This window comes from Sus scrofa, chromosome 12, assembly GCF_054392235.1.
Source record: "Sus scrofa isolate SSC_HxYL_T2T_F1_AM1 chromosome 12, Sscrofa_HxYL_maternal_Yorkshire_Landrace_v2.0, whole genome shotgun sequence".
In the NCBI taxonomy this organism is placed as follows: domain Eukaryota; kingdom Metazoa; phylum Chordata; class Mammalia; order Artiodactyla; family Suidae; genus Sus; species Sus scrofa.
In genome coordinates this window covers 24331146-24396993 of record NC_139394.1, presented here as the reverse complement: position 1 = coordinate 24396993, position 65848 = coordinate 24331146, and the positions used below count along the sequence as shown (strand labels likewise).

General features: G+C 55.5%; 5 protein-coding genes and 1 long non-coding RNA gene across 14 annotated transcripts; 5 read left to right on the top strand and 1 right to left on the bottom strand.

Moving 5' to 3' along the window:
- The first annotated feature begins 12833 nt into the window (after positions 1–12833).
- Positions 12834–19488, top strand: SP6 (Sp6 transcription factor). 3 transcript variants are annotated; one of them, XM_084983078.1, is made up of 2 exons: positions 12834–13044; positions 15910–19488. In XM_084983078.1, exon 2 carries the CDS (start codon positions 15963–15965, stop codon positions 17094–17096), a length of 1134 nt encoding a protein of 377 aa, XP_084839204.1. In that variant the 5' UTR covers positions 12834–13044; positions 15910–15962; the 3' UTR covers positions 17097–19488. The 3 variants fall into 3 exon arrangements, with proteins under 3 accessions (XP_084839204.1, XP_020922742.1, XP_020922741.1); XM_021067083.2 differs by lacking the exon at positions 12834–13044 and adding an exon at positions 13429–13684; XM_021067082.2 differs by lacking the exon at positions 12834–13044 and adding an exon at positions 13459–13941.
- A 5695-nt stretch (positions 19489–25183) lies between these two features.
- SCRN2 (secernin 2) lies at positions 25184–29602 on the top strand. The gene is made up of 8 exons (XM_003131533.5): positions 25184–25253; positions 25637–25810; positions 26113–26294; positions 27433–27632; positions 28315–28530; positions 28653–28818; positions 28912–29092; positions 29292–29602. Exons 1-8 carry the CDS (start codon positions 25212–25214, stop codon positions 29448–29450), a joined length of 1320 nt encoding a protein of 439 aa, XP_003131581.1. The 5' UTR covers positions 25184–25211; the 3' UTR covers positions 29451–29602.
- A 984-nt stretch (positions 29603–30586) lies between these two features.
- Positions 30587–36250, top strand: LOC146398143 (uncharacterized). The gene is made up of 2 exons (XR_014820411.1): positions 30587–30670; positions 34281–36250. It is a non-coding gene; the product is annotated as an uncharacterized LOC146398143 (long non-coding RNA).
- LRRC46 (leucine rich repeat containing 46) lies at positions 30627–37070 on the bottom strand. 3 transcript variants are annotated; one of them, XM_005653947.4, is made up of 9 exons: positions 37003–37070; positions 36760–36858; positions 36566–36671; positions 34467–34575; positions 32557–32603; positions 32160–32269; positions 31890–31959; positions 31422–31570; positions 30627–31126 (listed from the first exon to the last, which is right to left on the bottom strand). In XM_005653947.4, exons 2-9 carry the CDS (start codon positions 36767–36769, stop codon positions 30756–30758), a joined length of 972 nt encoding a protein of 323 aa, XP_005654004.2. In that variant the 5' UTR covers positions 36770–36858; positions 37003–37070; the 3' UTR covers positions 30627–30755. The 3 variants fall into 3 exon arrangements, with proteins under 3 accessions (XP_005654004.2, XP_084839202.1, XP_003131580.2); XM_084983076.1 differs by having other exon boundaries at positions 36760–36834; XM_003131532.5 differs by having other exon boundaries at positions 36760–37070.
- A 175-nt stretch (positions 37071–37245) lies between these two features.
- MRPL10 (mitochondrial ribosomal protein L10) lies at positions 37246–43805 on the top strand. Of its 2 annotated transcripts, XM_005653946.4 has the most exons (6): positions 37246–37309; positions 37609–37716; positions 39504–39673; positions 40685–40849; positions 41097–41241; positions 42830–43805. In XM_005653946.4, the coding sequence occupies exons 2-6, from the start codon at positions 37680–37682 to the stop codon at positions 43084–43086; spliced, it is 774 nt and encodes a 257-aa protein (XP_005654003.1). In that variant the 5' UTR covers positions 37246–37309; positions 37609–37679; the 3' UTR covers positions 43087–43805. The 2 variants fall into 2 exon arrangements, with proteins under 2 accessions (XP_005654003.1, XP_003131579.1); XM_003131531.5 differs by lacking the exon at positions 37609–37716.
- Positions 43806–45938: 2133 nt separating this feature from the next.
- On the top strand, positions 45939–61203 carry OSBPL7 (oxysterol binding protein like 7). 4 transcript variants are annotated; one of them, XR_014820408.1, is made up of 23 exons: positions 45939–46042; positions 47384–47538; positions 47657–47782; positions 47955–48008; positions 48604–48717; positions 49063–49173; positions 49271–49388; positions 50077–50180; positions 50532–50624; positions 50723–50855; positions 50940–51034; positions 51226–51321; positions 52474–52611; positions 53188–53281; positions 54496–54728; positions 54876–55013; positions 56832–56895; positions 57012–57090; positions 59011–59155; positions 59243–59387; positions 59519–59601; positions 59836–59958; positions 60155–61203. XR_014820408.1 is itself a non-coding variant. In XM_084983075.1 (23 exons), exons 2-23 carry the CDS (start codon positions 47464–47466, stop codon positions 60261–60263), a joined length of 2514 nt encoding a protein of 837 aa, XP_084839201.1. In that variant the 5' UTR covers positions 45939–46042; positions 47384–47463; the 3' UTR covers positions 60264–61203. The 4 variants fall into 4 exon arrangements, 1 of the variants encoding a protein (XP_084839201.1); XR_014820410.1 differs by having other exon boundaries at positions 53188–53315; XR_014820409.1 differs by having other exon boundaries at positions 53188–53315; positions 59475–59601.
- The last annotated feature ends 4645 nt before the right edge of the window (positions 61204–65848 follow it).

The window sequence follows — 65848 nt, the reverse complement described above, 5'->3', positions numbered from 1 at the left end:
AACGGGCCCTCCTTCCTCATCCTCTCTGACTGACACTTAGAAGTTGAACTCCCTGGTGGTATCTGGGCAAGAGAATGGACCTCTGCCACCTACTGTTGTCAAGACTCAAAGATTCATTTGGGAGAGTTCCTATTGTGGCTCAGCAGAAATGAACATAACCAGTATCCATGAGGACGCGGGTTTGATCCCTGGCCCAGGCTCAGTGGGTTAATGATCCAGCACTGCCATGAGCTGTGGTGTAGGTGGCAGACACAGCTCAGATCTGGCATTGCTGTGGTTGTGGTGTAGGCTGGCAGCGGTAGCTCCGATTCGAGCCCTAGCCTGGGAATTTCCATATGCCGCAGGTGCAGCCCTAAAAAGCAAAAAAAAAAAAAAGTTCATCTAGGGGCAGACAGGATGGGGAGGAGAGCACCTGTGGATCACCAACCCTCCTGCTTTTTTTTTTTTTTTTTTTTTTTAAATTTTTTTTGTCTTTTGTTGTTGTTGTTGCTATTTCTTGGGCCGCTCCCGCGGCATATGGAGGTTCCCAGGCTAGGGGTTGAATCGGAGCTGTAGCCACCGGCCTATGCCAGAGCCACAGCAACGCGGGATCCGAGCCGCGTCTGCAACCTACACCACAGCTCACGGCAACGCCGGATCGTTAACCCACTGAACAAGGGCAGGGACCGAACCCGCAACCTCATGGTTCCTAGTCGGATTCGTTAACCACTGCGCCACGACGGGAACTCCTTTTTTTGCTTTTTAGGGCCGTATCTGTGGCATATGGAGGTTCCCAGGCTAGGGGTCCATTTGGAGCTACAGCTGCCAGCTTACACCACAGCCACAGCAATGCTGGATCAGAGCCACATCTGAGACCTACACCCCAGCTCACGGCAACGTGGCATCCCTAACCCACTGAGGGAGGCCAGGGATCAAACCCGCGCAATCTCATGGTTCCTAGTCGGATTCGTTTCTGCTGCACCATGTCGGGAACTGCAACCAACGCTCCTGCTACGGAGAAGGCTGGTGGACTGAAAAATCATGGGAACCTCCTGTACTCATTCTAAGCGCCCCTCTTTCTTTCCATCTTTCCATTCATCCATTTAACAAACTCACAAAGCCCTCGAAGAAAGCCAGGAACCACTCCAAGCACTGGGAGTGGAGTGGTGAACGAAAAGCCCTGCCCCCGTGGAGCTTGTGCTCCAGCTACAGGGGGAAGGGGCTGGGCTGGGCACATGCCTGGAACAGAGCAGACTCTTAAAACACTTGCCAAGTAGGTGACTAAATGCCCAGCCTGAATCAGAGGTGACATTACAAAACGTTCAGCTGGTCAAGGAAAAAAAGAATCACGTGTTTAACCCCTTGCCTGCCCTGCCTCCCCTCCCTACTTCCCTTCTCTCCAGGGAGCCCTCCTGCCAGGATCCCAAGCTGGGGTGTCAAGGGGCAGCTGCTGTGCAAAGAGCAGGCAGACACCAGGCTCCGGGCTGCCAAGCTGGCACCGCTGCTTGGCGCTGGGCGCTCTCTAAAACAACAAACTTCATGTCTCTAATTCAGCACTTCCTGTTTGTCTTGATGTTATCTCCTGTCCTTGAAGCCCACAGGCTCAATCAGCAACAGGGCAAAGGGCCAGAGCTTTGGGGACTCAGAGAAAGGGAGAGGCCAGAGTGCCCTCCCCTCTAGGTTTCTAGGCTGTGTCCAGGGGCGCTAGGCAGAGGTCAGAGGTCAAATGCTCCAGGACACTCAGTGAGGATCCTGAGACCCCTGCACCTAGGAATTTCCTAGATTCTGGGTTCCGGTCAGCACAGGTTCTTGGGTAAGTGACACTACTTCTTCTCTATGACTCTTGGTTTTCTGTCTTCCTTTTTTTTTTTTTTTTTTTTTGCTTTTTAGGGCCGAACCCGCAGCATATGGAGGTTCCAAGGCTAGGGGTCGAATCAGAGCTATAGCCACCGGCCTACACCCCAGCCACAGCAACATGGGATCCAAGCCATGTCTGCGACCTACACTACAGCTCATGGCAACTCGGGATCCTTAACCCACTGAGTGAGGCCAGGGATCGAACCCGTGCCCTTGTGGATCCTAGTTGAGTTTGTTACCACCGAGCCACAAGGAGAACTCATAACTCTTGGTTTTCTGAACACAGCAGAACAGGGGGAATTCAGGCTGGGAATCAGCAAGCTTCACTGCCTCTCTTTCTCATTCTCAACATGGCTGGGAAGTTCTTCTGGAGGTCTAACTTTAGTACCTCTCACTAGCCTTTGGGGAATGGCTCTGACTTTGGGTGGTTTAGCACCCAAGTCTTATGTGTCTCAGGGTCCCAAATCACTCCTGTAGGCACTCTACAGATGAAGCTTCTTCTAGACTTTAAAGTTCCCCTGGGACCAGCAGCCCCCCACTGCGTGAACATGCCCACCAAGGTCAGCATCAAGATGGCTGCCCCGTGGGTGGTAGGAGCAGGGCAAAATCCAGACAGGCCCCCACCCCGGCCAGAGGGGCAGCCTCTGCCACCCCCGGAGCTCCAGGTAATAACCTAGGGGCCACACCAGGCTCGCCAGCACCTGAGCCACCGGCAGCAGATAATGACTGGGGAGCTGGGCAGGCAGAGCCAACCCCTCAATCAGGAAGCAAATTAAAAAGGGGAGGAATCTCCCAGACAGACCACAACAATGAGACCGGCCCCCTTTCCAGGGCACTGCCTGCCCTCCCGCCTCCCTGCCAGATTTTGCCTGCCAGGTCCTGATACCCAGCCCTCCCCTCTAATTCCCCACTCGTGGGATCCAGCTGGAGGTTGGCTGGGTGACCCTGGCTGCTGGTTGGTGGCTGCGCCCAGCTAGCCAGGACACAAGATGCTGGGCCCCTCAGTGAGCCTCTCTGCCAGCCTGATCTTGGACTCCTGACAAGAGCCTGGGGACAGTGGGGGGTGAAAGAGGAAGGGTCAGGGGCATGTTCTTGGCACTACATATCGATGCCCAGGAGGGAAATTCTGGGCAGCTGTGACAAAGGGATTTATAGAGAACCCACCATCACCTGTCCTGGCAGCCCCTCCTCTGCAAAGGGTTCAATTTGATCCAGCGCAACATACATTTATTGCACATTCAGCACTGGTCATTGTACAAGATGCTGGGGTGGGGGGGTTACAAAGATGAGCAGAGAAAACTCTAGTCTCTCAAGGGGCTCATGCTCTGACACACATGCAACTAATGGTATCAAGCAGTGTTAAGCCCTCTGCATTTTTGGACTCTGGGAACAGAGAAAAGGGTAACTTGGAAAACCAAAGAAGTCTCCATAGATGAGAGGGATATATGAGTTGGGCTTCAATGGATCAATAGGAGCCCACAGGCAGAGAAATGGGAAAGAGTATTTCTGACAAAGAAGAATTTAGGGTGTAAAAACGTATAAACATGTATGGATGAAAAGGATGGAACAGAAGTCCCTGGTGGCTGGAACCTGAGGAGGGAGAAGGGCAAGGTTGGAAAGACAAGCTAAGACCAGATGCGGAAGTGGGGCTTAAATTCCAGGCTAAAAGTTGTGGACTTTCTCCTGTAAGGTGATGGGGAGCTATTGAATATTTTTGAGCTGAGCATGATGAAGATCCAGGCACACTGGTGAGAATTTTAACAGCCCGCAGAGGGAGGCAGGGGAATCTGCTTTTTCTGCCTCTGCTTTTCTCCATGGCTGCTGTCTGGTCAGCCCGTTCTCCCAGCTCCCACTCACTACCCTTGCATCTTCTATGCCAAACCTCCAGCTCATTGATCCAAGCAGCAGGGCAGAGCACTTCATTCTTGCCCCCAGCTCTCACACCAACTTTTCGGGTCCCTCTACTTCCAATCATACAACTGGAGGAGGGGTGGGTGATGGGACAGGTGGCAGGGAAGCTGGGCTCCCTTCCTTCCTGGATCTTTGGGTGTCAAGCCTTCTGTTGTGTCTTCTCTCCTGACCCAGGCTTCTGCCTTCACTACCAGCCTCCCCAACTGAGGAGCTTCTGGAAGCTTTCATTCCAAGGCAACATTTTTCTAATTCACTCAGTTGTGGCTTATTCACTCCTTCTCAAAGAAAGGCGCTGGGCTGAGGACTGCATGGCATGAAAAGGATATGGTTCTTGTCCCCCCACCCTTCCCTCAGGAGCTTGCTGAGTAGTAAAGAAGATAAGAAAATTCCGTGGACACAGGGTACGCAGCAATCATGCTAAGGAAGTTCAGAGGAGCAAGCCAGTGATGTCCTAAGAGAAAACTCCATAGGAAAAAAACAGCCTTTGGAATTCCCATCATGGCTCAACAGATGCAAACCCAACTGGGATCCTTGAAGACGAGGGTTTGATCCCTGACCGTGCTCAGTGGGTTAAGGATCTGGCATTGTCATAAGCTGCGGCATAGGTCGAAGACACAGCTCAGATCCAGCGTTGTTGTGGCTGTGGTGTAGGCAGGCAGCTGCAGCTCTGATTCAACCCCTAGCCTGCAAACTTCCATATGCTGCAGGTGAAGCCCTAAAAAAGACAAAAAAAGAAAAAAAGAAAAAAGAAAGAAAGAAAGAAAGAAAGAAAGAAAGAAAGAAAGAAAGAAAGAAAGAAAGAAAGAAAAGAAAGAAAGAAGGAAAGAAAGAAGGAAAGAAAGAAAGAAAGAAAGAAGGAAAGAAGGAAAGAAAGAAAGAAAGAAAGAAGGAAAGAAGGAAAGAAAGAAAGAATAAGCAGCCTTTGAACTAGGAGCTTGAAGGATGATGAGCTTTCTAGAGGGCAGAGATAGGGTGATAGGGGTGGAAATAGTAGGAGCAAAAGTAGGAAGCCTAGGAGTTCCCACTGTGGTACAGCGGGATTGGCAGCATCTCCACAGCACCAGGGCGCAGGTTCCATTCCTGGCTCAGCACAGTGGGTTGAGGGATCCAGCGTTGCCACAGCTGCAACGTAGGTCACGGCTGAGCCTGGGAACTCCATGTCTCAGGGTGGCCAAAAAAGAAAACAAACAAACAAACAAACAAAAGCCTAGGAAGGCTAGACACGTTTGGTGAACCTTAAGTCCAGCAGGCTGGGCTAGACGGTTTGCAAAAGGATTAGTGGAAGTGAAGCCGGCGAAGGTGGTGGAAGCCACGTTGGAGGGTCTTACACGTCACAGTGAGCACTGGGGAGCCACGGGTTGTTTTTGAGATGAAGCGTGCCAGGATGGAATAGCATTTCAGGAGGATTAACCTGCTACTAGTCTACAGGAAAGCTTGCCTGGGTGGGCACAGAAGTGGCAGAAAACCCATAGGAGACCTAAAAAATAATCCAAATGGAAGCGATTCCTATCACCAAGTTGGTGTTTCTCTCTGAATTCTCACAGATCAGTGCCCATTACCAACTCATTCATTCAAAACATATTTATTTATTTATTTATTTTGTCTTTTTGCCATTTCTTATGCTGCTCCCGCGGCATATGGAGGTTCCCAGGCTAGGGATCGAATTGGAGCTGCAGCCTCCAGCCTACACCAGAGCCACAGCAACAGGAGATCCGAGCAGCGTCTGCAACCTACACCACAGCTCATGGCAATGCCGGATCCTTAACCCAATGAGCAAAGCCAGGGATCGAACCCGCAACCTCATGGTTTCTAGTCGGATTTGTTAACCACTGAGACACGATGGGAACTCCCATTCAAAACATATTTAATCAGCACTTACTAAGTACCAAAAACCATTTAGCATGTAGGCTACTTCTTCATTTCGCCCTCTCTCTCTCTCTCTCTCACTTTTGGATTTGAAGACAAAGGTAAACTCTCACCCACACATATGGGGACATTAACCCAGCCTCCCCCCACCCCTGTCCCTGCTCCAAGCCAAGCCAATCCCATAGCCAATCTAGTAGTACCTTTGGAGCAGGTATATGGAACAAAAATTGAGAACTACAGGCAGTAATGCTTTGGGGAATGGTATGAAGTAGGAAAATCTGAGGGCAGCAGCGTAAGCAGCCTGGGCAGTAGAAGGCTCTTTTCTAGGGGGCAGGAGGTGTGGCTGCAGTATGCAGAAGTTCCTAGGCCAGGGATCGAACCCCGCACCACAGCACTGACAACACCAGATCCTGAACCTGCTGAGCCACCAGGGAATGCCTCCAGCAGAAAGCTCTTAAAGGGAGGGAAAAGCAAAGCTGACAGCTGAGTGTAGGGGAGACCCAGGATCTCCGGGGGAGGGGGCTGGGGAAGGAGGAGAAAGGTGGAGAGGAGAGTGGGAGACAGGCCTCTGGGTGAGGATGGGGGCCGGGAGGGAGGGAGGGAAAGATTAGAGAGCTGGAGAAGGAAGTGGAGTCTTAGCAGCTAGAGGCGGGTGAGGAGGAGGTGGGACTGGGAGGCGAGGGCAGAGGAAATGGGCCCAGGCAGTGGAGACAAAAGTCTGAGAGTCTGAGCCTCTGAGGAGCCACCTGGATGGTGCAGGCAGCGGCAACATCAAACTTGGGATGGGAGGATTGGCTCTGGAAGCGAGCTGGAATTGGGGCTGGGATGGGGGGGGGCGGGGGGGGGGCTGCAGGAGGAGCTGAGAGCAAGAGAGAGAGAGGGGGGCTTGAATCTACCATGAACCCCGCTGGGCCTTCAGCCTCATCCAACACCACGCCTTTCCTCTGAACGCTAGAAGCTGGGGCTCCAGAGTCCCCCCCCCCACGGAGGTTGAGGCCCCATTGCCTCCCCCCTGCCCCTCACCTCCCCCCCACCTCACTGGCTTTCCTACCTCATCATCGGTGGCAGGAAAAGCAAACTGTTCCAGAGGTGCAAATAGAAGAGGAAAGGGGGTCTCCTGCCTGATAGGGTCCAGGTAACCCAGGGTCCGCCGGGTAAAGCCCCTCCCCGCAGACCAGTCAGGGTCTCCAGACACTCTTTACTGATCAGAGAGCTGGGGAGGGGCCTGGGCCAGCAGGTCCAGGCCAAGGGCTTCATCCTTTTCCTCCCCCCTGCCCCCACTTCCCCGGCCCCCAAGATTCTCCCATTTTGGACTGGACCTGCTACCTAAGCATATGGAACCGATTGAAAGAATTTGTATGCTCACCTTATAATTTATGCAAATCAACTCTGTAATTAACTATAATTTGGAGGCATCCTTTGGTATTTGAGACATTTATCCATGAGGAAATGCCCTAGTGATAATGCTCCCGTATTAACATTATTTACTCCACCTGTGTGGTCTCCTAGGCTTGTTTCCCCCCCTCACTCTGATTTTCTGGGCTGGAAGGTGGGGAGGGCCAGGGAAGCCCCTCCCTGGAGCCTGCCTCTGTCCTGACGCCTGGGCTCCCCCAGGGAGTTGTACTCGGGCCCTGTCCTCTTAATTTTGCCAGGGATTAAAGGAAAGGGTGCAGCTCTGCCTCCTAAGCCTCCCACCACTCAAAGCTCTCCTGCCTGATGGGTGGCTTTCTGCTGAGCTTCAAGGGCCTCAATGGGTCTCATCTCTGAAATGGGTAGAGGAAGGACCTGTCAGGACCTTTACAGGATAATTACTGAAAAGCTAATGAAGGGACTGGGAATCCCCAGTCTAGAGATTTCTGGGGGTGTGGGGGAGGAGCAAGACAAGAGTTCAGGGTGAAGACACCCTAACTCAGCCTGCGGGAGACTTGGTGGGGGAGGTGGCATGAGCGCCCTGGGCTCCTGGGATCTGTGTGCATGTAGGGGGATACACAGCACCTCCTGTCCCCAGTGCCAAGGGCTTTGGGCTACGGCTGAGAGTGGTCACGTGAAACGTCTCCAGGCCACTCTTCTATGTAGGTCAGAATTCCTAGCTTCAGAGAGCTTTGGGGAAACTGGTCTTGTTGTTTCATCTCCTTTCCCCTTCCTGGTCTTCTGACCCTCTCTGCTCCAGGGTACACTCCTGTTAGCCAGCACACCTAAACTCACAAGCACCCTGAAATTAAGTTCACGGACATAGTTGGGGACCACGGGGACCCACCTAAGAATGCACCTCCAGGCCCCTTCTCCCTTTCCAGGCCACGTTTCCAGCTTCTTCACCCTCCTGGCGTTCTGGGATTCCTGAACTGTCTATGGACGTTCTTGGCTGGGCTCTGCCTCTGGTCCTAGGTGTTTTCTTGTCCATCCCAAGCTGCCCCACCCTGTCTGAAGTCAGAGAGAGGGTCTGCCCTCTATATTTGACCAAGAGAGATCCCGGACCCAAGAGGTGGATTACATTGGATCCTCCTGGTGGTTCCAGGTTGCGAAGCAATTGAAAAGGGGACAGAGAAAAGAGGGAAGAAACAAGGCCCCAGCAGAGAAAGGAGAGACCCCTCTCAGCTGCCAGAGTAGCCAGGAACACCACTGGGGAACTCTGCAGAGAGGGACCACTCGAAGAGGTGTGTGTGTGTGTGTCAGGTCTTAAAAGTGGTTCTTCTTTCTTCCCCACCATGTCCATGGAGGAAACAAAAGGAGGGGATGGAATTTGGAGAGTTCCAGCCAGCCCAGCTCTCTCCGCTGGCCATACTCTCATTTCCTCCATCCTGTAAGAGCCACTTTGTCCCTCTTCCACAACTTCTGGGGAGGGAAGGATGTCCTGCTCCCCCCCCTTCCTCACCCCCACCCCCAGCTGCCTCTTCCAGATGAAATCCTCCTTTCTGGCAGACCTCAGAGACTCAGATCTCACCCCCACCGCTCCCCCAGGAGAGCCGGGGGCCACTGTTTCCTGGATTATCCTAAAAGCTTCCGAGGCCGTGAGGACTTGGCAGCATCCTTGCCCGAGTCTCTCACCTCCCCCTCTGGCTCTGACTGTTGCCTCCTTTATAAAGCCTGGCTCTTCCGTCACCCCCCAATTGCCCCTCACTGCTGCTGCCATCTCTGGGCTCCATGGACTGGTAAGAGGGGCTGTTCCCTGTCCAGTTCAGGGGACATAGATGATCAGGTCTCCATTCTAAAGTGGGGACCATTGAGAAGGGGTTAAAAGGCTTGATTCTCTCTGGATTGGGGAAGGGGGGGGCATGAGAGGGAAGGGGGTCTGCATGGAGAAGGAAAGAAGATTTCTTGAAGGGCTTTGGACTGGGCTGAGCTCTGAGGGAGAAGGAGAGTGGGGATTCACCAGTTGCTAGATAACTGGGGACTTTATTCTGAGAAAAAAGATGGGTTAAAATAATAGAAATGCAGGGCGCACACTCACCACATGGAAGTTCATGCATGATAGCACAGGGAGAAACCCCTGTGGGGGACGCCCTTTATGGCAGAGGAGAGAGGACAGACACCCACGTTCAAGTCCTAAAGGTACCTACAGGCTGGGTGGGTACACACACATTTGTAGATACACACATACCCCCATACCCCCCCCCCACACCAACATACAGATGCACTAGCCTCAGCTGGGCTCATCTTTCAGACTGAGAGTGGGTGTGGATGCTGAGGATATTTGGGTTTATAACAGAATTAGTGCCCAAAGTAGTGCTTGGCCCCGGCTAGACGCTCCGTAAGTGTTAGTTCAGTGAATAAAGGATGAGTGAAAGAAAACTGCTTGGCTCCAACTCTGGACCCTGTCCGGTTTCTCTGGGAGACTGTGGGGGAGAGAAGGGGGTGTGAGGAATGGGTTAGGGTTCCTGATCGCCAGCTGGCTGTGGGCTGAGTGCAGCCTGGAGGTGGGGGTTGGCATAGAGAAGCGAGCAACTAGGAGACTAGGAATCAGGAGGTTGGGGTTCAGGTTCCCGCTCTGCTTCTAACTTATTGTATGACTTTTTTTTTTTTTTTTGGCTTTTTAGGGCTGCACCCACAGCCTATGGAAGTTCCCAGACTAGGGGTGGAATCAGAGCTACAGCTGCCAGCCTCCACCACAGCCACAGCAACGGGGGATCCGAGCGGCGTATGCAACCTACACCAGAGCTCATGGCAATGTCAGATCCTTTAACCCAAGAGCGGGGCCAGGGATGGAACCCGCGTCTTCATGGTTACTAGTCGGATTTGTTTCCTCTGAGCCACAAAGGGAATTCCCTTATGGTGGGACTTTGAGCTACTTGCCTCCCTGTTCGGGGATTCAATTTCTCTGCTAGCAAAATGAGGGCTTGCACTAGACAATTTTTATGGGCAGACCAGCTTTGACAGTCTCACCGTGCAATCTCCACAGAGGGACAGTTGAGGTTTGGGAGGGACCGCAGCAATCCAACCCAAGATGGGACCAGCTTGTCCAATGGAACTCAGGGTCATGATGGCTTTGATCTGGAGAACAGTTTAAGAGTGTCATCCTCTCGAGCTTTCCACCCTTAGGATCTATGGGAGCTGGACTGCCACTGCCATCCCGGCTGCCATAGTGAGGCTGGATGGAATAGCAGAAAGAACAGGTGCTTTAGATCCTGACCGATCTGGACTCAGTTTCCTTCTCTGTCTCTTAACAACTTTGTAACCTTGGGCAGGTCATTTAACATCCTCAATCCTTGGCTTCCTCATCTGTATAATGGGAGGATAATAATAACTACTGCATTATTGCTGCATCCTCATGAGAATTAGAGATATTTGTGCGAAGCACATGGAATGGAGTAGGTGCCCAATAAATAAAAGCTGGTTATGATAAGCAGGGAGATGAACATGGCTTCTCTGGGTACAAAGTGGATTGTTGATTATAAATGAGGCGTGAGAAGGAGAGGGCTGGTAAGAATGGGAGATAGACACTTGCAGCAAAAATCTGTCTACTTACAGCTGCAGGGAATGAGCGAAGGGACTAGAAATGGCCCCAGTCATGGGCAGATCTCAGTGGGCTGCCTGGTTCAACTCTGAGATAAGACCATGGCAGTGGTGATCTTGGCAGTCACGTCAGCATCAGATCATGAGCACCACTAGGGAAAGAAACATCTAGCATTGGGCAGTTGGAAGGGCTGGAGTCAATGGAACAAAAGCAGAGGGGGAATCTGGAAGAAAGACAGTGCCCTGACTCAGAGAGGCAGAGATCTAGGCAGGGCCGGAAATCAGAATGGCTGGGTTTGCTGAGATAACTGCATTGCTGTTGAATTTCATGATGATGAGTCCCAGACAGGTGGAGGGTCTTTGCTTCTGGAAAACACAGATGGCTTCGGGTCAGGACAAGGTGGGGTTAACAGGGGCCTGGGGTGAAAATGGGGGTGGTATGTCTACTATGCAGAGGCTGGATCCCTTTCCCCGTTGCTTTCCAGAGAAAGACGGAAGGAGCTAGGAAGATAAGACTATCTGATGCCTATAAATAAATGGGAGGAGGGACTCTTTTCCCATTCAGAGTCTGATCTGTGCTTGGGAGTTAGCACCTTAAGGGAACAACCAGAGGCCAGTGGGCTGAGGGAGGAGGAGGAAGAGAACTCCTAGACCTCGAACTAGACTTAGCCCGGGAATTTGAGTAGCGGGCTCCTAGGCTCTGAGATGAGAGCCCCTGACTGTTCCAGACTCAGCTGTGAATTGAGGTGTAAGTTCAATAAAGTCAAGATTTGCAGGCTGAGCACTCAGAGATAAAGCCATGTGGGACACAGAGGGTTGTCAATTTGGCCGCGGCCACAAAGAATCAGAGCCATTCTTGAGAATCTATATCTCAGGGGCAAGAATCGGGAAGGAAATCCGACTGATCAGAAAGCAGAGTCCCTGACATCTGGGAGGCACCTCTCCGCTTCCTAAGTGCCTTTCCTTCACCCCACAGAGCGGCTGCTCTAACCTCATTTCACCTAGGAGGAAACTGAGGCTCAGAGCAACCTGACCTGCCAGATGAGCTTAGCAAGTGCAGAGCTGGAGCTAGAATTTAGGTCTGTCAACTTCTAGCCCAAAGATCTTTGTGCCTATACCTTAATCCAACAAATATTTGCTGGGAACCAACTTACTGAATAATTATAACACTACCAACGATAACTTCCGTTTACTGGGAACTTCCCCGGGGGGCCCCACGGGCCGAAGTGTTTTAGGAACATCAATTCCTTTAAGCCCCAGGAAACCCACCCAACTTGAACCCAGGTTGTCCAGATGAGTCTTTGAAAAGAGAGATTTAGAGATGAATCAGACACTGATTCTGGGTATGAGGACGTGTATGATTGGGTGGGGGGCTACACACGAAAAGATTGATTTTCAAGTGCCTGGTGGCTTCAGGTCAGCCGTTTTCTAGTTGCACTTCGAATGCCAGACAGGTAATCTGACCGTGGTGGAATCGCGGCTGACCAGTGAAACTGAATCAGCCTAAAGTCCGCTCTTGGCTGTACGAAATAGACTGCAAAAATAAAAACGAAATTTAAAAAGTAGAAGGCAGAGCGCCTAGGGAAAGTCAACGGGCGCAACGAGGAAAAAATTAGCAAGTTCATCAGAATTCCACCTGCAAGAAAAGGGTCATTTCAGGAGGTCAAAGCAGTGGGTAAGAAGCACCCACCGGGAAGGCAGCTTCGTAGGTACCCTGGCGAACAGGCCAGCCTGGTGGGGAGAAGAAAGGTACACCCCTACCCACTGGCGCTGGGTTTCTCAACTAACTCGGATCCTGAAAGACGTTTTTCGGTGGGTGTCGCAAAAACCCTGAAATTCTGCAGAAGGGTTGCACTGTGTGTGCGCAGTTGTTTTTCCTCAAAGGAATCCAAGACCCCTCCCTAAAGTTATGAGCCTCGGGTTTAGACATTCAAGTGAGAATCGGAGGAGTGGTGGCGAGGAGTCGCTCAGATCTTGGCAGAAGTGTCCTTTCCCAGGGCTATTCGGCGCCTGCCCCAACTTTCAAAGCCGGGTGCGCGAGGGCGAGGGTGGCGGGGCGCGGGCTGAGAGCCTTCGGGACCGAGAGAAGCGCAGGCGTATTTGAGAGGCAGACCCGGCAGACGCTAGGGTTGCTGCCTAAGGATGGATAGGGAGTGAGGGCTCAGGGGGGCCGGTGGAGATGGGCCAGTGAGGTGGGGAGGGGAGAGGAGAGGGAGAGGAAAGGAGAGGAGAGGAGAGGAGGAGGTTATCCCCAAAAGGTGAGCGGCGGGGGGAAAGAAAGGCGGAAAGCAAGAGAGAGCAAAGGACCGGGGTAGGTGGTAGTGGCGGAAAGAAGCGGCGGGGAGCACGGTGAAGGAGAGCAGCGGCCAAGATCAACTTCTCACAGCCCGGGCCTGGGGGTAGACCGGACACATGCTTGGCGCTCCATCCTGTTTCCTTCTTTCCTCTCAGTTCTGGGGCATTGCTACCCGGCCGGGACAGGTGGGTTGAGGGCCGTCGAGGCAAACGAGGCCCTAGGGTGACTCAATATCACCTCCGGAGCCCGCCCTCTCTTCCATTCCCCGAGGGTCTGAGTCCTGCGTCCCCGCCAGACCCAGCCGGCTCGAGGGCAGTTTTGCCCTCGATGGGGCGGGCCCCCAAACCTGGGAAACACTCCGCCCAGGCCCCTCGCCCCGGCAGCGGAGGGGCCAGGGAGGAGCGAGGGAGGGGGCGTGGTGCGACCTAGTTTGCGATCTCTACCCCCCTTCCCTCCCTCCTCCCCCCCCCGCCCCCTCCCCGCCGGCCAGCCGCGCTCGGCCTGCCGTCTGGCCGAGCCCGCAAGGGTTAAAGGCGGCCCACAGGTGAGGTGGGCGGGGCCGCGAATTCGGGGAAAAAGGAGCGCAGGACCGAGGATGAAGGCAGAGAGCGCGGTGAGTCACGGGCGGAGCTGGCCTCGCTCGCTCGCTCGCCGGCTCCCGCCCGCCCTCCGCCCTCCCGCCGCCTCTCTCTGCCCCTCCTCCGCCGCCGCCCGCCCCGGGTCTCGTCGCGGCCCCGGCTCGCCCTCTGCTCCTGCCCCTCGCCCACGAGCGCCCGTTGGGAGCGCACTAGCCTGCGGCATCCTGAGCCCGGGCGCAGCCTCGAGGTAGGAGCCCGGGTTGGGGCGGCGAGGGGTGAGCGCATCGCGGCTGGTTTCGGAAAGACGCGCCCGGAACGCGCCGTAGCCTCCTCTGGCCTCGGGAAAGGTGGTCCGAAAGATTCCGAGGGGCTTAGAGCCCTGGCGGAGTGAAAACGGGGCGGACGGGCGAGGCCGGAGACTGGGGCAACTGGAGCGACTGGGACAACTGGAGGACTGGAACCCTGAGGACCGGGAGTACGGAAGTCCTGACCACCTGAGCACAGGTGATGGGAGAGGCAGCCGGCGGAAGGGGGAAGGAAGGTGACTCTACCTGCCTTCCCGCCTTGGGGAGCGACAGGTCGGGTACGCGCCTGGCTGTCTCCCTTCCGAGATCTCGGCAGCTAGGCTAGTGCATCTCAGGATTGGGCTCTTTGGCCCTGTGTGTCGGGAGAGGCCACTCCGGAGCCTCTGTAGTTAGCCTCCCCACCCCCTAAGCCCCGGGGCCGTTCCCAGGCGCCAAAAGCTATTAGGGTCCCAGGACTCACTGCTCCCGCCCAGCCCCTTCTGGGCTGCCCCGCCTGGGCCTGAGGCTCGGTTGCTGCTGCTTCACCCGGTTCCTTTCTTGTGGTAAAGGCAGGAGCCTGAGTTGGCGCCCCAGTCCCCCTCTCCCTCCCTTTCCCAGACTGCCAGGGCCACCTCCCAAGTCCCAGAAGCCAAAGGTGGTAGGGTCATCTGAATTTGGCTTTGGGAAGGAAAAGTCCCTGCTCTAAATCACCGCATCTCCTCCCCGCCATCAGAGAAGGCCGAGGCACCCAAAGCCACACACCCCAGGCACCAGGGCAGGGCTCCCAGATCTTAGGGAGAGGTGGTGAGATGAGGCTGATCTTCAAGTGACAGGTTTGTGGTGGAGAAAGAGGTGGGTGGTGGTGGTGGTGGTGGGGTGTCTTTAGGTTCCCGGTGGTTTAGGGAAAGAGTAACAGACCAGGAGTAGAGAGACTTGGTTCACAGAGGTACACAAACTCCCTTTATTATTTTTTTAATATTTGCTGATTTGAATGAATAAATGTCTTTTTTCAAGTGACTTCAAATATGGCCTCAGTTTCCTCTTGTAAAATGAGAGGATTGGCCTGGAGTAGTGATTCTCAACCCCTGGCTGCATGTTAGAATCATCTGGAGGGCTCCTAAAAATGATCCAGGCCTAGCATGCAGCCCCTCTATAATCTCTTTGGGTGATTCTTCCTCTTAATTTCGGTATGATTCTGGCAATTTCCTGTTGCTTCCCCCACTCTGTCCCTGCATCCCTTAAAGGGGTGGCAATTTTCTCTTCCTGAGCTTGCTGGCTGACCTCTTTTCTCTGGGGAAGCAAACCCCTCCAACCTTCACATCTGGGTCTCCCCTAGATTGGAGGAGAGCTGGGTAGCAGCCAGAGAGCTAGCCGGCTGGACACTTGGTGTGGGTTAGGATGGGGGGGGCAAGGGGGTGCTTAGCTTTCCCTGGTGGGGAGAAGCACTCTGGGAACTGGCCCTGCAGCTGGACCCCAGGGAGGTGAAGCCCCAAGTAGAGGGAAAGAGGTGGGGGCCAGGCATGGGGGTAGGTTTGGTGGTGCTGAGGCAACCCAGCCAGGCAGGGAGGTGGGGGGAGTGGTGCAGAGCAGAGAAATGCCATTTTTCACTGAGCGTGCCTCGTGCCTCAGTGATGGAAGGAGGGCTCTTTTTTTCCCCCCAAAACCTCAGAACCTGCTTTGCACTTTGGGAAGTCAGGTCACTTGAAGCTTTGGGTTAGAATGCCTGCCTCCCCCTCCCCAGCTGTGTCCTGAGTTAAACTGGGGAAGCTGAGATGGATCTAGAGCCTCCATTTGGGTTGGGAGCAGGTCCGAGGGGGGAGATGGGAGCAATGCCACTGCCCCTTCACCAGCCTGGGCAGTTGGAGTGCGCAGATGGTTCTAGCACTGTATTCTAGGAGTATTCGACCTGTCAGTCTGGGACCAACCTAACTCCCAAGATGAGCTGGGTCTTATAGGAGGGACCACCTAGGAAAAGGTTGACTTCCATCATACACATACAGAGAACCTCAAACCCTCAACCCTTAGCACTCCCAGATTCTCTTAACTGATCTTTAGTCCCCACCCAGGGGTGCTTTCCTCTTTTTCACTTGGGGGTGGGAGAGGAGCACTTGGCAGGGAGGGGATCTGGGCTAGGATGGAATATGAGCCAGTTATTTTGCTCACCTCACCTCTTTTCTGCTTCCTTTAGGTCCCACCTGAGGTGTCCTTGACCATCCCTGACCCCCACCCCGGATCCCGGCAATGCTAACCGCTGTCTGTGGCTCTCTGGGCAGCCAGCACACGGACGCGCCTCCCGCCTCCCCGCCGCGCCTCGACCTGCAGCCTTTGCAAACATACCAGGGCCACACGAGCCCGGAGGCTGGGGACTACCCCTCCCCGCTGCAGCCTGGAGAGCTGCAGAGCCTCCCGCTGGGCCCCGAGGTGGACTTCTCACAGGGCTATGAGTTGCCGGGGGCCTCCTCTCGGGTAACCTGCGAGGACCTGGAAAGCGACAGTCCCTTGGCCCCGGGACCCTTTTCCAAGCTCCTGCAGCCGGACATGTCACACCATTACGAATCGTGGTTCCGGCCGACACACTCAGGCACCGAGGATGGCTCGTGGTGGGACCTTCATCCGGGTACCAGCTGGATGGACCTCCCCCACACTCAGGGAGCCCTGACGTCACCTGGCCACCCCGGGGCGCTTCAGGCCGGCTTGGGGGGCTACGTCGGAGACCATCAGCTTTGTGCCCCGCCGCCCCACCCACACCCGCACCACCTCCTCCCAGCCGCGGGAGGGCAGCACCTCCTCGGGCCTCCCGACGGGGCGAAGGCCTTGGAAGCGGCCGCCCCAGAATCGCAGGGGCTGGATACCAGTCTCGACGGGGCGGCCCGGCCCAAAGGCTCCCGGCGGTCAGTGCCCCGCAGCTCAGGCCAGACCGTGTGCCGCTGTCCCAATTGCCTGGAGGCGGAGCGACTGGGGGCTCCGTGCGGGCCCGATGGAGGCAAGAAGAAGCATTTGCACAATTGTCATATCCCGGGCTGCGGGAAAGCCTACGCCAAGACGTCGCACCTGAAGGCGCACCTGCGCTGGCACAGCGGCGACCGTCCCTTCGTGTGCAACTGGCTCTTCTGCGGCAAGCGCTTCACGCGCTCCGACGAGCTGCAGCGCCACCTCCAGACCCACACCGGCACCAAGAAGTTCCCTTGCGCAGTCTGCAGCCGGGTGTTCATGCGCAGCGACCACCTGGCCAAACACATGAAAACCCACGAGGGCGCCAAAGAGGAGGCTGCCGGAGCGGCGGCAGCGGCGGGCGAGGGCAAGGCCGGCGGAGCAGAGCCCGCCGGGGGCAAAGGCAAGCGCGAGGCCGAGGGCAGCTCGGCTCCCTCCAACTGAGCTCCTCGGTCCCGCCTCCCCGCTGGTCTCCCCTAGGGCTGTCAGAAGAGAGTCCTCTGGCCTGCTGCCTTTGGGAGGCGGCTTGAGTAAGAAGAGAAAGTGGTTATTTATTGAGAGGGAGGAAAAGTGGTGCGGGGATCGGGGAACCGGGGCGCTGGGGGTTGCTTAGTCTCTGGGGCTAGATGGGACGGATGCGTTTGTTTGGCTGGGCCGGGAGGAGCTGCACATGCCCTCCAGTGCTTGCCTTGTTCGCTCTTTCACTCAGGCCCCTGGGCTAGGGGTTGGGCTGGGGTACCCCTAAGGCTCCTGCGGCGTCTGGAGGGCGGAAGGGACAGGCTGGAGGAGACAGCGCGTCCCTGGAGCAGAGAGGAGTGGGGCCGCCCCGGGCGCTGGGAGTAGCTGTCTGGACACGTCCCTAGTGCCTGGGAACCCGGACATAAAAGGGTCTCCGAAGCCGCCCTGCGGCCCGGGTCCCTTTCATCCCCCTTAGAGTGCTTCTATCCTGAGGGAGAGCCGAGATGGGGTAGCAGAAGCTGGGGGGGGGTCCCCCCTAAGGGAGGAGTTTCTATCTGGCTGGGAGGATTGTCCCAGTGGAAATAACGCCTTTGATGTGCCTCCTTATTAAGCCTTCCAGACCCAGTCTGATGGAGCCGTGAAGGAAGAGGGGAAGAGGGCCCGAATGAGCGAGGGCTTCCAGCCGGAACAGTGGGGTGGAGGAGAAGAGCTCTAAATGTGGGAGTTGAGCAAGGAAGTCCCTTCTCAAAAGAGAGAAAGAGATTTGGTCAGGGAGTGGAACTAAGCCCCTTGGTCTTTATAAAAATAAAGTTGAGTAGGCCACTCTCATCTGTCACCTTCTGCAGGCGTTTCAGACGGCCAGGAGCCCCTGCTTCCCAGCTGATGTATTTCCTCACCCTAGATCCCTCCGCATTTGCCTTCCCCTTAGGGTTGGAAGGGGGAGGGTTACCTGGGTTTGGGTGGGAGTGGGTGGGGGTGTCCCAGCAGAGGGACCCGCAGTGGTTAGTGGAGGACTCTGGCCCTGCCTGGCGGTTCTCCTCCGGGAGAGGCTAAGCCCCTCTCTTTCTTTAGCCGGGCCCTCCCCTTCCCCACTGCCCACAAGCCTTGCCCCCTCCGTAGAGTGTGTTAGGAAGCTCTTTCCCAGCTCATCTTTTGGAGGAAGCTCCCCTTCCAGGTGAAGAATGTTGTTCTCTCACTGGAAGGGGCCTGCCTTCTGCAGGGATGTCCAGACAGCTGTCCCTGTCCCTTTCTTTAGATCTAGAAATACATCCCAATTGTAACCATGGAGTGGGGAACATGGGGAGGGGGTAAGCCCGGCAGAGGCTGAGCCAGGCAAAAGGAAGAGAGCTGATGGGGGAAGGGTCTGGTGGGCCACAGGACCCTGGAGCTAGTGGGCTTTCCCAGGATCCAGGTGGGAGGCCTTAAAAAAGGCTCCCCCAACTCCCCTTCCCCTGCCCTTCCTTCTCCACCCAGAGCCCTATGCGAGGATTAGTTGTGTATTGATTTTTTTAAGTTATAAGCAAAGGGTATTTTATTTAATATTAGGACACGTGTGTGCATTGTATGTACTTATGTATGTGTGTGTTCCTGTGTGTGTGTGTGTGTGTTTCTCTACTGAGCCTGGGGTCTTCAGCCAGGGAGACCTCATCTTGTTCACCCCAGCCAAGGTCCTGGGGTCTAGACCAACAGCATCTTCCTTCCTTGGGGATGCTGGAGCCCAGTGCAAGGACTGGGCGCTCTTGGGAAGTAGGGCTGGGATCTGGGTGGGAATATGTTTGTGTAGAAAAGAGCCCTTCCTAAGAGGGAAAGCGCGGCTCTCCTCGAGGGACTCATGGACCTGGGGTGGTTTAAGAACGAACGTTCTTGCTTTCTGCTCCCTCTTTCCCTACCTCCTGCGCCTCTGAGCAGAGGTCCCTTTTCTTGCTGAGAGGCTTGGGGGTCAGAAGAGGGCTGGCGGTGCTCACACGTTGCCCGGCCAGGGGGAGGAGGGGGAGAGAGGGAGGGCACCTTGGGTGTAGGATGCCTTTGTCCTCCACCCATCGAAACCAGCCACCCCCGCCCTGTGCCACCAGTGACCATTCTCAGGGGAACTCCCCAGTGGGTGTCGGTGGAGGGGGGGGGAGCACACAGATGTTCCCCCCATTAGAGGCCCCGAGCTCTAAGGTGTGTGGGTGAGGGCTTTGGATAGGTTTCCTTCTGCTCCCCTCTTTTCTAGACCTAGGTTGCTTGGCTGTCTGCCCCCTTCTAGGCAGCCCCCTAGAGGAGAAATGTAGGATTTTTTTTTTCTTTAACTGCTGTGAACCCACTTTGGGGGGAGGAGGAGGAAGAAGAAACAGCCTGTGTTTTTTATGCCATAATAAAGTCGTCAGCCACATCACTGCTTCGTTTGTCTTCCAGCTCTGGTTTCTTTTTTTTTTTCTTTCTTTCCGTCTTTTGTCTTTTTAGGGCTGCACCCACGGCATATGGAGGTTTCCAGGCTAGGGGTTGAATTGGAGCTGCAGCTGCCGGCCTACACCACAGCTGCAGCAACGGTGGGATCCAAGCCGTGTCTACAACCTACACCACAGCTCACGGCGACGCCGGATCCTTCACCCACTGAGCGAGGCCAGGGATCAAACCCGCAACCTCATGGTTCCTAGTCGGATTTGTTAACCACTGAGCCACGACAGGAACTCCTGGTTTCCTCTTTGACCCAGGGTCTCCGAGCAGTGAGGACCAGACTGGCCGCCAGGTGGGGTGGACACTTCTCTTTGATCCTGCAGCCCTGGGCAACCTCACCTCCCTTTGTTTGGGGCAGAGCAGAGCTGATTGAAGGGTCCGATCCTGCCCTGAGGTTGTTGGTGAAAAGGAGGAGGTGGGGCTCCCTCAGGGATGGAGAGCTGGGCTGACTGTGGTCTTCACCTGTGGAGACGAGAAGGTTCTAGAGCTTTCCTTCCTCTTCCACATGTAAGCCCTCTCTGTCACCTCCCCTGCCAAGAATTGCTGGTTCCCTGCCCTTCCCGGAGCTGGCCGGCCCGTTGGCCCCCTCACCCCACGCCTGGTCGGGGTGTGTGTCTGTGTGTGTCAATCAGTCCTTCTGGCTGTGAGTGAGGTGGGGGTGACCGACAGCGATTTCTTCACCCAGGATGATCCCTATCAGGGACAAGGCGATGAAAGGCAGCCAAGATTATCTGATGGGCTCCCGCCCAGCTGGAAAGTATGAAGGAAAGATTCCTACTGCAACTCCCAGCTAGAGTAGAGACCCGCCACAGTTACACAATCGCCGTGTGCCCAGAGGTACCTCACTGGACGCATCGGGCCCCCTCAGGGAGGCACACATGCACTTTCCGAGGCTGCTCGGTGCCCAATGTGCAGTTGGTGCTCCACAAGCGTCAAAGAGTAAAGGCCTTGGAGTTCCCACCGTGACGTGGCAGAAACGAATCCGACTAGGAACCATGAGGTTGCAGCTTCACTCCCTGGCCTCCTCAGTGGGTTAAGGATCCAGTGTTGCATTGCTGTGAACTGTGGTTGTAGGTCGAAGATATGGCTCGGATCCCTCTTGGCTGTGGCTGTGGCTGTGGCTGTGGCCGGCAGCTGTAGCTCCAATTCAGCCCCTGGCCTGGGAACTTTCATATGCCCCGGGTGGGGCCCTAAAAAGCAAAAAAAGAAAAAAAAAAAAAAAAAGAGTTTTTTTTCCCCTCTGGGTCTGCAGAGCCCCAGAGCTAGGAATGGTAGCATAGGATCAGTTTCTGGTGCCAAGGGTGCGGAGGCAGTGATTGTGTTTTTTCACCCTTCCCATCTTACACCTTGGCCAAAGCTATCATCTACCCTAGCGGGATTCCTACTTCCCCGACTCTAACCCTCACCCAATTTCTCAGAGCCAAATCTAGTACCCAAGTTGGCCCGTTCCATCACTTGTCAGGGAGAGTCTGGGGTCCCAAAGTTTAAGGCCACGTGGGGATGGGGCATCAATGATTAGGCGTGAAGTTCCTGTTGTGGTGCAGTGGTTAATGAATCCGACTAGGAACCATGAGGTTGCGGGTTCGGTCCCTGCCCTTGCTCAGTGGGTTGACGATCCGGCATTGCCGTGAGCTGTGGTGCAGGATGCAGACGTGGCTCGGATCCTGTGTTGCTGTGGCTGTGGTGTAGGCCCATGGCTATAGCTCTGATCCGACCCCTAGCCTGGGAACCTCCATATGCCGCGGGAGCGACCCAAAGAAATAGCAAAAAGACAAAAAAAAAAAAAAAAAAAAAGAAAAGAAAAGAATGATTAGGCGTCACGGAGGAAAGCAGATCGGTTGGGGTTGTTTCCATCAGCTGCTGGACTTTTGACACCTGGATGGAGGCGTGGAGTTCCCACGACCTCATGCCCACCTCACTCCCTGGGGCTCCTCTTTTGGCTTCCTGGCTCTGGGGGACTTAGACCCCAGGAGCCTGCGAGTCCTCTCCTCCTCTCCCCCATCACTGTCCCCAGGGACAGGAGGGCAGCTGCGGGGCCTGCCGGGCCTGTCTGGGCAGGACCGGGGCCACCCCTCCTCCCCTTGCAACTCCTCCCGCTGACCTGCATTCTTAGTGGGGGCCTTTGGTGGGGCTGTAACGCTCACTCTCTGGCCCTGGCAGCAATGCTGCCTGGCTGGCTTGGCCCCCCTCCCCGCCCCCTTTCCCTCCATGGAGCCCAAGGCCATCTCTGACCCTTCAGTTCTGGCGCCCCTGGCAGGACAATCCTGGAGGCGCTGAGAGGGAGTTCAGGAAATCAGAATATCTGGGCTGACCCCTCTGGGCACCCTCTCCTGGGAAGTGGGAGCAGGATCCCTCTAGGGAGGGTGAGTGAAGTCGGGAACCGGAAAGTGACAGGCAACAGGCCTCCTGGGAGCTGCTGCCTGGGGCTGTGCGGGCCTCTCCTCCGGCCTCAACACGCCGCCCAGCGGGCATCCGGGGAAGTGCAGAAGGTGAACTGGCTTTCCCGCCCGCCGCGGGCGCACTCTGTCAGCACACAGCCTGAATGTTTGCTTCTGGAAGGACGTCCTATGGCAACCTCACGATCCCACCACCCCACCCTGTACCTCACACCAGAAGCAGCCTTCACTCCCCATCAACCCTAGTGAGTCTGACTGCTCAGCATCTTCGTGTAGGTTTGAAAGGCATCTCAGCAACGACATAATCCAGTTGTTCCCACCCCATAGAATCACCCATGGAGCTTTTCCAGATGCCCTGATCCACTCCCCAACATCCTACCGAATTCTGTCCCCTGGGGATGCAGTAGACTAACACTTCTCAAACTTTACCCCTGGGGGTCTTGTTAATATGCAGATTCCCATTCAGTAGGTTTGAGGTGGGGCCTGAGATTCTTTTTTTTTTTTTTTTTTAAGGCCTCACCTGTGGCATATGGAGGTTCCCAGGCTAGGAGTCGAATCGGAGCTGTAGCCCCTGGCCTACACCACAGTCACAGCAATGCCAGATCTGAGCCTCGCCTGAGACCTACACCACAGCTCACGGCAACGCCGGATCCTTAACCCACTGAGCGAGGCCAGGGATTGAACCTGCAACCTCATGGTTACTAGTTGGATTTGCTTCTGCTGAGCCACGATGGGAATTCTGCACTTTCTAATTTTCTTTTTTTTTTTTTTTTTTGACACAGCATATGGAATTCCCAGGCCGGGGATCAGATCTGAGCCCACAGCTGCAATCTGTGCCACAGTTGCAGCAACACCAGATCCTTTAACCCACTGTGCTGGGCCAGGGGCCGAACCTGTGTCCTGCTGCTGCAGAAATGCAGCCAATCCCATTGTGCCACAGTGGAAACTCCCAGACTACTTTGGGAGGGGCACACCTGCACCCGAGACACACGGAGGTTCCCAGGCTAAGGGTTGAATCAGAGCTGTAGCTGACAGCCTATGCCACAGCCACAGCCATGGCAACACCAGATCCTTAATCCACTGAGCGAGGCCAGGGATCGAACCCATAACCTCATAGTTACTAGTCGAATTCATTTCCACTGTGCCACAAGGGAAACTCTGATTCTGCATTTTTAGTAAGCTTCCAAATGATGCTGATGCTGGCAATCTGAGGACACTTCGTGAAGTAAAATATTAAAGTTGTGCAAGGGGAGTTATGTGGTTGAAAATTAACCCCTCCTGGCCCCATGCATGCCTGAGAACCACTGATCCAGTCCAATTCCTTCACTTGCCCCTGGGAAAACAGACCCTTGCCGATTAACTGACCTGCCTGAACTGCAGAGCCAGAGAAGGAGTGGGATGCGATGTCAGTCTGCACAGTTCCAGCCAGTGCTGGTCTCTGCCTCCTGCTCAGCTTCTAGGTCAACCTTCTCTGCAAGTGACAATCCCTTTCCTGAAAGTGAAGCCCATCTCAGTGGAGTCAGCATCCTCTTGGGAATCAGCCTTATTTATCTAGAGACAATCAGAAAATACCTCAGATTTCAGAGGCCCCAAGAACTTTACTTGGTGTCTTTCCCCAGGCCATCACCCAGCACACCTGCCCACAGCCTGCCTCCTGGGGAAGCCTCGGCCTCTGCCTTCAGTCTCATCCCTGGAATGACCAGAGGCTGGGAAGCTGTGGCCAGGGCTCTGAGCAGCAGCCCTGATTGACAGTCTGGATGTGGGTGGGGGAAGTATGTAATCTGCAGTGTCTCCCCTCCCCCCGTTCCTGGAGGGCTCCATAGAGCAAAAGGGTGTGAGATGCATTTGCTTAAAGGCTGGTGATAGAGGAGTTCCCGTCGTGGCGCAGTGGTTAACGAATCCGACTAGGAACCATGAGGTTGCGTGCAGGTTCGATCCCTGCCTTTGCTCAGTGGGTTAACGATCCGGCGTTGCCGTGAGCTGTGGTGTAGGTTGCAGACACGGCTCAGATCCCGCGTTGCTGTGGCTCTGGCGTAGGCTGGCAGCTACAGCTCCGATTAGACCCCTAGCCTGGGAGCGACCCAAGAAATGGCAAAAAGACAAAAAAAAAAAAAAAAAAAAAAAAAATTGTTATAAAAAAAGGCTGGTGATAGAGATGGTTTATAGAGGAAAAATGACCAGGAAAGCAGAAAATCTGGGCTCGGAGTCTACCTCCACACAAATATATGTGCCCTCTTGGCCGGACTTCTCCTTTGCTGTTTCAGTTTCACTAGATGTAAAGGCATCAAATCTTTAGACTAGAAATTTCCAAATTTCCTTTTATTGTTTTTTATTTTTTAATTTTTAAATTTTTTTTTTTTGGCTTTTTAGAGCCACACGTGTGGCATATGCAGGTGCCCAGGCTAGGGGATGAATCCGAGCTGTAGTTGCTGGCCTACACCACAGCCACAGCAAGGCGTGATCTGAACCACCGTCTGCGACCTATGCCACAGCTCATGGCAACTCCAAATCCTTAACGCACTGAGCAAGGCCAGGGATCGAACAGCCTCATGGATGCTAGTCAGTTTCACTTCCACTGAGCCATGAAGGAAATGCCCAAATTTCCTTTTAAAGCTAACTTCCAATGGTTTGTTTGAGCACTCGGAGGCAGAACTGGCCTTTTGGGGGTCAGAAGGATTTTCTGCACTTGTGCTTTTTAAAAAATGCATTATTCTTAAATTATTCTAACACCTCTTGGCCTGGGACCACTCTTATAGATCTTATTTCCAAGGGGTTGGGAGTGGGAGGTGGGTGATGGCGGGGAGTAGGAGGAACAGGGGAGGAGGGTTGAGGCGGGGGTGGGGGCAACCACCTGGAATTGTGCTTTTGGAATTCAAACCAAGATGCAAATAGCTGAGGTTTCTCCTTCATCTCCAGATGGCCCAGCAGTCCCTGGTCTCTAACAAATCAGCCAGGTTTTTCCTTCTTCCCTTTTCATGTGGTTACCTTGCCACCCCCACCTCCCGCTCCCGGCAGGACCCCATTGGAAGAGCTCGCAGCTTCGTTGTGGCTTTTATCCGGCCTGGAAGTGACGCTCGGATAGCGCAGGTAGGCGGCCTGCAACACTTGGAGGGTCGCCTCGCTCCAAAAAGCGGTGCTGGCGCGCACCCTGGTGGAAAACGGAGGAACTGCAGATCCGTTTCCGGCTCCGCCCCCAGGTCCAAAGCCTTCCAGGTCACCTAGGAGCCTCCGCCCCTTGGGACCGACCTGACTCGAAGCCGAGGCAATGGCTCTCAGGACTAAGCTGGAGATCTTGGAGGGAGAGAGGGTGAGGGGCGTACAGTACTGGAGCAGCGAGAAAGGGTGGACAGAAGAGGGGCGTGGGACTCTTGGAGGGGGGTGGGTAGCGCGGAAAAAGCTCCCGCGACAGTCTCAAAGGGCCAAGACCCCCGTCTTGGCAGGGCCTTTGGGGCGTGCGGTCGGCGCATGTCTGAGAACTCCCGATCCTGAAGCTTGGGGAGAGAGTGGGTGTCTCTGTTAGCGCACGCTTGAGCATCTAGTGTGCGTGCGGTGCTGAGCGTCCAGAATCCTACGGCGGTGTCTTCCCTGAGTGTCTGCTCAAGTTGGGAGAGGGGCTTCTAGGACTGCGCCCCGGCCAGGACGGTGGAGAGGTGGCTTGAGAGGGACATACTCATCCCCACCTCCCCCCAGATGGCATCGTGGAGCCCTGACACCCCATGTTCCTGCGACTGCTTTGTCTCAGTGCCCCCAGCCTCAGCCATTCCCGCCGTGATCTTTGCCAAGAACTCGGACCGACCCCGGGATGAGGTGCAGGAAGTGGTGTTTGTCCCAGCAGGCACTCACGCCCCTGGAAGCCGGCTCCAGGTGGGTTAGGCCTTATAGGATGCTGGGTGCTCTGGCAGAACTAGGCATTCTTCTAAGACCTTCCTTCTCTGCTCCCCACTCCTGGAAAGCTGCCAGATGTGGTGAAAGAAGCATGAGCTTTGAGTCTAGCAATTGGGAACTAACCTATAATTTAGCCTCTGGATCTCAGTTTGCTCATCTGGAAAACGGGAATAATAAGTGCTTCCTCAAAGGGCTGTGGAAAGTGATGCGCACCAGGTCCCCACTTCGTAGGTACTCCCCCTTTCTGAGTGGACCCTCTCTCTCTCCTCCCTTATCTCCAGTGCACCTACATCGAGGTGGAACAGGTGCCAAAGACCCATGCTGTGATCCTGAGCCGCCCTTCTTGGCTGTGGGGGGCTGAGATGGGCGCCAATGAGCATGGTGTCTGCATTGGCAACGAGGCGGTGTGGACCAAGGAGCCAGTTGGCGAGGGGGAAGCCCTGCTGGGCATGGATCTGCTCAGGTGTGGACCCTGCCTTCCCTCGTCCCCTCCGTACACCAGTAATTTGGGGCTAAGACCTGACCCGGGCCATCTTCCCAAGTCTGGTTCATAGGCGCTGCCCACTTTGGGCCTACTTTATCATCTCCAGGGAGGCTGTCCCTGCCCCTCCTCTCTCCTGGCCCCATGTCCACAGTCTGGAAGGAGGTCCCAAATGTGGCCATCTTTGGATCTCTCCTGGCCCAGAAATAGGGCAGTGGTTTAAACTTTTTTTTTTTTTTTTTTTTTAGGGCCATGCCCTGGGCATATGGAAGGTCCCAGGCTAAGGGTCGAATTGGAGCTGTAGCTGCTGGCCTACACCACGGCCACAGTAAAGTAGGATCCAAGCCACATCTGTGACCTGCACCACAGCTCACAGCAACACTGGATCCCCGACCCACTGAGCAAGGCCTGGGATCAAAACCGCCTCTTCCTGGATACTAGCTGGATTTGCTTCCGCTGAGCCACAGCGGGAATCCCCCCACCACATTTTTTATTAGAGTTGATTTACAGTGTTCTGTAAATTTTTTTCAATAGGAGTAAATTTTTTCAAATGAAACTTCATGTAGAAGTTTGATTTTTTTTTTTTTTGGTGTTTCTTGGGCCGCTCCCGCGGCATGTGGAGGTTCCCAGGCTAGGGGTCTAATCAGAGCTGTAGCTGCCGGCCTATGCCAGAGCCACAGCCACGCAGGATCCGAGCCGCGTCTGCAACCTACACCACAGCTCACGGCAACGCCAGATCCTTAACCCACTGAGCAAGGCCAGGGACCGAACCCGCAACCTCATGGTTCCTAGTCGGATTCGTTAACCACTGTGCCACGACGGGAACTCCAGAAGTTTGATTTTTAAAACCAATAAAGGAGAGCCACTTTGACTGAAGAAGCTGGAGGGCTCAGGGCATGTCTTTTTCCAAGAATATGTTTCAGTCCTGTTTGTGACTCCTTTGGTGCGTAGCTTGAAAACCACGGGCCCACATGTGCTTCATACAACCAGTGTTGGCCGATTTTCTCTGTGACTGGGCCCTGTCACCAAACCTCACTGGGCCCCTTCTATCCACTGAAGCTCTGCCACTAGCCATTGATACCCCATCACCCTTCTGTCACCTGGACTCTCTTTGTGCCAGGCTGGCTTTGGAACGGGGCAGCTCAGCCCAGGAGGCCCTGCACGTGATCACAGGCTTGCTGGAGCGCTACGGGCAGGGGGGCAGCTGCCGGGAGGACCCCACGCCCTTCTGCTACCATAACACCTTTCTGCTGGCCGACCGGACTGAGGCCTGGGTGCTGGAGACGGCGGGGAGGCTATGGGCGGCGCAGAGGATCCAGGGTGAGGGGCCTGGCCCTGGGGCCTGCCTCCCAGAGGGGTTCCCCTTTTGGGTGGGAAGGGTGATGAGGGAAGGGAAGGCCCCATTCAGGTGCAAATCTCTTGGGTGGGTGAGGCATCCAGGGAGATGGGAAATGAGTCCGTTCAGGACCCATCCTCCCTCTTCACTTGGTGGAGTCCTCTTGTGCTCCAGCCTGCCGCTTCCTCTGGGGAGCCTTCCTGGATTTCCTGGTAGTCCCATTTCTCCCGGGTGCCTCTTCCTGATGACAGCACATTCGTTTCTGTGATGGGTTTGTCCATGAGGGTTGTCTGTTCTTTTCTTTCTTTTTTCTTTTTTGTCTTTTTGCCTTTTCTAGGGCCGCTTCCACGGCATATAGAGGTTCCCAGGCTAGGGGTCAAATCGGAGCTGTAGCCACCTGCCTACACCACAGCCACAGCAACGCGGGATCCGAGCCGCGTCTGCAACCTACACCATAGATCACGACAACGCCGGATCCTTCACCCACTGAGCGAGACCAGGGATCGAACCCACAACCTCATTGTTCCTAGTCGGATTCGTTAACCACTGGGCCACAATGGGAACTCCTGCCTGTTCTTTTTACCACTGTGTTCTCAGCACCTCGCTGAGTGCCTGGTGCAGAACAGAGATTTAACTGGAAAGGAGCGACCCCCATTTCTTCCACAGCGGGGGCCCGCAACATCTCCAACCAGCTGAGCATCGGCACCGACCTCTCGGCAGAACACCCCAAGCTGCGGCCCCACGCCCGGGCCCAGGGCTGGTGGGATGGGCAGGGCGCCTTTGACTTTGCCCAGGCCTTCTCCCTGACCCAGCAGCCTGTGCGCATGGAGGCAGCCAAGGCCCGCTTCCAGGCGGGGCGGTTGCTGCTGCAGCAGAAGCAAGGTCAGTGAGTGGATGGGGTGAGGGCCGGCCTCTCCCCACTCCCGCTCCCACAGGGGGCTTAGTCTGAGGCCCGAGGGCCCCCACTCCACCCTGGGAACCCCTCACCGTGCTCTCCTGGGCAGGGGCCATCACGGCAGAGGTGATGATGGGCATCCTCAGGGACAAGGCGAGTGGCATCTGTATGGACTCCGGAGGCTTCCGCACCACGGCCAGCATGGTGTCCCTCCTGCCCCGGGATCCCACCCAGCCCTGTGTCCACTTCCTCACCGCCACACCAGACCCAGCCCGGTGAGAAGGAGGGGGAGGGCTGGGCAGAGCGGGCCAGGCACCTGAGAGGGGAGGGTGGGACCGCCCTCGAGTGTTCCATCCCTGTCCCCTTAGGTCAGTGTTCAAACCTTTCATCTTCGGCGTGGGGGCGGCCCAGGCCCCCCTGGTGCTGTCCCCCACGTTTGGCGCACAGGACCCTGTTCAGACCCTGCCCCGATTCCAGACTCGGGTGGATCGCCGGCACACCCTCTACTGCAGACACCAGGTGGCGCTGGGGCTGATGGAGAGCGAGCAGGTAACCCCCAGGGAATGGGGGCTCCCCTCCCCTACGCCAATCAGATTCTGGGAAGGTGAGCAGACCCGGGAGCTGGGGAGAGGGGCGTCTCCCCTCAGAGTCAGCTGTTCCTGCTTATGTGAGATGGCAGCCACCCCGCTCCCCTTAATCTGGGGGGGAAGCTTGTCTCCAGGACTCATTGCTACCTTTCCCTGGGCAGGATCGGGGCCAGCAGCTCAGGCAGAAGCAGCAGGATCTGGAGCAGGAAGGCCTGGAGGCTGTGCGGGGGCTGCTGGCTGGGGAGTGGGCCCCACGCCCCCAGGAGCTGGGCGGCCTCTTCCAGGCCTTTGTGGAGAAGGAGAGCCAAGCCTATGCCTGAGCCAGGCTCCTCCCGGCCTGGGGCAGGGTGCAGCGGCCTGGGCTTGACACAGGTCCCCTGGGGCAGTGGGACAGAGCAATCCCTTCACCCCCTCAGCCTTGTTCTGAGTGGCCAGGCTGGCCTTTGCCATAATAAATGTGTTTTATTTCCTCGTTTGGTGTCCGTGCTCAGCGGGGGTGGGAGAGCCAGCAGAGGGCAAAGGGCAGCCCTGAGATGGCTGCCAGGCCTCCAGAGGCCTTGCTAGGCAACACGATCTCCTGACTTGCTGATGGTCGGAGGACGTTGTGGAGAGGCCTGTGAGGAGAAAAGGTGGCCCCAAGGTGTGTGAGTGTGTGAACACGGAAGAGCATGCCTGGGACAGCAGGTGGCTGCTGTGCAGGGAGAATTAGAACTTCAAGGTTTTGTTCCTGGGCTTGAACCTTGGAAGGGCATCCCCTAGGAGCAGCGGTGAGATGTGCCCGCTGTGAGATGGCATCCTCCTGGAGGGATGCCCGCCTCCTGCCCCCTTAGGAGCCAGGGGGCCAAGTGGGGGCCTGAGATGGGGTGGCCAGGTCTTTGGGGAGTTCCTAAGAGATCTTATTCTTTTTAATTTTATTTTTTGTTTTTTTGTATTTTCTAGGGCCACCCCCACGGCATATGGAAGTTCCCAGGCTAGGGGTTCAATCGGAGCTGTAGCTGCCAGCCTACGCCACAGCCACAGCAACGTGGGATCCAAGCCACGTCTGCAACCTACACCATAGCTCATGGCAACGCCTGATCCTTAATCCACCGAGCAAGGCCAGGGATCGAACCCGCGTCCTCATGGTTCCTAGTTGGATTCGTGAATCACTGAGCCATGATGGGAATTCCAAGAGGTCCTGTTGTTTAGAATCAAGCTTTGGGAAGTTCCCATTGTGGCTCAGTGGCAACAACCTGACTAGCTAGCATCCATGAGGACACAGGTTTGATCCCTGACCCTGCTCAGTGGGTTAAGGATCTGGCGTTGCCATGAGCTGTGGTGTAGGCCGGCAGCCACAGCTCCGCTTCAAACCCTAGCCTGGGAACCTCCATTTGCTGTGGTGTGGCCCTAAAAAGACCATAAAAAAAGAATCAAGCTCTGTATTCCTGCCACTGTTTCTGGGTGCCTTTACCGACAGCTTCCCCCAAGAGGCCCCCGAGTGACAGAGAAGACGTACACAGGGCCTGGAGGTACTTTATTGGGGATAGGACTCCTGCCACAGGTGAGGCTTCTGAGGAGGAGAGGAGGCCCACCCACCCCTCGTTCCTCCTTGTTCTGGGACTTTGCTGATGGTGAAGGGCCCAGCTTCACTTCTTGATTCTTTTGGTCACAGCTTTGGTGGTGCGGGGGGCACCAGGCAGAAAGGCCTTGGAGGTTGTGGATGCTATGGCCCCTGTGGCCCCCTTCCCAGTGCTTTGCTGGCTCCTGAAGGCCAGAGGGCATGGTTTCTTGGTGGGGGAGGAGGCTTGTGGCGAGGAGGCGGGCTCAGGGGATGTCACCTTCCCTTGACTGGGAGGGACGGAAGGGCTGCTGTCCCCAGCCATGGGCGCCCCTGGCAGCAGGGGGAGGGCGGTAAGGGCGGGCTTCGTCTCCACCCTCAGCAGGTGCTCCAGCAGGGCTGCCTGCTGCCTGCGCTCCTGGTGCCTGCTCATCTCCTGGTCCAGCTCCTTGAGGAAGCCTGTGAGGGGCCAGGAGCAGGGGTCATGGATGGAGCCTCGGGCTTCGCAGCCAGAGGGCCCCTGGGCTGAGGGGAAGGTCTCTGGTGGACCCCTCGAAGCAAACTCTCCCCTACCATCCCCTGTGGGGAGGGGCCTGAGGCGGGGCGGGGTGGGTGAGTTGCAGGCACACCCAGATTCCTCCTGGCCCTGGAGCCACCTGCGCCCCTGACACCACTGCCATCTTAGCTTCACCAGGATCTCACGGGGCAGGGGATGCGCTCTGGGGAGGCTGCAAGCCTTGGAAAACAGGGTCACCTCGCTCTGAACAGAATGGGCCTTTCAGCTCCGGGAACTCCTTGTCCTCATCGCTCGAGGCTTCATCCTCCTCGTCCGAGGTCCAGCGCTCTGACACAGGCTGCCCATCCAGGTCCAGGAGCAGTGGCAGGGCTTCTGTCACCAGCTTCCTGCAGGGCAGAAAGAGCAGAGGTTACCCAGGCAGGCACCCCCCTGGGGGCGGAGCCTGGGAGGATGCGTAGACACGGCAACCCCGCTGGGAGGGGTGGTGTTCTCCAGAGGGAAGATGGGTCTGTCCTGGGGTCAGGCCGACCAGCGAGCTGAGGGCCGGCTCCAGGTGGAGGTGTGGGGGTGGGAGGACAAAAGGGGGCCGACCTGAGCTGGGGGAAGGGGGAGAGGAGGAAGGGCCAGGGATGGTGCCCCCAGGTTTGTGGGCCGAGAGGGAGCTCAGCCGTCACCTCTTTCTTCCCACTTTCAATGCCTCCTCACCGGTAGCCCTCCTGGTTGGTGCAGCTGTTTCCAGTCAGATTGAGGATGAGAAGGCTCTCGGGGAATTCATCTGCAGCCAGCCAAGAGCGGGGAATGAGCTCCTGGCACCCACCTTCCAGTCCAAAGCCACTGCCTCTTTGCACCCCCACTCCCACCTCAGCCCGCCTGCAGATGTATCCCTAATGCAAACGCAGAGCGACGGGGGCAGAGGAGAGTGAGTCTGGGAGGGCCCCACCCAGATTTACTCCCAAGAGCCAAGGGCCTTCCTACCTAGCTTCAGTATTTCTATCAGGTTCTCAGAAAGGTCCAGGAACTGGAGGTATGGGAGGTCTCGCAGGTTTTCCACCTGCCTGATTCGGTTTCCTGCCAGAGACAGGAAGCTGTATGGGAAGGGAGGGGGAGAGACAGCTGAATCACAGGGCGGCAGGAAGAAGGAAAGGGGGCGCCAGGGGCCCAGACCCCCTGGCTGGGCAGCTGGATGATGAGTGGGGATACACGGCCTTCTGGGGTGTGGGAAGCAGAGCTGGGCTTTCGGGGTCCCTGGCTGACCAGCAGCCAGGTTTGGGGAGGTCCGAGCCAGTCCTCTGGGGGTATTACCAGGTCTCCTCCCCTTCACCCTCCTTCTTCTCCCTGGCCCCCACCCTGCCTGAGCCCTGGCCCCACATACCGCAAGGAGGGGACGCAGGCCAGGTTCTCAATTCGCTGGATCTTATTCTGCAGGAAGAAACCAAGGTGGAGGAAATCAAGCTGAGGTCAGTTGGGGGCAGGGGGGGTTTGAAGGGCACAAAGCCCAAGCCCGCGTCTATTTTGAGGCTGGAGATCTGGCACCTTAGGAAGGATCACCCCACTCCTTGAACTGGTTGTCAACCTGCGCATGAGTTGCTTTCTGCAGGGGGATGGTTGAGGGTGTAAACTTACAGCTGGCTACCTTGACTTTTTTTTTTTTTTTTTTTTTTCTTTTTAGGGCTGCACCTGCAGCATATGGAGGTTCCCGGCTAGGGGTCAAATCAGAGCTACAGCTGCCAGCCACAGCCACAGCCACATGGGATCCGAGCCACATCTGCGACCTACACCACAGCTCACGGCAATGCCAGATCCTTAACCCACTGGGCGAGGCCAGGGATCAAACCTGCATCCTCATGGATACTAGTCGGGTTCATTACTGCTGAGCCATGAGGGGTACTCCTGGCTACCTGATTTAAGTGTACCTGTTCACCTCGCAACCGAAGAGTGACCTGGACATTGGAGAAGGAAACCAAGGGGCCACAGGAAAAAGGAAAGGGCCTTGTGGTGGACTGCACACATAGCGGGAACAATGAACATACACCGCTTTGATCTGTAAAGTTTCCGTGGGGAAAGGTTAAGGGATCTGGGTATATTCCACCTGGGAGAGGCTGGAGATCAACCACCCCCACTGGCAAACCAACCGTCTTCAAAGGTTTGAAGGATACAGAGGAATCTCATGGTTCTCTCTTCCTTTTCTTCAAAACAGGAAATGGACTTGAGCTATATAACATGAGAGATTTAGGGTAGATACCAAGAAGGACTTCTAGAATAAGAGCATTGGGAATTTCCATCGTCAGCGGTTAACGATTCCCCACTAGCATCCATGAGGATGCAGGTTTGACCCCTGGCCTCCCTCAGTGGGTTAAGGATCCGACATTGCTGTGAGCTGTGGTGTAGGTTGCAGATGAGGCTCAGATCCCAACATTAAGGTTAAGGGTTAAGGAGCTGGCATTGCTGTGGCTATGGCGTAGGCCAGCGACTACAGCTCCAATTAGACCCCTAGTCTGGGAACCTCCATATGCCGAGGATGCAGCCCTAAAAAGACCAAAAAAAAAAAAAAAAAAAGGAACAAGAGAAGTGTCTGACCAAAAAAACCAGTGATTCAAAAGCATGGTCAGAACCTCTCTTGAAGGAGTTCCCTTTGTGGCTCAGCGTTAATGAACCTGACTAGTATCCATGAGGATTTCAGTTTGATCCCTGGACTCGCTCAGTGGGTTAAGGATCCAGCGTTGCTGTGAATTGTGGTGTAGGTCACAAATGCAGCTCCTGCATTGCTGTGGCTGTGGTGTAGGCCAGCAGCTGTAGCTTCAATTCATCCCCCAGTCTAGGAACTTCCATATGGCACAGATGCAGCCCTAAAAAGACAAAAAAAAAAAAAAAGAGAGAGAGAGAAAGAAAGAAAGAAACTCTCTTGGGTAGATTGATCTTTCCTTTTCTTTCTTTTTTTAAATATCAAGCATGAAGTGTCTATTACCCTAGGGACATCGCACAGAATATTCTAGTTCTACTCTGTGCCTTTTCTTTTCTTTTCAAATATAGACAAAAACATAGACAATTATATCACCTATACCATTGTTTGTGATTTTGTTTTCTTTTGCATTATAGATTGGTCTTTCAATTCAAGAGAATTCCTGAATCTTCTGGAAACAGTTTCAATGACGGTCTGCTGGCCTGAACACCAGGAAATGGGCAAGATGACCTGGTTGGCTCCTTTCGGATTAGACAGACATGGTGCACAAGGGACAGAGTCCCCTTCACAGGAAGGAGGAAGGGCAGGAGGTGGGACGTTACCCCTTGCAGATAGAGGCTGTGAAGATTCTGGAGGCCCTCTAGGTTCCTGATGGTGGTAATTCCCTCTCGGTCCAGGCGGACAGTCTGCAGTTCAGCAAGTGTGTGGAACCTGGGCAAAGAGGCAGCAGGGTGGTGTGACAGAGTGGCAATTCTGTGCTCTCTTAGCAGGGAGATGGAGGGGTCGGTGACTGAAGGAGGGGCAGATGGCTCAGTGATTCTGATCAGGTGTCAGGAATCTTGACTCTTAGGGGGGCATCTAGATCATGAAACTCGGTTGATTTGGAGACCTGGGTCTCTGTCAGTAGCACTGGGAAGATAGGAGTGAAAGGGGAGTAAGGGTCCTTGGGCCAGGAAATAGTGATGGCAGCTTATGATTTATGGAGAGACACAGAGGCAGAGGAAGCCTTCCTCCAGCTAGCTTGGGTTGGGGAAGCAGGGGCTGGGAGAGGGGACAATCTCTGCAGAGATCCTTTCTCATCTCCCTTCTTGAGTGGTCCAGGGAGGGGAAAAAAAATCACTTGGTCCATCTACCCTTTCATTAATTCCACAATGTTTACTGAGTGCTCACTAAAGACAAATGAGAGAGTCCCTGCCCATGAGTACTAGGGAAGCTGGCCAGACATCTATGATAAGTGGATGGCAGAGGCAGTGCAAAGGATGAAGGGGGGTTCAGAGGATTTTTTTTTGGTCCTTTTTTTTTTTTTTTTTTTTTTTGCCATTTCTTGGGCCGCTCCCGCAGCATATGGAGGTTCCCAGGTTAGGGGTCGAATCGGAGCTGTAGCCATGGGCCTAAGCCAGAGTCACAGCAATGCGGGATCCGAGCCTACACCACAGCTCACGGCAACGCTGGATCCTTAACCCACTGAGCAAGGCCAGGGATCGAACCCGAAACCTCATGGTTCCTAGTCGGATTCGTTAACCACTGAGCCACCAAGAGGATGCTTTTTGAAGGAGGTGACATATGAGGAGGAGTTAGCCAGGAAGGTGAGGAGGGAAGAGGAGAAGGCATTTCAAGCAGAAGGAACAGTATGTGCAACTCCAGCCCTTCTTGAACTTCAGTGTGCCTGCGAATCCCTTAGGGCACGGGGCGGAAGGGGGGTGTCTGTTAAAATGCAGATTCTGATTCAGTGGTTGGTCTGGGGAGTCTTCATTTCTAACATGCTCCTAGGTAGCGCTATTGCCCATCTCTACCCCCACCACTCTGAGTACGAAGGTGCTAAGGTATGAGAACATGGGGTCTTCGAGGAATCACACTCTTGTGGAGAGTGGCAAAATATAACGTTGAAAAGCAGTGGAGTCAATTCATGCTAAGACGTTTGGATTTGAGGAGTTCCTGCTGTGGTGCAGCAGCTTAAGGATCCAGTGTGCTCTGCAGCAGCTCAGGTAGCTGCTGAGGTGAAGTTTTGATCCTCTGTCTGGCACAATGGGCTAAGGATCTGTCGTTGCTGCAGTTGTGGCTGGGATTTGATCCATGGCACTGGGAACTTCCATATGCTGAGGGTGTGGTGGAAAGAAAAAAATAGATGTTTGGATTTTATTCTGGAGATACTAGGGAGCCAAGGAAGGTTCTATCACGGAGTGCCTCATCAGATATGTCATTTAAAAGGATCACTTTGGCAACAGTATGGGGTGCTTAGACTAGGGGTAGAGAGACTAATTAGGAGTGATGACTTATTTAAAACCCGTATCTAAAGCAATTGAGTGGGCATGGTAAACAAGAAAGAGAATGATTTTTTAAAATTTATTTTATTTTTTTCTAAAATTAAAGTATAACTGATTTACAATGTTGTGCCAATTTCTGCTGCACGGCGAAGGGACCCAGTCATGTGTACATATACATTCCTTTCCTTATATTATTTTCCATCATGTTCTGTCCCAAGGGACTGGATACGGTTCCCTGTGCTGTACAGCAGGGCCTTATTGCTTATCCAGAAAGAGAACGATTTTTAAGGAGGGAGAATCAACTGGACATTGCCACTGACCGAACGCGTGTAGTAAGTAAAGACAGGGACTAAGCTGATAAATGAGTGGAGCTCATGGGACGAGTCATCTTGTGTGTTTCAAACTTCCAGCACCCCTTTCCTTCCCCATGCACTCACATCTTTTCTGACAGATCCTCATCCTCAGGGAAGGTCAAGTTCCGCTTAGTGATAAGGGCTTCAGTAATGCACACACCACTTTCCTCTGGACTCTGGGCAAGCTTAGCTGTGAAAAGATGCATCCAACTGTAACATTTCCTTATTCTTGGAGGCCTGATTCTACCGTTACACACCCCACCGACCTCCCTACTCACCTCCAGGCATGATCTAAAAGCTGTTGGCCTGGGGCGGAACTGGAACCAAAAGGAGCAGAGCAGCTGGGACGGCTCCTGGGAATGGCGGAACCCAGGAAGCTATGAGGAGAGAGAAGCTCAGAGAATTGGAGGACCAAGGAAAAGGGTTAATTCAGGGCAAACTGTTGGGGTGGGGTAGAAAAGGGAAGTAAATCGAAGTGGAGGGTCAGGAGTGTGAGGGGTGTAAAAAGGGCCTCTGCTGACCGCCAACAGGGGACTTGTAGGTAGATGGTAGAGTGTACAAATGGAGAAAACAGTTCCAGGAGTGTAGCGTCGTTGCTAGGAGACTGGACGCCAGGTGGGCCCTCGGAGAGGGCGGGCTCTCAGATGCCAGGCTCGGCGCATGCGGATTGCTACCCCGACCGGCGGCTCCGCCCTCCGCTTCCGGCCTAGAACTACCCACAATCCTTAGCTCCTTCCGTCTCGTTCGGCTCCCCGCCGTTCGTTCTTCCGGCGGCAATGGCTGCGGTTGTGGCTGGGATGCTACGAGGGGGTCTCCTGCCCCAGGCGGGTAAGGAGCGGCCCAGGTCCTCGCTGCACGTTCTGGCCGATGCTCTCTACTCGTCTCCCTCCTCTATTACTGATCCCCTCCCGAAATTTCTGACCCCAGGCAGCTCTCGATGGCCCCTTGACCTCCGCTAGATCGCCGGTTCCCTTCCCTCACCTAATTTTCTGTGACCCCAGACTCTAGTCATAATGGCAACACAGCCAAAACTTCCGCAACAACCAAAGTATTTATTCTTTACTCCCCAGTCCCCCTGTCTTGTTTGGAGTTTTTCTAACCCACCACCCAGCTCTTTGTGTTTCCAGAGATTCCTCTGCTTGGACCACTCCCCGCCCCGACCTTGGTGCTGTGCCCCCTCCTTAAAGTCTCAGCCTAAATGTCATCTCAGGCCTTCCGTCGCCATCCTCCTCAAGGCAGCTTTCCCCTGTTAAATCTGTATCTCGCACCCTGTTTATTGACCTCTTTGCCCCATCACACTCTGTAATTTTGCGTTTATTTGTTGTTTCCTCTTTTAGACTTTGAACTCTATAAGGGCAGAACCATGTTCATTGAGCATAGCCAGCAGGTGGCATGGTGCCTGACGTTAGCAGGCATGCTGTGGATATTTGTTTAATGAATGATTTTGAGCGTGTAATATAGGCCAGGCACTACGATAAATATTTTGCATGTATTATTTCATTTAAACCTTAAAGCATCCTATGAAGAAGACATTCCCCCCCCCACTTTACAGCTGAAGAAACTCAAATTTAGACCAATTGAGTGACTGGTCAAGGTCACAGCTAGTAAGTGGCGGAAGAGAGATTAAATTTGGGTTCCATCTCAACAAAACTGGAAAAAAAATTTGAAAAATCTGATTCCATCTGCTCTAAAGCTTGTGCTATTGGTGGTTAGGTTTTGTGGCCGCTGTTAAGAAAACCTCTCACTTCAGCAAATGTCCATGCTCTGTGACTGTCAGAGCCACCTTCTGGCTGAATCTTCCTCTGAGATCCCACCCATCCCAACCTTGGGAAGGTGGGAAGTGGGAAGCCCTAGCCTGGGTCCTTTTGTTGAGGATGAAGGGGTTCCTTTGGCTTAGGGCTTTCAGGTGGCTCCCCTGTCTTCTGAGGGGTGCTGCTGTCCAGCAGTGCTTATAAACAGGAAGCATAGAGAGGAGAGAGACTTGTTTGGGGGAGCTGTGAGGACAGTATAAGTTTTCTGTCTTGCTTCAAATCATGGGTTCTCCAAGCAGTGCTTCGAGCAGTGGGTCTCAAACTTTAGCCAACATCGGCATCACCTGGAGGACTTGTTAAATTGTTTTCCTGGCTCCACTCCAGAGCTACTGATTCAGCAGATCTAGCACAGGGCCTGAGAACTTGTATTTTCTAACAAGTTCTTGGATGATCCTGGTGTTGGTTTAGGGAGGTGGTGGTGCACATTTTGAGAACCATTAGCTTCAGGGGTTGGCAAATTACGGCAGGGCTGGACACCATCTTTTATGCATGTAGTCATATTGGAACACAGCTACATCTGTTTATTTACATATTGTGTATGGCTGGCTACTTCCATGATACAGAGTTGAGTAGTAGTGACAGGCCATGTGACTCTCAAACTTAATTTTTTTTTTTTTTTTTTTTTTTTAAGGGCTACACCTGCAGCATATGGAAGTTCCCAGGCTGGGGGTTGAATTGGAGCTGTCGCTGCCAGCCTATGCCACAGCCACAGCAGTGCGGGATCCAAGCCATGTCTTTGACTTACACCGCAGCTCAGAGCAGCGCTGGATCCTTAACCCACTGAGCGAGGCCAAAGATCAAACCCACATCCTCATGGATACTAGTCAGATTTGTTACCGCTAAGCCACAACGGGAACTCCTCAAACTTAAAAATTTTATTGTTGGGTCACTTAAGAAAAAGTTTGCTCAACTCTCTCCTTTTTAAATCATGTTCAGGATACTTTCTCCTCTATTCTCATTTTTTTTCCCCATCTCTGCATAAAGAAGTGGTGGAGAAATGGCAGCTTCTGAGGTTCAGGCACCTGAGCTAAGGTCACCCATTAAAGAGAAGAGAAAGACTGGGAGTTCAGGACTTCTAGTAGATAGTTCCTTGTCCAACTCAGTGCTCAGCTCTGGTTGTCTCTGCCTAGAGGGTGGGCTTTTTCTCCACCCGGGCCAGACTAAGGCCTCCAAGAGGCTGCATCTCACCACAAGACCATCTCTCTCCCCAGGTCGGCTGCCCACCTTCCAGACTGTCCGGTATGGCTCTAAGGCTGTTACCCGCCACCGTCGCGTGATGCACTTTGAGCGGCAGAAGCTGATGGCTGTGACAGAGTATATCCCCCCCAAACCTACTATCAACCCAAGATGCCTCCCGCCCCCTCCCACCCCTCCGCAAGAGGTAAGGAGGGGACTGGCCCTGAGCCTGGTGGTTGGATGGTGGTTAAAGTGATCTTGTCTCTGTGGCCATCATGAAATAGCACTTGAGCACAGGGTCATCCACGTCATTCCTTCCCCACTTTGACCCTCTGGTCCAGAGTCTATAATCTTTTTTAGGGCCGTACCTGCGGCATGTGGCAGTTCCCAGGCTAGGGGTAGAATCAGAGCTGTAGCTGCCAGCCTACACCACAGCCACAGCAACGAAGGATCCCAGCTACATCTGCGACCTACACCACAGCTCTCGGCCACGCTAGATCCTTAACCCACTGAGCGAGGCCCAGGATAGAACTTGGATCCTCATGGATCCTAGTCAGGTTCGTTTCTGACGGGAACTCCTGGTCCAGAGACTTTAAAATGAAATCTGCACGTGAGTAGGGTTAGGGGAGAGCACTGCTTCCATCTTGAAGCTTTCGTGTTCTCTTAGAGGAACAATATGTGTTTGGTTTTGGTTTTTTTTGTCCTTGAAAAAGAACGGAAAGACCAGTGGAGAACTGGTAACTTTTTGGTGGTTCTCAGGTCCACAAGTTCTCGACTTGGAGAAACACTGTCTTGAGAAAATGAAGTCTTGTCCTGTGAAAATGCTTCCGTGTTGAATTAAACTGTGAAAGCATCATCTTGTGTTTATAATTGGTCAAATAATCCAACATGGGTTCAGTGTGGGAGGGATAATGAAAGTAATTTTGACAACGTTCTTATCAAAATAATGTCAGCCAAGTCAGACTGCTGTCCAGTTCAAGGGGCCTGAGCACCCTCAGGTGTGAAAGACACGGCCCTAAAGCCTGCGATTATCGGATGGAAATGAAAGGACAGAGTGGGAGGTGGAACGTGTCTCTGAGGGTCAGGGGCCGGCTCTCCCGCCTGCACACCCATCTTGCCCACGCTGGGCATCGCCAGAAGCCCGTCCCTGAGGGAGTAAGGGGTGCGAGGGGGAGGGGCAGCTTACGTGCCCTTGGTCCTCCCTCCCTGACTTCAGGAGACAGGCCTCGTCCGGCTCCTCCGTCGGGAGATAGCAGCCGTTTTCCGAGACAACCGGATGATAGCAGTCTGCCAGCATGTGGCTCTGAGTGCGGAGGACAAGCTGCTCCTGCGGCACCAGCTGCGGAAGCACAAGATCCTGATGAAGATCTTCCCCAACCAGGTAGGGAACAAGCCGGCCCGGGGCTGCCGGGGTTGCCGTATCTCCTGCCCGCTTGGATCCCGGCCTCTCTCCGAAGATACGGGGCTTCCGACTGCTTCCCTCCACGGCAACCCTCTAGTCTGGTGCCTGGGCTTTGGGGGGTAGAGGAGACTCTCGGCTTGCACCCTCAGCCTGGTGTGGCCTGTGACCCGGGTGAGTGACTTCCTTCTGCTTGTCCCCAATAAGCCCTTCTTTCCTGCCATTCCAGGTCCTAAAGCCCTTCCTGGAAGAGTCCAAGTACCAGAACCTGCTGCCCCTCTTTGTGGGGCACAACCTGCTGCTGGTCAGTGAAGAGCCCAAGGTCAAAGAGATGGTGCGAATCCTGAAGGGCATTCCTTTCCTGCCACTGCTGGGTGAGTGAGCGCCCCTGCCCGCTGGTGGTGGGGGAGAGGGGGAGAGGGTGCTCCACAGCCCGGTTCCACCTTCGAGGCTTCTGTGGGTAAAGGGTGGACGTCCTTGGAGGGGACATCCTCTCACGGATGGCCTGAGTCAGTAGCGCCATTTGTTGAGGGCTGCCTGCCTGTGTCACCCCAGGGAGGAGGAGTTCAGACACCCTGAGCTTAGTAAGGGGGTAGTGTGTGCTGAAACGCACACAGACAAAGATACTTAAAACAAATAGCTCAGGGAGTTCCCGTTGTGGCTTAGCAGTAACGAACCTGACTAGTATCCACGAGGATGTGGGCTCCATCCCTGGCCTCGCTTGTGGGTTAAGGATCCAGCGTTGTGGTGAGCTGAGGCGTAGGTCGCAGATGCAGCTCAGATCTGGCGCTGCTGTGGCTGTGGTGTAGGCCAGCGGCTACAGCTCTGATTTGAACCCTAGCTTGGGAACTTCCATATGCCGGGAGTGCAACCCTGAAAAGAAGAAGAAAAAAAAAATAGCTCAAGTGAAGGGTGCTAAGGGACAGTGAGCAATCCAGACTCCCCAGATGCTGAGATGGAGGTGCTTCTTTTAAAGAATACTGATTTCACAGGTTTCTTTTTTTTTTTTTTTTTTTTTTGTCTTTGTTGTTGTTGTTGTTGTTGTTGTTGCTATTTCTTGGGCCGCTCCGGTGGCATATGGAGGTTCCCAGGCTAGGGGTCCAATCGGAGCTGTAGCCACCGGCCTACGCCAGAGCCACAGCAACGCGGGATCCGAGCCGCGTCTGCAACCTACACCACAGCTCACGGCAACACCAGATCGTTAACCCACTGAGCAAGGGCAGGGACCGAACCCGCAACCTCATGGTTCCTAGTCGGATTCGTTAACCACTGCGCCATGACGGGAACTCCTGATTTCACAGGTTTCTGTTGGTTGTGGGGAGGCAGGAATTCATGTTTATAATACAGATGAACACTCCCTTATGCAGACTCCATGATTTTTCAAGGAAGTTTAGGAAACAGCGACTTTGTGGGGGTTGGGTCAGTAGATGTATTGTGTAAGGGTTTTCTAGGGAAGAGTTAGGAAGGAGGGGAGGGGATCCTTCCAGAAACAGTGGGAGTGGCTGGGGTGCAAGTAGGAACGATTTGAGGGAAAGCGAGAGGTGGAGAAGGGCAGTGGAGAGCAAATTCCTAGGATTGCGAGAGGTGTGAGAAGGGCAATGGAGAGCAAATTCCTAGGGTTGGGGCATTCTTTTTATTTATTTGTTTGTTTGTTTGTTTATTTATTTATTTGTTATTTTTGCCTTTTAGGGCCGTACCCTTGGCTTATGGAGGCTCCTGGGCTAGAGGTCAAATCGGAGTTGTAGCCATAGCAACGCAGGATCCGAGCTGCGTCTGCGACCTACACCACAGCCTATGGCAACACTGGATCCTTAACCCACTGAGCAAGGCCGGGGATCGAACCTGCGTCCTCACGGATGCTAGTCAGATTCATTTCCACTGAGCCACAACAGGACCTCCGGGCCATTGTTTTTAAAGAAGAAAGGCATTTGTGGGAGCCTCACTGATCCTGTGTTCTTGCAGGTGGCTGCATTGATGACACCATCCTCAGCAGGCAGGGCTTCATCAACTACTCCAAGCTTCCCAGCCTGGCCCTGGTGCAGGGGGAGCTGGTAGGAGGGCTCACCTTCCTCACAGCCCAGACCTACTCCATGCTGCAGCACCAGCCCCGCCAGCTCACTGCCCTGCTGGATCAGTACGTCAAACAGCAGCAGGAGGGGCACCCTGCCGTGCCAGCCAGTGGGCAGCCGGAGCCTCCTGACCCTGTTCCGGACCCGTAGCCAGCCTCTTGTACCCAGCCTGGCCATAAATACACTCTGCCCCTGTTGGCTGTGCCCCCCTGTGTTGGAGATGTGGGGAACTGAGGGAGGGGAGTGGCTTTTGTTACCTGGCTTTCGCTGACAGCAACCACTGCCAGTACAGGGCCGCCTGGAGATGCAGAGGGATTCCGCTTCAGAACAGAGGCTCCTCAGCAGCATCTGTGTCCCTAGTTTTCCCCAAATTGGGGCCTGATAGGAGCGGTCTCTTTCCGCTCTCCAGGTCCAAGATGGAGAAGCTGAATGGCTGAGGATATTGCCCTTGGCCTCTTTGTTCACTGTCCCTTGTCGCAGGCGTCTCCCAGCCCACCTCCTCAAGGTTCCAGTGTGCCAGAATAGCTCACCTGAGTAATTCATTGTGCCGAGAACGGCATCTGTTGACAAGCCTACTGTGCCAGGCTCCATGTGAACCACTTTACACGTGCTAGGTCCTTGATGTCTCTCATGTTAGTCCCATTTCACAGAGAGGAAGACTAAGGGGAGAAGTTAAATAGCCTACTCAAGGTCACGCTGTTAGGAGGAGGCAGCACAGGGACTGAACCAGGCTCTCAGCCCTGGATTTCTGCTCGAGAGCTTTCTCATTAGGTGTGCTTGGATGTTAATTTTCCAAACGTAAATTTGGAGTGTGCCATGTTGTGGAAACGTTGGGAGCACTGCCTTACGATAAAGTGAAATGCTTTTTACTCATTGTGTTTTGCTGTTTACAAGCTTACCTTCCCTGTGGACTTAATCCCAAGGCCATCTGTGACTCACTTCCCTCCCTAGAAAATCCTTCCTCTTCCCACGTCCAAGCCTGTTACCTCTCTGTACCTGCATTTCTTCCACGTTTGATCTTTTGAAGGCAGCTGCCCGCTTTGCCCAGGAGCTAACGTATCTCAGGCGGCTCTAAAGGAAAGAGCTGAGGGAAGAACCAGGATTCTGTTTCAATGAAGAGGGTCTCAAGTGGGAGACTTTATCCAGATCTCGGGGAACTGGAAGTTTCTCTCGAAGAAGGGATGTTTAGGAGCCTGCCCTTGTCCTTGACTGGAGCAAGTTCAAGGCAGACACGGGTGATATGGGGAGGTGGCTGTTGATCATTTCTCTGGGACTTGGAGCGGTGCCACAGCTTCCTTAGTCCTGGACAGACACTGCTCTGGCAGGGACGATCTGCGGCAGCTTTGCCATTCCTGGTCCAGGACCAACTTCCCTCAGTGCCCAGCTCTGTGCCGAATGTCCGGGGATGCTCCATCAATAGGACGTGAATTAAAAGGCCCTTGAGGCTCCTGGCCTCAGAGCTGGCCTGGCCAGTGCTGTCTAGTGCTCTCCTTGACTCTCAGAATCCTGCCAGGTGCCAACACTGCCCTCCTGGGGTGGCAGGAAGGGTGCTGAGGTTCTGGGTGGAACAGAGCAGGCATCTGAGAGATGTGTAAGACCCTAAAGGGTAAGCCAAGGTCTAGGTGGGGAAGTGGCTTTATCATTTTGGGAATCAAAGAAGAACCTTACATTGCATTTTCACCTGCTGGCATTGCCTGAGGCCCCGCCATTAAAATTCTACTTCTTGGAGTTCCTGTCTTGGCTCAGCGTCCATGAGAACTTTAGTTCGATCTCTGGGCTCACTCAGTGGGTTAAGGATCCAGCGTTGCTGTGAGCTATGGTATAGGTCGCAGACGGGGCTTGGATCCTACATTGCTGTGGCTATGGCGTAGGCCGGCAGCTGTAGCTCTGCTTAGACCCCTACCCTGGGATCCTCCATGTGCTGTGGGTGCAGCCCTAAAGAGACCAAAAAACCCCCCAATTAACAAAAAAAACCAGTTCTTCCCAGAAAGCAACTGCACTGCACTTAAAGTCCATTTCACAGTCATTCGAATGAATTCTAGACCTTTCTCAAGAGCTGACTTTTTTTTTTGTCTTTTTTTGCTATTTCTTTGGGCCACTCCCGTGGCATATGGAGGTTCCCAGGCTAGGGGTCTAATCGGAGCTGTAGCCGTCGACCTACACCAGAGCCTCAGCAACGCAGGATCCGAGCCGTGTCTGCAACCTACACCACAGCTCACAGCAGTGCCGGATCGTTAACCCACTGAGCAAGGGCAGGGACCAAACCTGCAACCTCATGGTTCCTAGTCGGATTCGTTAACCACTGTGCCACGACGAGAACTCCTCAAGAGCTGATTTTTAATTGGAATTGAGCAGCTGGACACAGTAGTCCAGCAGAAGGCAAAGGTACTCAGAAAGGGAGGCCAAGGGTCCCCGAGTTAGCTCCAGCTGCAGCCCTTCAACAGCCCGCTGGTTACTGCCCCTGATCCCCCATGGGTCCTGACTTGGTGGGACATCACCCCCAGTGACAGCCTTAGTGTGGCCTTCTTGAACCTTGACTGCCTAGCTGACTATGTCCTTGGCACTGTCTGTTGTGGTCCCACAGGGGCATCCCTCCCTTCCCGTCAACCTGATCGCTTTGCTGGCTCTAAATTCAGCAATCTATTTTCAGATGTAAAACGAGAGGCGGGGGTTAATAAGGAAATGGCCTTGGGTACTAACTAGGGTCAAGGCCGAGCTAGTCTGAGTAAATTCTTTACCACCACTGGCTTAAGGCCAGCAGCTTCCCAGTCCTCTGTGATCCATCTGGAACTGTGCCCAGTGGGGACTCTGTCCCCATTCCCAAGCCTCCTGGGCGCTGGGGAGTCAGCTCAGCCCTGAGTCCTCCCGGGAGCAGGGGGGCAGAGCTGAGCGGCCGCCCGGTGCTTGGCGGGAGGAGGGGCCGGGGAAGGGGGAGGTGAGGAGATCCGGCTAGAGGGGAGGCTCCGACGTCTCCTTCCTTCCTGGTTCCTGCAGCAGCTGCTGCCACTGCTCAGCTCTGTGAGCAGGGAGCTGGTGGCTCGGAGACGGTGACTCAGAGACGGAGCGGTGCGCGGGCCAAGGAGCACGGGCGTCCATGGACCCTGGGGTAAGGGGGCCACGCTGGCATCAGCTGACATCCTCTGAGAGGGCTTCCTCCCACCTGAAGCTGGCAGGTCTGCTCTTCCGGAGATGAGGGCGGGAATGGAGATGGAAAGCCTTACCTGGCTCTCCTCGACCCGCACCCTCTAACAGAGCCTCCCTCTCCGCCCGTAAGCAGCGAGGGGCTAGGTTCCCAAGGGGCCAGGGAAGGGGCGCAGAGATGCCCAAATGCCAGAAGAGTTTGGGAACTTTCAATGGCCGAATGCAGGAGTTTCCCCCCAGATCAGCCTCTAGCAGCATGGACCCCTCTGCCCTGACCTCTCGGCCGCCCATACCCCGCCACGTCCCTGTCCCCTCCTGGCCTCAGCTCCTCAGGTGCTTGCTAGCTTCACCAGAAGATCTGGGCTGTTTCTCCAGCCTCAGGCCAACCTCGCCCCTCCAGTCCCCTCCCCCGTCTCACACACACACACACACACACACACACACACACACACACTGGCTCATGCATTATTGATCTCCCTGTGGAGCCAGGATGGCCGGGGCTGGTGCCAAGGGCGCCTGTGGGCACTGCTGCGGGACCTGTGCGGACCTCAGCTTGTGTCTCCATCAGTCCGTCCCCTGCTCTCTCCGGGTGGGTGGCACTTCTCAGGAACCCCAAGGGCTGGGCTGGAAGAAAGGAGGCTGTGTGTGTGTATGTGTGTGTGAAGAGGGGGATCCGGACGGTGTCGGGGTCGGGGGGGGAATGATGGTTGGAAGTGGGCATCCAAGCGGGATGATGGCTGGGAGGTGGCACAGGGGAAGATGGGAGCTCAGTTTCCCCGTGCAGAAAATGGGAGCCCGGGAACTAGAGGCTGTGGAGCCAGTTGGTGGGGAGCTAGGGTCAAGCAGTTGGCAGGAAGCGGGGTGGTCTCTGTGAGGGGTGATGGCAGAGGAGTCTCCAGGCCATAGTGGTGGGGTCAGGGATCCTGGAGCACGAGGAGCTGGACTGAGATCGTGCTTGTCCAGTCTCTGAAGCCCTCTGTCCTATTTTGGAGCCTTTTCACTCTGAGGCCTCACCTCTGATCACCCCCAGGGGATCCTCCAGAGAAAGCACCAAGTGTTTGCTGGAGCCAGAGGATGTGTGCTTAAGGTGGGGTGGGGACAACTTTTCGAGGTTTTCTCTTGGTACCGGTCTGCCTGCTGGTTCACCCCTCTGAGCGGTGGCCGAAGCCCCCTGAGGTGGGGCCGGGTTCGGGGGAGGTGCGGCAGGCAAGTGGAAGATGTGCTGGCGGGCTGTCATCTCGGAGGGGGCAGAGGTAGGGAAGGTGATAGCCCCGTCTGTGCTAACAGGGACTCTCTGTGCTTCAAGGGCCCCCTCAGGACAAGGTGACATCCTTCCCCTTCCACCCTGCTCTCCGTCCTCAGCAGGGAGTGGCCACTCCCTTCTCCATGGACTTCCAGGAGCGGGACCCTCCCTCCTTGGCTGAGAGCACTCAGTCTGCAAAGCCCAGCAGTGCCCAGCAGGTCTGAGGGGGGCAGTAGCAGGCTGGGGGGTGGGGGCGGGCTAGACTGGGCCCACAGGGGAAGGGCTGGCATGGTCGCCGCCTCACGAGCCGCTCCCCAACTCTCTCCTGGACTGCAGGCCTCCGAGCTGTGGGAGGTGGTGGAGGAGGCTCGGGGCCGGCTGGGTGCAGAGGGTATCATGCCAGAGAGACAGGAAGGCCACCTGCTCAAGAAGAGGAAGTGGCCTCTGAAGGGCTGGCACAAGGTAAGCTGGGCAGGGCCAGGGGAGGAGCCAGATGCGGGCGGATGGGACGTGCGGGGCTGTGGGCAGCACCCACCGGGAGTTTGCATGTGGGGCAGAAACGGCCGTGCGGTTGCTCCCTCCCCACCCTTTCCTCTTGTCTTCCTGGTCCTGTTCCTTCTGGGCCACATCACAGAGATACTTTGTGCTGGAGGACGGGATCCTTCGCTATGCCACCACACGGCAAGATGTGAGTCAGGGCCTCAGCTGGGGGGTGTGGGAGGTGTTTGGCCTCAGAGTGCCCTGGGCAGGCAGGGGCTTCTGGAATCCTCCAGAGCAGGGTCTGAATCCCAGGCAGGCCATTTGCTGGGTGGGAGGTCTTGGGCTGTTACTTTCCTGGGCCTCAGCTCCTCATCTCTGAGGTGGGGAGAATGCGATCACACATTTGTAGAGTCTGTGTCTTGGTGAAAGCTCTCAGGACAATGATTGGCACAAAATAAGTGCCCAAGGCATAGGCGCTTTCTCATTCTTGTCCTTGTCGCATGCTCGCCAGGAACTAAAGGCCCAGACACTCAGGCTCCCTCCACAAAGGGGTTTCCTTCCTCAGCCTGAGGATTCCTGAGGATGGGAGAAGTTTTCCTCCCTCTCTGACCCCCCAGAACTCAGATTGTGACCTGGCCTAGTGGGGTGTCCTGTGCACCGCAGGACAACTGACAAGTCCCTGTGGATACTGTGACTTGGGCGTGAGGGTGAATCTGCTGCCTGACCCTCGAGCCTAGAGTGGCCTCAGGGGGATGGTGGCCCTGGTGGCCTAAAACCAGTCCCTCTTTCCCCCTCCACCCCAGATCACCAAGGGGAAGCTCCACGGCTCCATCAATGTCCGACTGTCGGTCATGTCCATCAACAAAAAGGCCCAGCGCATTGACCTTGACACTGAAGACAACATCTACCACCTCAAGGTGACATCCCTTGGAGCCAGTTGGTGGCTCGGCCCCATAGCCTGGGGCACACCGGAGAGAGGGGCAGGGGCTGAGGGTCTTGTCTGAGGTTGCCCAGAAGGAAGTTTCCACCGTATACAGTAGCTAATGGCAAATGGGCCCTGTTGGTTGTTAGGTGAACAGGCACAGAGCTGAGAGCTCAGCCCCCTGCAGAAGCTGTTCCTGCCTCCCCACAAGGGGCCTTTGCACAAGCTGTGTGCTACCGGGAGAGACCCTGCTTGCCCGAGGACCAGAGCCTTGACTTCTTGCTGCTGGAAAGCAGTCCTTCCTTTCAGGCATCCCTCCCCTTCTCCATCACTTCTACAGATCAAATCCCAGGACCTGTTCCAGAGCTGGGTGGCCCAGCTGCGTGCCCACCGCCTGGCCCAGCACCCAGACCTGCCCCGAGGCCTGCCGCCCAGCGCCACTCACCGGAAGGTAGGATGGGCCCGGGGGGCAGGGACAGGTGACCTGGGGATTCAGGATGAGACTCAAGGGGCAGGCAGTCCTTCCTGACCCTTGACTCACCCCACAGGTTCCTGGTACCCAGCTTCCAGCAGCGGGTAGTGCCTCGGCTCTGCCAGGGGTTGGACCTCGGGAGAAGGTGTCTTCCTGGTTGAGGGACAGTGATGGGCTCGACCGCTGCTCTCATGGTGAGGGGCTCTGGTGCCATGGCTCTGGGGAGGGCATCATCTGTCATGGTACCTCCGTCCCTGCTGCAGGGAGCTCCAGTCCTGGAGGAGAAAGCCTCTGCCCAGTGTGATGGGGGGAAATAACTTCTGCCCCCGTCTGATGGGGAGACAGCCTCTGCCTCTAGGCTGATCAGATCTCCTCGGGTCCTGCCCTGAGGAGCCTTGGGCTTACAGAGATTGGTGGGACTCGTGCCCTGGGCACACAGATAGACCCAAGCACAGGGCCAGGACTCATGACAAAGAAGATCCAGGATGCCAGTGGGGGGAGGGGTCCTGCGGAAGAGCACCGGGGGGGCGGGGGGTGCTCTAGAACCGGGCTCCTGGAGTTAGGGGCTGTGATGTTGGCCTGGGAGGGGGAGTTGCAAACCAAGAGTAGAGAACAAGGGTGCAGCCCCCAGGCCTGTGTGGAGGGAGGCAGCAGAGGTAAGCTCTGCTCCCCGTCCAGAGTGCAGACTGGGGTGCGGGCACTCCCGTGAGGCCAGACCAGAAAGGCTGGGAGCTGGGAAGTGCTTTGGGCTCAGGAGTGGGAGGCAGCGTCGGGATCTCCATGGCTGCCAGGTGAAGTCTTTGGAGGAGAGGGGCCGAGGGACAGATCGGGGGTGCTCGGCCAGTGTTGGGCGAGGGATTTCGTCATTCATCCTTCCCGCAGAGCTCTCTGAGTGTCAGGGGAAGCTCCAGGAACTACACAGACTCCTCCAGAGCCTAGAGTCCCTGCACCGGATCCCCTCCGCCCCTGTCATCCCCACACACCAGGTGAGGTCCAGGGGAGGGGGCAAGGGTCCCACCCAGGGCTCTCTCTCCTCTTCCCATTGTCATCTCCGTCACTCCCCTGGACAGGTCCCCAGTCCCTCTGATGTGCTGTGGTTTCCTGGAGAGCCACCATCTCCTAGTTGCCCCTCCCACCATGCCTAGACTGCCTCCGGGTTGCTTCTCTCTGCCCCTTGGAACGGCCCCTTCCTCCTGTGCCCCGGCGTCTGCCAGGGTGTCATCTTCTGCCTCCGGATACCGGTGCCTCTGTGCCCCCTCTGTGGCCATCGCTTTCTCTCCTGGCTTTGGTAGTTTTCCCCACCCTGAGACTGAAACTCCCCTGCCTCGACTTGCCAGGCCTCGGTGACGACCGAGAGACCCAAGAAGGGGAAGCGGACCAGCCGCATGTGGTGCACACAGAGCTTTGCCAAGGACGATACCATCGGGCGGGTGAGGCGGGGTGTGGACCCCGAGATGCTGGGTGGGAGGCTCTGAAGGAGGCTGTGCCTTTCAACCCACACCCCCCGCCCCCATCCCTTCACTTACAGGTTGGTCGTCTCCACGGTTCTGTTCCCAACCTGTCTCGCTACCTGGAATCCCGGGACCCCTCGGGTCCCCGCGGGCTGCCACCCCCAGACTATGCCCACTTGCAGCGCAGTTTCTGGGCCCTGGCCCAGAAGGGTGAGTGCCTCCTGGAGGGGTGGCTGGGGGCGGGCGGGGAGAGGGAGGGGAGGGGGCTCTGATGGCCGGCCCTGCCCCCCACAGTGCACAGCTCCCTCAGCAGCGTCCTGGCCGCCCTCACTGCTGAACGGGATCGACTGAGGGACCTGCACCAGGGTTCAGAGCTGTCCAGAATGGGGGTGAGGCCAAGGACAGGGTGGCTGGTGGGAGCAGAGGGCCGGAGGCTGGGGACCGCAGGCTGATGGGGTGGGGTGGGGGGCAGTGGTCGCAGATCTGGGCTGGGAAGGGGGTTTGGCAGGGACAGTCTGTGCCTGGCGGGGCCAGGTGAACCTCACCTCCCGGCACCTGTGCCCTCCCCTCCCCCCTGCAGGTCTCTGAGGCCCCAGCTGGCCCGAGGCGTCTCCACTCGCTGTCCGTCTCCTCCGACACCACTGCAGACTCCTTCAGTTCCCTCAACCCCGAGGAGGTGGGAGCCGGGGTGGGCTGCAGGGGACAGAACCTCTTCCTTCTCAGCAGGAGGGAAGGCATGGTTGTTTTTCAGACCTGAAACTCCAGGCCCTTTCACATGACATCTGGGTCATTTCTAACAGCGTGCAGAGTGCTTTGGCTTTTAAGTCGGAGTCCCTTGGGGCAGTGATTCTTACCCTCAAGTGCACAGATGAAATTGAGACTCAAAGAGCCTAATTGCGGAGCTCAGGCTCCCGGACAGCGTGTGGGTGTGGGTCTGGCTCCACGGCCTGCCGCCTCTGTGACCCTGAGCCTCAGTGTCCCAATCTGCAAAGTGGGGGTGCTAATTGCCCCTTCCTCATAGGCTGAGTGTCCAGATGGATCAGGTTGATACACACAAAGGGCTTGGAGCCGGGCTCAGAGGCAGTGCCCCAGAAGTGGTCGCAGTTATTATGGAGCCCGTGTCTCCTCACTCCCAGGCTGGGGATCATTCCACTAGGCCTTGGTACCCCACTATGCTGGCCCCCCACTCATCTTCTCCTGTTATTTATTTATTTACTTTTGTCTTTTTGTCCTTTTAGGGCCGCACCCGGTGGCATATGGAGGTTCCCGGACTAGGGGTCAAATCGGAGCTACAGCTGCCGGCCTACCCCACAGCCATGCCAGATCCAAGCCGTGTCTTCGACCTACACCACAGCTCACGGCAACACCCGATCCTTAACCCACTGAGCGAGGCCAGGGATCGAACCCGTAACCTCATGGTTCCTAGTTGGATTCGTTAACCACTGAGCCACGACAGGAACTCCCTATTTACTTTTTTTTACTTTTTTTTCTTTTTTTTTGGTTTTTTGTCGTTTTAGTGCCGCACCCTCGGCCTATGGAGGTTTTCAGGCTAGGGGTCACATCAGAGCTGTAGCTGCCAGCCTATAGCACAGCTCATGGCACCACCAGATCCTTAACCCACTGATTGAGGCCAGGGATGGAACCCACGTCCTCATGGATGCTAGTCGAGTTCGTTAACCACTGAGCCACGATGGGAACGCCATGGTTTTAGACTCAAGTCAGTAAATGTCCCCAGTCATGCTTCTCTCTCAAGGGAACTGTCGGGCCAGGGGAGCTCTGCTTGACTCCCGGCAGGGCCTCGGGCCTGACATCTGTCTTGCCCCCTCAGCAAGAAGCTCTGTACATGAAGGGGCGAGAGCTGACCCCCCAGCTGTCGCAGAGCAGCGTCCTGTCCCTCGCCGATTCCCACACGGAGTTCTTTGATGCCTGTGAGGTTCTCCTCTCTGCCAGCTCTTCTGAGAATGAGGTGAGGGGGAAGGGCAGCCAGCAGCGAGAGGGGAGGGACCCCGGGGACAGAGGGGTGGCTTCCAGGGAGACTAGAATCTATAGCCTCCCAAGCCCTTTCAGACCGGCTGGGTTCGTGGGGCCCTGTTCAGAGATCTCTGCGGGGGGCCCTTCCTCCAGTTTAATGTGCCCTGTCCCCATGGCTTCTCCTGAAACTGCTGCCTCAGCTCCACCCCGTCCTCTTTCTGTGACCCCATCTCAGCCTCAGCCCTCCCTTGACCCCTCTCCTGACACTGAATCTCAGTAAACCCCCAGCTTCCCATCCCTTTATGTTCCTCCAAGCCCCTGAGTTGTCTCCCCCGAGTCACGGGGCCAGGCCTCCCCCACTCAAGATGGCAGGACACACCACGTTGCCAGGCCTCCCACGGCAGTGTCTCAGGGCCCGGGCCCCCCACCCCAAATACCTTCTCTTGCCCTTCCCACCAGAGGGCTAGCTGGGCGGATTCTTGCCAGGCCCTGGGCACTGCCCACTGCTGGGGTAGGGGGTGGGGGGCAGCAGGTCTAGTCTCCGACCAGCCTGTCATCTGTCCCTGCCCAGGGCTCGGAGGAGGAGGAGTCATGCACCAGTGAAGTCACCACCAGCCTGTCCGAGGAGGTTCTGGACCTCAGGGGAGCTGAACCCTGTCAGAAAGGTGCCAGCCAGGCATGCGGGAAAGAGGGCTGGAGGTGGGCACAGAAACGAGGTTTGCCCAGGGCCTGGGCCCCTTGGGAAGCAGCCCCTTATGGTACCGGTGGGCTGATGGTTTTGGATGCCGACTCCAAGGGTGACCCCAGGAGGTGAGGGAGGCTAGGCTGTGAGCTGCGTTCCAGGGGTGGCTCTGGGGGTGGAGCAGGCTCAGCCTGGGGCTCACCTCCCCTCTTCTGAGAAGGTCTGCAGGGGCCTGCTTAGAGAGGCAGAAAGACCCACTTTGCTACTTTTTAGCTGGGTGGCGTTGGACGTGTCATTTCACTTCTGGGAGCCTGTTGCCTTATCTGTGACAGGGGCTGAGTAATCTACATCCTGACAGTGGTTTCTGTGTTTACGAAAGGGAGCAGAAGCTAAGGGTGGGGACTCAGGAAGGGCTTCTGGGGTGCAGGGTTCCTGTTTCCAGCAGTGGGAACTGTCCTTTTTTTTTTTTTTTTTTTTTGTCTTTTTGCCTTTTCTAGGGCCACTCCTATGGCAAATGGAGGTTCCCAGGCTAGGGGTCTAATTGGAGCTGTAGCCACCGGCCTATGCCATAGCCTCAGCAACATGGGATCCCAGCTGTGTCTGCGACCTACACCACAGCTCATGGCAACGCTGGATCCTTAACCTGCTGAGCAAGGCCAGGGATTGAACCCATAACCTCATGGTTCCTAGTCAGATTCGTTAACCACTGTGCCATGGTGGGACCTCCCTTTGGTTCTCATCCCTGGGAGCTCATCAAGAATATGCCCAAGGAGTTCCTGTCATGGCTCAGCGGGTTATGAACCTGACTAGTATCCATGAGGATGTGGGGTTCAATCCCTGGCCTCGCTCAGTGGGTTAAGGATCCGGCGTTGCTGTGAGCTGTGGGGTAGCTCGCTGACGCAACGCAGCTCGGATCCCACATTGCTGTGGCTGTGGTGTAGGCTGGCAGCTGTAGCGCCGATTTGATCCCTAGCCTGGGAAGTTCCATATGCTAAGGGTGCAGCCCTAAAAAAACCCAAAAAAGAAAAAGAAGGAAAAAAAAGAATTGCCCACCCCCCCCAGCCACCTGCCCCATAATGCGTGGAGCCTGGGGCCTAAGAGTGAGGATACGTAGAAGCATCTCAGGAGCTTAGGAGGGGCCTAGATGTCTCGTCCAGGGGAGAGTGACAGGTGTCGGCCCTGGGGGTTGTGTTCCAGGGGGAGCTGCAGGGCCACCCAGGCGCCGATGCCTGCCGGCAGCCAGCGGCCCCGGGGCTGACGTGAGCTTGTGGAACATCCTACGCAACAACATTGGCAAAGACCTGTCGAAGGTGTCGATGCCCGTGCAGCTCAATGAGCCGCTCAACACCCTGCAGCGGCTCTGCGAGGAGCTGGAGTACAGCAGCCTCCTGGACCAGGCCAGCCGCACCGCGGACCCCTGCGAGCGCATGGTACGCCTGCCCCTGGCCACACCCGGGCTGCCTCTTCCTCCTGCCAGAATACCCTGATGGGCTCTCCCTGGCTGGTGAAGGCCCACCCAGACCTTGAAGGCAGTGGGATGGCGTCTCTGATCCCCCGGCACCCCGTCCCCCCGGCAGGTGTACATCGCAGCTTTTGCCGTCTCCGCCTACTCGTCCACCTACCACCGGGCGGGCTGCAAGCCCTTCAACCCTGTGCTGGGGGAGACCTACGAGTGCGAGCGGCCTGACCGCGGCTTCCGCTTCATCAGTGAGCAGGTGTGGGCCCGGGGAGCCACGTGGCCACGGCCGGGGAGCACTGGGGCTTCAAGGGGCCAGGGCCTGGGAGAGCGCATTTGGCAATCAGGGAGGGAGCTCCCGCTGAGGGTAGGAGCCGGACTTGAAATAAGCAGTTGCTGTGCAGTGTTCTGGTGCCTAGGTTGTTCAGCTCTAGTGGATGATCTCAAGCTGAGGCTTTTTTTTTTTTTTTTTTTTTGGTTTTTTTGCCTTTTCTAGGGCCGCTCCCGCAGCATATGGAGGTTCCCAGGCTAGGGGTCTAGTTGGAGCTGTAGCTGATAGCCTACACCAGAGCCACAGCAATGCAGGATCCAAGCCGTCTCTGCAACCTACACCACAGCTCACGGCAACACCAGATCCTTAACCCACTGAGCGAGGCCAGGGATTGAACCTGCAACCTCATGGCTCCTAGTCGGATTCGTTAACCACTGAGCCACGACGGGAACTCCTCAAGCTGAGGCTTGAAGGGCGAATTGGGGTTGGCCAGGTGTAAGTACAGGGGCTGGGGGCTGGGATGTTCCAGGCAGTGTAAAGGAAGAGTGGAGCATATTGGGGAGGAGGTAGAGACAGGGCTGGAGGACAAGGCAGGGCCAAGCCCTGAGGAGCCCTATAGGGGAAGGTAGGGAGGAGTTGGTTGGTTGGTTGGTTGTTAAATCCTGAAAACCATGGGGAGTCATGGGAGGGTTTTAAGCAATAGAATGACATGCTTAGAAGTGCACTTTAGGGAGTTCCCACTGTGGCTCAGCGGGTTACGACCCTGACTAGTATCCCGAGGATGCAGGTTCCATCCCAGTGGGTTAAGGATCTGGTGTTGCCCTGAGCTGTGGTGTAGGTCGCAGATGCTGCTCGGACCCTGAGTTGCTGTGGCTGGCACCTGCAGCTCTGTGACATAGGCTGGCACTGGCAGCTCTGATTCAGCTCCTAGCCTGGAAACGTCCATGTGCCACAAGATAAAAAAAAAAAAAGACTTGCACTTTATAAAGAACACTCAGGCAGTGATGGGCTCCCGGGGGACTGGAAGGAGGTGAGGAGGGCAGGTTGTGGGATCCCTGAGTTCAAGGTTCCAGGTGGAGTGTGGTTCCAATGAGGACAGGGCCGAGTTTTTCCAAGGGGGCGTTGTGGAGACGGCAGGGTGATGATGAGCTTCGGAGGAGAAGGTGGTTGGGAAGGAGGGTCCTCACGGAGGGCTGGTTTTCAGTGGCGCACAGTGGAGGCCCCGCCTGTCATTGCTAGAGGACTTTCTAGACTTGGGCAGTGTCTTGTTTCTGTTTTTGTTTTTGGCTTTTTAAGGCCACACCTGTGGCATATGGAGGTTCCCAGGCTAGGGGTCTAATCAGAGCTGTAGCTGCTGGCCTATGTCAGAGCCACAGCAACACCAGATCCCAGCTGCGTCTATGATCTCCACCGCAGCTCACGGCAACACCAGATCCTTAACCTACTGAGCGAGGCCAGGGATCGAACCTGTGTCCTCATGGATGCTAGTCAGATTCATTAACCACTGAGCCACAACAGGAACTCCACTGGGCAGGGTCTTTGGAAGGCACTGGTCACCAGGTCAGCAAGCAGGCCCTGGAGGGAAATGAGTGAGAAGGGAGAGCACAGGGGCCTCGAGGGCAAGGAGAGGATGATGGAATTTGGGTGGAGGCCATGGGTGCCTGGGACAGGAGACCTGGAACTCAGTGGTCCTCTGGTTCCCAGGGGAATTGGGGGTGCAGGTGAGGGACACTGGGGGCCTGGGATCAGGAGCAGACCCCACAGTCCTCAGGAACGGCCTCCAGAGACATGTCCTTCCTCATCCAGGTCTCCCACCACCCCCCCATCTCGGCGTGCCATGCGGAATCTGAGAACTTCATCTTCTGGCAAGGTGGGGGCTAGGGCTGGGGGAGGGGGGGCCACGCGGGGAGGGGCAGTGAGGGAGGGGCTGGACCCCTCTCTGGCCTTATCGCTGCTGTCCCTCTCCCTCCCCCAACCCACCTCCAGATATGAAGTGGAAGAACAAGTTCTGGGGCAAATCCCTGGAGATTGTGCCTGTGGGGACGGTCAATGTGAGCCTGCCCCGGTGAGTGTTCCTCAGGCAGCCAGGCCCCGCCTACAGGCCGCCCTCCAGGCTGGGATGGTGGGGTGGGGGGGGAGGTGGGGTGGGGGTGGAGGTGGGGGGGAGGTGGGGAGGTGGGGGGGAGGTGGGGGGGGACCGGAGGAGGGGGCCTGGTCTGAAGCCACTTGGGGTGGGGCGGTGTCTCTACATTTTCTACCCATGTTTACAGCAGTTGTCAATAGAGGAAGGTGAAAAATCATAGAGCTGGAAAAGCTTTTTATAGAGGCCATCTGACCAAGGCGCTTTCCTACTCTCTGACCATGACTCACCAAAAGGAATGCATTTGAGACTTTAGGCACAGTAACCCCACCATCACCCCCCCACACCCCCCCCAGAAACCTCAAGTGATTTCAGGTGTGGTCACAAACCACATTTGAAACACCCTCATCTGGAGTTCCTGTCGTGTCTCAGTGGAGATGAATCTGACTAGCATTCATGAGGACGCAGGTTTGATCCCTGGCCTCCCTCAGTGAGTTAAGGGTCCAGCGTTGCGGTGAGCTATGGTGTAGGTCACAGACATGGCTTGGATCCTGAGTTGCTATGGCTCTGGTGTAGGCTGGCAGCTACAGCTCTGATTTGACCCCCAGCCTTCGAACCCCCATATGCTGTGGGTGCGGCCCTAAAAAGACAACAAACAAACAAACAAAAAAGCACCCTCATCTAGCTTATGTTACAAGGGGAACTGCAGCCAGAGGCCAGCGTCGGGGTGAGGGACACCCTTGCCTTTGAGGTCAGAAGTCCTAGGTGGGAATCTTGGCTCTGATCTTTAAAAGTTAATTCAGGGAGTTCCCGTCGTGGTGCAGTGGTTAACGAATCCGACTAGGAACCATGAGTTTGCGGGTTCGGTCCCTGCCCTTGCTCAGTGGGTTAACGATCTGGAGTTGCCGTGAGCTGTGGTGTAGGTTGCAGATGCGGCTTGGATCCTGTGTTGCTGTGGCTCTGGCATAGGCCGGTGGCTGCAGCTCCGATTAGACCCCTAGCCTGGGAACCTCCATATGCCACGGAAGCGGCCCAAAGAAATAGCAAAAAAAAAAAAAAAAAAAAAAAAGTTAATTCAAGCAGCAAAAAGACTTGACACCTCAGAGCCTTGAGTCTGCCCGTCTATAAAATAGGAGTAATATGGAGTTCCCATCATGGCTCAGCAAAAACGAATCTGACTAGTATCCACAAGGACGCAGGTTCGATCCCTGGCCTTGCTCAGTGGGTTAAGGATCTGGTGTTGCCACGATCTGTGGTGTGGGTCACAGATGCAGCTCAGATCTATCTAGCGTTGCTGTGGCTGTGGTGTAGGCCAGTGGCCACAGCTCCTACTCAACCCCGAGCCTGAGAACCTCCATATGCCATGGTGCAGCCCTAAAGAGACAACAACAGCAAAATAAGAGTAGTAATTCCTGATGGAAGTGACGAACAAACAGGATGATGAGTTACCAGACCTGCCATCCAAGGGCAGGGAGTCCGTCTATATTTTTACCCTATGACTCAGGCACTTAGAGTTTTCTCAACAAATGGAGGCTTGTTAGTTGAATATTTTCTGTGAAGGCTCCTCTGCTTTAGAAATAATGTCATCCTTCTGGCGTTGCCGTGAGCGGTGGTGTAGGTCGCAGACACGGCTCAGATCCGGAGTTGCTGTGGCTGTGGTGTAGGCCGGCGGCTACAGCTCCGATTCGACCCCTCGCCTGGGAACCTCCATGTGCCACAGGTGTGGCTCTAAAACGCAGGAAAAAACCCAAAAGAAATGCTGTCATCCTTCAGGGAAGGACCCTGAGCTGGAGCCGGGACCCCAGGGTTCCTTCCGCAGGCCCATGTGACTTCTGATGGGACCGGTACCCCCCAGCCCCCGCTGCAGGGTGGCACGCGGGCCCCACCTTGCTCTGTCTCTCTCAGGTTTGGGGACCACTTTGAGTGGAACAAGGTAACGTCCTGCATTCACAACATCCTGAGCGGCCAGCGCTGGATCGAGCACTACGGGGAGGTGCTTATCCGGAACACGCAGGACAGCTCCTGCCACTGCAAGATCACCTTCTGCAAGGTGGGCAGCCACCCTGCCCCCGCCCTTCGGCCCCCGGGGCAGGGGAAGGGACACTCCTCTAAGCCCCCTGCCCCACCCCCACCCCAGGCCAAGTACTGGAGCTCCAACGTCCATGAGGTGCAGGGGGCCGTGTTCAGCCGGAGCGGCCGCGTCCTCCACCGACTCTTCGGGAAGTGGCACGAGGGCCTGTACCGGGGACCCCCACCGGGTGGTCAGTGCATCTGGAAACCCAGTACGTGGGGAGCTCGGGGCGGGCGGGGCGAGGGTGAGGGCCGCTGTGCACAGTCCGCCTGCCCCAGCCCCCTGCCTTCCCCCCCAGACTCAATGCCCCCAAACCATGAGCGAAACTTCGGCTTCACTCAGTTTGCCTTGGAGCTGAATGAGCTGACGGCAGAGCTGAAGCGATCCCTGCCTTCCACGGACACGCGGCTCCGGCCAGACCAGAGGTCAGTGCCCGGCCGGTGCCACCCTGAAACCAGCGGGCTCCTCCCTCCCTGCGTGGGTTTCCACACAGACCTGGGATGGTGTCTTTCCTTCCTCGGAGGAAGGAAGTTGCCTCAGGGGGAGGGGGCCTGCGTGGGGACAGAAGGGGTCAGGGACAGAGGCCCTGGATTTGGGGGCCCCCCTGAGGGCGGGCAGGGAGGGCGGGCAGGTCCGCTGACTGCAGTCTGCATGCTCAGGTACCTGGAGGAGGGGAACATACAGGCCGCCGAGGCCCAGAAGAGAAGGATCGAGCAGCTTCAGAGAGACAGACGCAAAGTGATGGAAGAGAACAACATTGTCCACCAGGCTCGCTTCTTCAGGTGCCTCTGTCCCCCCATTCCACCCCCCACCCCCGGCACCCCGCCATCCAGGTCTCTCTGCAACCCAAGCTCCCCTCCTCCTCCCCGCTAGCCCTTTCCTGCTTTGCGTGGGGCCAGCAGGGGGAGGCAGCCTCTCGGACCCCAGCCTCCGCCCTGGATGTTGACCTCTCTCCTTCCACGGCCCCCCTTCCCCCAGGCGGCAGACAGACAGCAGCGGGAAGGAGTGGTGGGTGACTAACAACACATACTGGCGGCTGCGGGCCGAGCCGGGCTACGGGAACCTGGATGGCGCTGTGCTCTGGTAGCCCAGGCCCCGGGGGGCAGGAGGCCCCAGCTCCTCCCTCCTGCCTCCACATCCCTACGGACACACGGGCAAGGCCAGGGTCTCCCACTCACTGCCCTGGAGACCAAAGGGGCAGCCCTGGCTCTGGCCCTCTCCCCTCTGCCGGCCGGAGGGAGCTGCCTCTCAGCCCATCGCCCACCCCTTGGTGGGGGTGGGAAGCAGGATTCGTGCTTCCCCAGTCTCGTTGCCCCTGACAACTGGCATGGAAGACCCTCCTTGCTCTGTCATCCCCCTTCCTGCCCTGCTGGGGGTCTTGGGGGAGACTCCAGCCTCTCCAGGATGTGTTCCCCATTCCAGTGCCTTCCTAGGACACGGGGGACCCCTCGATGCTCCCCAGGTTTCCTATGCCCGGGACTCTGGCCCCAGCTGTGAGGTTGGCTGAGTGAAGGAGAGGGCACGGCCTTTTCTCCCAGCCCCACCCCTCCCATGCCCCATCTCCTGCATCTTCTCCCCATGCCCTGGCCCAGGGGGGTGCTCCCTTCGCTTGGCCCCAGCAATTTCTCCCATCCTCCCATCCTCTTCTCTCAAACTACAAAAGGCCTGCAGCTTCCAGCTCCTTCGTCCCTGGTCCTCAAGTGGTTTCCTTCGGCGGCTCAGCAGATCCCCCAGAGCAGACGAGGCATCTCCGAGAGGCAGGGAGCAGACTGGGCAGGAAGGGCACCTGGCCTCTGACCTCCCAGGAGTGAGTGTGCATGCGTGAGAGTGTCCATTTGTGTGTGTGTAGAGGAGTGTGTGCATGGGTGTGCCTGTGTCCTGCTTGCAGGCGAGCAGGATCCCTCATGAGGCCCGGATGTCCCCCACCAGGTGTCCACCACTGTCACTGCTCCTTTTCACGGTCTGCCTCTGATGCAGGTGAATTGCTAGGACATTCCAAGCGCCAATAAAGACAGTCCCAAACTTTGGCCTGTGACCTTTTGTTTTATTTTTATTTTTGTCTTTTTAGGGCCGCACCTGCAGCACATGGAGGCTCCCAGGCTAGGGGTCACGTCGGAGCTGCAGCCACCACCCTACACCACAGTCATAGCCACGAGGGATCCAAGCTGCCTCTGTGACCTACACCACAGCTCAGGGCCACACCAGATCCTTAACTCACTGAGCAAGGCCAGGGATCGAATCCCTGTCCTCATGGACACCAGTCTGGTTCGTTAACCACTGAACCACAATGGGAATTCCTATTTGACTTTTTTTATAATGATTTTTTTTTTTTTTCCCATTATGGTTGGTTTACAGTGTTCTGTCAGTTTTCTGTTGTACAACAAAGTGACCCAATCACCCACATATATACATTCTTTTTCTCACATTATCCTCCGTCATATTCCATCACAAGGGACTAGATATAGTTCCCTGTGCTATACGACAGGAGTGACGATTTATTTAAAAATATGTGCTCAGTGAAGGCCCACAGCCCCACTCACCTGGGCTAAAGGCCCAATGTCATCTTTCCACCTTAATTCTCACATCCTGTCAATTCTACCTCAGTGTCATTCAGCTGCGGCCCCTTCTCTCAGTTGCACCCGGTTTAGGCTGGACCTTTATCAACTTTTGCCTGGACTATTGCGGTATCCTCAGAGCCTCAGTCACTTCCATTCTAATGCTGGCTTTCACGGTGATTTTCTTTTTTCCACACCCATCACATGCGGAAAGTTCCCAGGCCAGGGATCAAACCTTAGCTGCAGCAGTGACCCTAGCCACAGCAGTAACACTGCTGGATCCTTAACCCCCTAGGCCATCTGGGAACTCCCAGGATGACATTTTCAAGAGAAATATAGTACCTCATGCCTGCTTCAGATACCTCCACTGGTGTAGTTCCTGCTGTGGTGTAGCAGGTTAAGGATCAGGCATTGTCTCTGCAGCGGCACCAGGTACTGCTGTGTCATGGGTTTGATCCCCGGCCCAGCACAGTAGGTTAAGGATCCAGCATTTCTGCAGCTGTGGCATAGGTTGCAGCTGTGGCTCAGATTCAATCCTTGGCCCAAGAACTTTCATATACTATGGATGTGGCAAAAAAAAAAAAAAAAAAAAAAAAGAAAAAAAGAAAAGAAAAAAGAAAAAATCCATTGCTTCTGAGCGCCTAAAGGAAAAGCCCCTACTCTTCATCCAGGCAGAAAACTCTGTGGTCCCTGCCCCTCTCTGGCACAGAACCTGGCCCCCACATCGGCATCCACAGTCAGGTCTGCTCTCTCAATGACTGCTCAAGGCAAGGTGGGAGAGAGGGAACGGAGGGCCTAAAAAGGATGGGAGAAATGGGCCAGCTGCAGCTTCTCCCCCTCCCCCACTACCTAGGTTTCCCCCCCTCCCCCTGGGCTGGGTTCAAATCCCCACTTTGTTATTCCAAAGCTGTGTGATCTTGGTCAAGTGCCTTACCTTTCTGTTCAGACTCATTCCTCCTCTGTGCCTTCGAGGAGGGCATGTGCAGTGGCCCAGGCGCCTGGTTTTGATCAGTGGTCTCCTAGCCCCTCGCCCTACCCCACCGCAACCACAGGCTCTGCACTGGTTCAAGGCATGTCCTAAGAGGAGGTCATGCTTTCTCAGGGGGCGGCAAGGACAGAGAAGACCCCTGAGCTACGGCAGCCCTTCCAATCCCAGTCTTTTTCCCTCTTCCCTCTCCTCAGCACCCCCATCCCTGGAGGGGTGTGGTCCACACATCTCCACAGTTTATTTACAGAAAGTGCTAAAAAGGAACACACTCCTCCTGACACCAGGCACCAGAAATAACCCCAACCCATTCCAAGAAAAGCCAAAGCCTGCACACTTTCAGGGTCTTTTAAAAACAAGGTGCCCTGTCTTCCTCCCCCACTTTTTCTACCCAGAGCCACACAGAGCCTGACTGACCAGCCTATGTTCAACTTCCACACTTATTTATGTCTTTTTTTTTTTTTTTTTTTTTTGGTCTTTTTAGGGCCACACCCAAGGCATATGGAGGTTTCCAGGCTAGGGGTCAAATCAGAGCTGTAGCTGCTGGCTTACGCCACAACCACAGCAACGAGGGATCTGAGCCTCATCTGCAACGTATACCACAACTCAGTGCAACGCTGGATACCCAACCCACTGAGTGAGGCCAGGGATCAAACCTGCAACCTCATGGTTCCTAGACGGATTTGTTTCCACTGCGCCACAACGGGAACTCCTCAGCTTCCATATATTTTAAGAATTAGGGTTTCAAGTAGACCAAATTCTAAAGTTCTTTTTCTTCTTCTTCTTCTTTTTTTTTTTTTGTCTTTTTATCATTTCTTGGGCCGCTCCCACGGCATATGGAGGTTCCCAGGCTAGGGGTCTAATCAGAGCTGTAGCCGCCGGCCTACGCCACAGCCACAGCAATGCCAGATCCAAGCCGCATCTGTGACCTACACCACAGCTCACGGCGCCGGATCCTTAACCCACTGAGCAAGGCCAGGGATCGAACCCGCAACCTCATGGTTCCTAGTCGGATTTGTTAACCGCTGAGCCATGACAGGAACTCCTGAAGTTATTTTTCTAATGGAGACAGGAGACCAGCAACTCCTCTGCCCACAGGAACCAAATCGTCTATGGCTTTCACCATCTAATCAGCATCCTCCCCTCTTCCCGGTGCCAGCCCAACGGCAGGAAGATGATGGGTTCGTTGTGCTCTTGCTGGGCATTCTCTGATGGAGGACGAATTACCTCAAAAACCCTCCCCATCCAGGGAGTCCCCATTGTGGCTCAGTGGTAATGAACCCATCTAGTATCCATGAGGATTCAGGTTGCATCCCTGGCCTTGATCAGTGGGTTAAGGATCCAGCGTTGCCATGAGCTGTGGTGTGGGTTGCAGATGCAGCTTGGATCTGGTGTTGCTGTGGCTGTGGTGCAGGCTGGCAGCTACAGCTCCAATTAGACCCATAGTCTGGGAACTTCCATATGCCGAAGGTACAGCCCTGAAAAGCAAAATAAATAAATAAATAAATAAATAAATAAATAAAATAAACCCTTCCCATCCAGCCAGGGTATGGTGGGTTGTTGCTAATGAGGCGCTCAAGCCAGCCTCTGACCCCAGGCTGGGCTCTGTGGACAGATGAAGGAGCAACAGCTGCTGCGGGTGGAGTTCCTGCTGTGGGACAGTGGGGTTAAGAATGCAACTGCAGCAGCTTGGATTGCTGCAGAGGTGCAGGTTTGATCCCCAGCCCGGTGCAGTGGGTTAAAGATCCAGCCTTGCTGCAACTGTGGCATTGGTCACAGCTGTGGTTTGGATTTGTCCCTGGCCAAGGAACTTCCATATGCTGTGGGTGTGGCTATAACATGAAAAATAAATAAATAAATAAAAGCAGCTGTGGGTGAAAAAGTTCATGGCCACCCCCCAGGGCACCAGGAAGACAGGTATGGGGGTGCTCAAATCTGGTCTGAGGAAGGAGTAGTGGGTCCCCTTCTCAGACCCACCTCAGTCTAGTCTGAGGATGCAGGCTACAGGGCCTTGGTGCAGCCCAGACACACAGATTCGGATCGCTGGTCTCTCTTGGAGGATATGGAGGCTTCTCGACAGACAGGAGGATGTGGGCTCGATGGCCCACTTTTTTTGGGGTCTTTTGTCTTTCTAGGGCCGCACCCATAGCATATGGAAGTTCCCAGGCCAGGGGTTGAATCAGAGCTACAGCTGCCAGCCACAGCCACAGCCACAGCTGCACCAGATCCGAGCCGTGCCTGCAACCTACACCACAGCTCACGGCAACGCCAGATCCTTAACCCACTGAGCGAGGCCAGGGATCGAATCTACTTTCCATTGAGCCACAAGGAGAACTCCTCTTTTTAAACAGTGATTTGCTGATGTGAGGGTCTGGGTAACAAGAGGCAAAAAAAAAAAAAAAAAAAAAAAGAGAAACATTTAAAATTCCCCCCAATTCCCTGAATCTTCTGAATAAGACGGGGCTGTGTGTGGTTGGGGGATGGGGGCGCCTGTGTGTTTGTTGTGAACCGCAGCGGGGAGGGAGCGCCACACCAGGCTGGGAGCCAGATGTCAAAGGTAAACACAGCGGGACATTGGCTGAAGTGGTGGAAACAGATTCTATTCAGTGACTCCTGAGAGGAGGGGGAAGAGCTGAGCTCTGTTCCCGTCTGTGCAGAAGACACTGGGTGTTTTCTTTTTCTTTCTTCCTTCCTTCCTTCCTTCCTCCCTCCCTCCCTCCCTCCCTCCCTCCCTCCCTCCCTCTCTCTCTCTTTCTTTCTTTCTTTCTTTCTTTCTTTCTTTCTTTCTTTCTTTCTTTCCTTCTTTCCTTCTTTCTTTCTTTCTCTCCTTCGGCTTTTTCTTTTTTTATTGGCTATGGCAAGCAGCAGCTTGATGGGGGGATCTCAGTTCCCAGACCTGGGTTGCACTCAGGCCACAGTGGAGAAAGCACCGAGTCCTAACCACTAGCCCACCAGGCAACTCCCACCTGGGTGTTTTCTGATCTGTGCAGAGGAGAACGAAGGCGTGGGGAGGGCAGCAGGGCCTCAGGGAGAGTCAGAGAAGCGATTACACAGGGTTGGGCCTTGTCCGTGCCATGAGGCCAGGGTGCCCCTAGTGGTGGTCATCTTAGGGTGCTGTCCTCAGAGAGCCTG

What these genes read in the sequence shown, in the direction of transcription:
- SP6 (XM_084983078.1), top strand. Translation starts at nt 15,963, where the DNA reads ATGCTAACCGCTGTCTGTGGCTCTCTGGGCAGCCAGCACACGGACGCG.
- SCRN2 (XM_003131533.5), top strand. Translation starts at nt 25,212, where the DNA reads ATGGCTCTCAGGACTAAGCTGGAGATCTTGGAGGGAGAGAGG. An exon ending in CCCCTGGAAGCCGGCTCCAG is followed by an intron (nt 25,811 to 26,112) that starts GTGGGTTAGGCC and finishes CCTTATCTCCAG; the next exon opens with TGCACCTACATCGAGGTGGA. An exon ending in CTGGGCATGGATCTGCTCAG is followed by an intron (nt 26,295 to 27,432) that starts GTGTGGACCCTG and finishes TCTTTGTGCCAG; the next exon opens with GCTGGCTTTGGAACGGGGCA.
- LRRC46 (XM_003131532.5), bottom strand. An exon ending in ACAGCCTCTATCTGCAAGGG is followed by an intron (nt 32,604 to 34,466) that starts GTAACGTCCCAC and finishes TTCTTCCTGCAG; the next exon opens with AATAAGATCCAGCGAATTGA. An exon ending in ACCAACCAGGAGGGCTACCG is followed by an intron (nt 31,571 to 31,889) that starts GTGAGGAGGCAT and finishes TCTGCCCTGCAG; the next exon opens with GAAGCTGGTGACAGAAGCCC.
- MRPL10 (XM_003131531.5), top strand. Translation starts at nt 37,258, where the DNA reads ATGGCTGCGGTTGTGGCTGGGATGCTACGAGGGGGTCTCCTGCCCCAG. An exon ending in CTCCCACCCCTCCGCAAGAG is followed by an intron (nt 39,674 to 40,684) that starts GTAAGGAGGGGA and finishes CCCTGACTTCAG; the next exon opens with GAGACAGGCCTCGTCCGGCT. An exon ending in TCCTTTCCTGCCACTGCTGG is followed by an intron (nt 41,242 to 42,829) that starts GTGAGTGAGCGC and finishes GTGTTCTTGCAG; the next exon opens with GTGGCTGCATTGATGACACC.
- OSBPL7 (XM_084983075.1), top strand. Translation starts at nt 47,464, where the DNA reads ATGGACTTCCAGGAGCGGGACCCTCCCTCCTTGGCTGAGAGCACTCAG. An exon ending in CTGTCATCCCCACACACCAG is followed by an intron (nt 50,181 to 50,531) that starts GTGAGGTCCAGG and finishes TCGACTTGCCAG; the next exon opens with GCCTCGGTGACGACCGAGAG. An exon ending in AGCTGAACCCTGTCAGAAAG is followed by an intron (nt 53,282 to 54,495) that starts GTGCCAGCCAGG and finishes GTTGTGTTCCAG; the next exon opens with GGGGAGCTGCAGGGCCACCC.